At 44.4% G+C, this 71,417-nt stretch overlaps 4 protein-coding genes across 4 annotated transcripts in view; all 4 read right to left on the reverse strand.

The window, feature by feature from the left end:
- Window positions 1–23,285: 23,285 nt before the first annotated feature.
- Window positions 23,286–28,843, reverse strand: LOC124697163 (beta-glucosidase 7-like). The gene is made up of 11 exons (XM_047229793.1): window positions 28,813–28,843; window positions 27,840–27,898; window positions 27,335–27,410; window positions 27,153–27,224; window positions 26,970–27,057; window positions 26,406–26,649; window positions 26,113–26,228; window positions 25,787–26,004; window positions 25,669–25,700; window positions 25,402–25,504; window positions 23,286–23,560 (listed from the first exon to the last, which is right to left on the reverse strand). The coding sequence occupies exons 1-11, from the start codon at window positions 28,841–28,843 to the stop codon at window positions 23,286–23,288; spliced, it is 1,314 nt and encodes a 437-aa protein (XP_047085749.1).
- A 19,152-nt stretch (window positions 28,844–47,995) lies between these two features.
- Window positions 47,996–56,622, reverse strand: LOC124700202 (beta-glucosidase 7-like). The gene is made up of 11 exons (XM_047232368.1): window positions 56,409–56,622; window positions 56,121–56,179; window positions 50,504–50,579; window positions 50,336–50,407; window positions 50,156–50,243; window positions 49,638–49,881; window positions 49,209–49,324; window positions 48,902–49,119; window positions 48,785–48,816; window positions 48,565–48,667; window positions 47,996–48,467 (listed from the first exon to the last, which is right to left on the reverse strand). The coding sequence occupies exons 1-11, from the start codon at window positions 56,620–56,622 to the stop codon at window positions 48,187–48,189; spliced, it is 1,503 nt and encodes a 500-aa protein (XP_047088324.1). The 3' UTR covers window positions 47,996–48,186.
- Window positions 56,623–61,928: 5,306 nt separating this feature from the next.
- Window positions 61,929–65,840, reverse strand: LOC124697164 (beta-glucosidase 8-like). The gene is made up of 11 exons (XM_047229794.1): window positions 65,600–65,840; window positions 65,345–65,403; window positions 65,144–65,219; window positions 64,995–65,066; window positions 64,804–64,891; window positions 63,998–64,241; window positions 63,413–63,528; window positions 63,113–63,330; window positions 62,989–63,020; window positions 62,769–62,871; window positions 61,929–62,653 (listed from the first exon to the last, which is right to left on the reverse strand). The coding sequence occupies exons 1-11, from the start codon at window positions 65,838–65,840 to the stop codon at window positions 62,217–62,219; spliced, it is 1,686 nt and encodes a 561-aa protein (XP_047085750.1). The 3' UTR covers window positions 61,929–62,216.
- Window positions 65,841–68,254: 2,414 nt separating this feature from the next.
- The window catches only part of LOC124703979 (LRR receptor kinase SERK2-like), a 4,942-nt gene continuing 1,779 nt past the window's right edge, over window positions 68,255–71,417 (reverse strand). The window contains exons 8-11 of the mRNA XM_047236211.1: window positions 71,171–71,311; window positions 70,317–70,658; window positions 69,150–69,544; window positions 68,255–68,975 (exon numbers count right to left, since the gene is read on the reverse strand). Of these exons, the coding sequence (XP_047092167.1) occupies window positions 68,661–68,975; window positions 69,150–69,544; window positions 70,317–70,658; window positions 71,171–71,311 (1,193 nt within the window). The 3' untranslated portion in view covers window positions 68,255–68,660. The remainder of the gene's footprint in view (window positions 68,976–69,149; window positions 69,545–70,316; window positions 70,659–71,170; window positions 71,312–71,417) is intronic.

The following is a 71,417-nucleotide window of genomic DNA, read 5'->3' on the forward strand; positions in this document are numbered from 1 at the left end:
ATCATGTATATAAGCAGGATTGCAATGTTCATAAGAGAGCATGATAAAGTGGTATCTCGCTTGCCTGTATTTGATTGGCAAAACATAAATGCCCGGGCACCTTTAAAGTTCATAGAAAGACTAGAAGTAGTGATCGTCAAAGATAAAAGCATCAAAGTTATACCACAATCAATCATATTTTGAGACAAGCATATGATACTAAGAATGACGAGTTGTGCTCTCAAGATAGTACTCAAAGAAATAATGGAGACACAACATAAAAGTAAAAGATTGACCCTTCGCAGAGGGAAGCAGGGGATTAACATGCGCTAGAGCTTTTCATTTTTATAAATCAGGAGTAAAATTATTTTGAGAGGTGTTTGTTGTTGTCAACGAATAGTAATGGGTACACTAACTACCTCGCCAACCGGACTTTCAAGAGCGGCTCCCATGAATTATTGCATATTTATGTGGCACTCCTTCCAACCTTTCTTGCACAAACCATGGCTAACCGAATCCTCGGGTGCCTGCCAACAATCTCATACCATGAAGGAGTGCCCTTTTTATTTTAGTTTTATTATGATGATGACACTCCCCCAACCTTTGCTTACACAAGCCATGGCTAACCGAATCCTTCGGGTGCCGTCCAACAATCACAAACCATGGAGGAGTGTCTATTTAAGTTTAATTAATTCGGGACTGGGAATCCCATTGCCGGCTCTTTTTGCAAAATTATTGGATAAGCGGATGTGCCACTATTCCATATGAGAGTCCGTCAAAAGTAAATGACAAGGTTGAAAGCTAAACACCACATACTTCCTCATGAGCTATGAAACATTAACACAAATTAAGAAGCATTTTGAAGGTTTTAAAGGTAGCGCATGAGAATTTACTTTGGAATGGTTTGAAATGCCATGCATAGGTATTTATGGTGGACACTCTGGGATGACTTGGTTTTCATGTGTTTGGAGGCACGAGCAGCGTTCCCGCTCAGTACAAGTGAAGGCTAGCAAAAAGACTAGGGAGCGACAAATCAAGAGAGCGATGACTCGTCATAATCATGCTTGCGGCAAAATAAATTAACGAGAGGCATAAAAGTGATACAAGAACTCTGAAGCAATATAGATCATCGAGGCTTAATTGACTTTTTGTTCAGTCATATGCATGCGTGAGCATGTGCCAAGTCGATATAAATGAATTATTCGAGAGGAGGATACCACAATGCCATACTTACTTATGAATAAAACAATGCAAGCAAACATCCATGACATGCTACTCATATTAATCAATTGGAGCTAAACACGAGAGATCATGAACTACTAGACTTTCTTAAATAACATATACCTCACATGAACCAACTAAGCATGCTCACATGGATGAGTATATGTACAAAAATGAAAACAAATAGAGTTCATACCAGCCTCTCACCACAATCGGATTGTCGTAGATCGTCATTATTGCCTTTTCACTTGTGTAGCTTGGATAATATGAAATGAAAACCACGCTCCAGCCACCGAAGACCATTGAACTCAAGATGAACTTTACAAACCAAAGAAGAACAGCAAATATTTTTGGTGTTTTCAAATTGCAAATAGGAACAAGAGGAATCAAGCAAACAAAGCAAAATCTTTTTGGGTTTTCTTATAGCAAACTAGCAATAGCAAATAAAGCGAAACAAATGCAAAAAACCAAAGCAAACAAATGGTGAAGAGAAACAACAGAAATATTTTTGGTCTTTTTGTGTTTTGGAAGAGAAACAAAGTGAAAGCAAGAAATAACAAACTAAAAGAAACACAGAAAAACGAGATGGCAGAAATCTGCCAAATCCTGACAGCAGTACAGAAATCGATTTTTACAAAAATCTTACGTTGCTCAGTTCAAAAAGTGTTCAACTAATGAAAGTTAGATAACAACCTGGGGAACATGCACAAAAATTTTCAATTCAAAATACTGTTCTGGCTGGGCACACGAATTTTTACGGTAACAGCCCAGAATCTGTTTTCAGGCAGCACTTCCCCAAATATCATCTTCCTCTTATTAGAAAACCACTCAAAGAGACTAAACAAGTATATACAAGTATCCAGCAATCATAATATGCAAAGAATGAGTGATGCCGGTATACCTCCCCCAAGCTTAGGCTTTTGGCCTAAGTGGAGTTCAATCCCATCGATCCCATGAAGTAGTATCTCCGTAATATGAAGATGGGTCGTATTCCGGGTATGTGCTAGAAGAAGCACCCGGATATGTGACGGTGTGGTCGTAGGAGGTCCCGACGTCCTCGGAGTCATGTTGCTGGTGGAACTCTTGTATCTTCATATGTTCATCCACCTCCTCCTTAGTGCACGACCATGATTGCCTGTCAATACTTAACAAACCAGGTTGGGGAAGAGGGATTTCCTTCTCCTCCCCGTCAGAAAACAACATTCTATATACCATATTATCTAAAGTAGAGTCAGTTGTAACAAAATGATGACTCTTCATAGCAGTAATATCGAGTCTCCTAGGGGCCAATGGCACATCATTAGGATCAATAGGAAGATTAAGAAATGTTAAAACACGCAGCGCAATGGTTCCTCCAAAAATAGGCCCCCTGGTAGACAGGCGGCGAGCAATAAGAGCACCAAGGTGATAGGATGTTTGACCAGTAAGTGCAATGTTCAGGAAAGCAAGATGGTAGCTAGAGATATTACTAGTGTTCTCCCTACCAAGAATGCTAGTAGCAATGTAATATGCAAAATACTTAATGGCGGGAAGTTGGATGTTCCTTATCTTGCCCCGCTGAATGGTGCGACAGTCGTCATCGGTGATCCCTCGGTAGAGTTCCAGCAAGTCCCGGGGGTTGTCATCAATCCTACTTGCTGTGCCTACAGGGGCAATGTCCAAGGCACAACAAAAATCCTTCAATGGCATAGTCACAGTCTTACCATAGATTCTGAATGCAACCGTTGGCTCATATTGTTTGTTGTCGAGCTTGAAACTCTCGACAAAAATCTTGGTGAGCATGTGGTATTGCTCCCTTTCATCATTCATATAGGTGGTTAACCCTGCCCTGTTGACAAGGGTCAAGAAATCCTCCAGTATCCCTGCATTCCTTAGAAAATCATAACATGGAAAAGTAGAAGCATTAGGGGGACCGTGGTCCTCTTCGGGCGCGAAGCTAGGCGCGAGGATGTCTTCATTGTATGATTGCCTAATCCGGGTGGCGGACCTAGAAGGCCTCCCGGTGCTGGTTGTTCCCTTCTTGAACAACTCTCCAAATTTGAACTTCTTCATTTTCTGAAATTTTCAACAAACAATATAAAACTTGATTTGGTGACATACAATTGAGGGAAACTACCATAGGAACTTGCTAGAGTACTAATCATGCATCAAAACTAATTTCTACCAATTAGAACAAGCATGCAAGCTCACCAAACATGTTACCTACAGCAGCAAAATATTCAAGATATACTCAACCAAACAAAATTCTACTTGGATGGGTGGAGGAGTCACATACACGAAGAGCAAATGTGCCAAATTTCAGACGAAATCTGGGCTGAGCAAAGAGATCGAGAAATCTGGAGCTCTGGAGCAAAAACGCGAGAGAGATGAACTTGGTACGAGTTTTTTCGGGAGAGAGAGTGTTCTGGGCGAAAGAGATGACGAAGTGGGGCAGAGGGGAGCCCACACCACATGGTGGCGCGGCCACCTCCTTGGCCGCGCCGGCCAGTGGTGTGGTGCCCTCTGGTGCCCCACAGGTCATCCTCTGGTGCTCCCAGGTGCCTCGTCGAAAAATAGGACCAACGGTATAATTTTCGCGAATTTTTTTGAAAACTTTGAAAAATGCACATTTTCTGGGTATTAAGTTTATTATTACTGGCCAGGAAAATTTAGAAATCTTCAAATAACCAAAGAACTTTACAAATTAAAAGTGCTACAGCAACTAAAGCAAGTGGAGGAAGAAAGATGTGTTGTTTACCTCCTCTATGCATATAAAAAGTATTTGTTAACAAGGTTGATCAAGTCTTGCCACCAAATAAATTTTACATAGCATATGAAGAAATAAACTTCAAATCAATCATGTTACCTTGAATTGTATTGATATGGATCCAATCATAAGAGTTTGATATTCTTCTTTAGGCTCATATATAGGACAATCAATAGTTCCCACTTTGATAGTTCTCACATTAGAGATAGTATTAACTCCGCACGCTTTTTCAATCCTCTTGGGGAAATAGACGGTGTGTTCCTTATCATCAACATTGAAAGTAACCTTTCCTTTATTGCAATCAATAACAGCCCCTGCGGTGTTAAGAAAAGGTCTCCCAAGAATAATAGACATATTATCATCTTCGGGCATTTCCAACACAACAAAATCAGTTAATATCAAGCGAGTTAGTAGTAACTTGAACAGGAACATTCTCACATATACCAACAGGAATAGCAGTAGATTTATCAGCCATTTGCAAAGATATATCAGTAGGTATCAACTTATCTAAGTAAAGCCTCTTATAAAGAGAAAAAGGCATAACACTAACACCGGCTCCCAAGTCACATAGAGCAGTTTTAACATAATTATTCTTGATAGAACAAGGAATAGTAGGTATACCTGGGTCGCCCAACTTCTTTGGAATTTTGCCATTGAAAGAGTAATTAGCAAGCATAGTAGAAATTTCCTCATTGGGGATTTTCCTTTTGTTAGTAACAATATCTTTCATATACTTGGAATAAGGTGGCAATTTAATAGCATCAGTTAAAGGGATTTGCAAGAATAAAGGTTTCATCCAATCACAAAATTTATTATAGTGTTCCTCTTCCTTTGATTTCAGTTTCTTAGCAGGAAAAGGCATTGGCTTTTGCACCCAAGGTTCTCTTTCATTACCATGTTTCTCAGTAATAAAATCTTCTTTAGTATACTTTTTATTTTTAGCATGCCTTTCAGGTTCCTTTTCAACCTCTTCTTTATCGAGAGTATCATTCTTATCATTATCTTTATCATTATCATGTTCATTACCACTTTCGGTTTCAGCATCGAAATAGAAATACTATTAGGATCATTAACGAGTTCAGAGGATTCTACAACATTTTTATGTTTCTTCTTCTTTTTCTTCTTAGAATGAGCACTAGGTTCAATGCGTTGAGAATCTTGTTCAATTCTTTTGGGATGCCCTTCGGGATATAGAGGATCCTGGGTAGAGACACCACCTCTAGTTGTTACTTCATAAGCATGTTTCTCTTTAGATTTATTCCCTAACAAGTCATTTTGCACTTTAGTGAGTTGATCAATTTGAGTTTGAATCATTTGAAAATGTTTAACAAGCATCTTAACATCATTGGAGGTTCTCTCCATAATATCATGCAATTGACTAATAGCTTGAGAATTTTCCATTAGATGATTCTCTACTCTCATATTAAAATTTTCTTGCTTAACAATATAATTATCAAACTCATCTAAGCATTGCGCAGGAGGTTTTGAATATGGAATATCTTCCCTAGTAAAGCGTTGAAGGGAATTTACCTCAATCATGGATGAAGGGGGAATTATCTCACATATATCTTCTATTGGAGGTAGATTCTTCACATCTTCAGATTTAATACCTTTCTCCTTGAGAGACTTCTTGGCTTCCCTCATATCTTCATCATTCAATTTAATTAAACCCCTCTTCTTCACTATTGGCGTTGGAGTTGGTTCAGGCGTATTCCAATCATCATAATTCCGGCCTATTTTAGCCAATAATTCTTCAGCGTCGTCTGGAGTTCTTTTCTTGAAAACACAACCAGCACAACTATCCAGGTATGCCCTAGACTCAATGGTTAGTCCACTATAAAATATATCAAGTAAATCATGCTTTTCTAAATCATGGTCGAGCAAAGCTCTAATAAGAGAGAAAAATCTTGCCCAAGCCTCAGGCAATTTCTCTTCATCTCCCTGATCAAAACTATAAACTCTTTGCAAAGCAGCATGTTGAGCACTAGCAGGAAAGTATTTCCGAAAGAAAACAGCAAGCAATTCTTTTGGACTTTTAATAGAACCAGGTGGCAAATTATTATACCAAGTTTTAGCGTCATCCTTTAATGAGAATGGAAATATTTTAGCAACAAAGTAAGTACGCTTCTTAACATCATCAGAAAACAAGCTACTCAAAGTAGATAACTCAGTCATGTGTTCAACAGCACTTTCTTTTTCAGTACCACAAAAAGGTGTTTTCTCAACAATAGCTATATGAGATAGATCAAGAGAAAAGTCATAATCTTTATCCCTAATGTTTATAGGAGATGTGGCAAATTTAGGATCAGGAGACAGTTTATATCTAACAGTGTGTTCTGCAAGCAACTTTTTAATTTTTCTTGCATCAGTAGTAGCATGGCATTTTTCAATAAAATCATCATCAAGCTCCACATAATCTTCATCAAGATCATCACTAGAGTATTCAAGTTCAGGTGAATTAACAGGTGTAGTAACATCAGGAATTTCAGCATTTTCAATTTGTCTAGACCTAGCAATGGAAGCATCTAGAAAAGTTCCCAATGAACCACTATCATCAAGCACAGCAGAAATATTATCAGTATTATGAGAGTGTTCAGATTCAGCAGATGTACCCGCATGCGAAGCATGTGGCGGTGAAACAAGTTTATCAATCACAGATGGTGAATCAAGTGTAGCGGAGGTACTCGAATTGTACCTTTTCTTGTAGTGGATGGTAATATGGCGATCTTAGTATCGCGAGGTTTACCCATGATGGAGAATTTGCAGCGAACAATATCAATCCAAGTGAACTTCCAAATAAAGCTATGCTCCCCGGCAACGGCGCCGAGAAAATAGTCTTGATGACCCACAAGTATAGGGGATCGCAATGGTCTTCGAGGGAAGTATTACCCAATTTATTGATTCGACACAAGGGGAGACAAAGAATACTTGGAAGCCTTAACAACGGAGTTGTCAATTCAGTTGCACTGGAAACGAGACTTGCTCGCAAGAGTTTATCAGTAGTAACAGTTTTATAGCAGTAGCGAGTAGTGAAATAACGAGCAGCAGAGTAACAAAGACAGCAGTAGTGATTTTAGTAAACAGCGAGGATTAAAATATCGTAGGCACGGGGACGGATGACGGGCGTTGCATGGATGAGAGAAACTCATGTAACAATCATAGCGGGGCATTTGCGAGATAATAATAAAACGGTGTCCAAGTACTAATAAATCAATAGGCATGTGTTCCAATTATAGTCGTACGTGCTCGCAATGAGAAACTTGCACAACATCTTTTGTCCTACCAGCCGGTGGCAGCCGGGCCTCAAGGGAAACTACTCGGATATTAAGGTACTCCTTTTAATAGAGTACCGGAGCAAAGCATTAACACTCCGTGAACACATGTGATCCTCACATCACTACCATTCCCTCCGGTTGTCCCGATTTCTGTCACTTCGGGGCCATTGGTTCCGGACAGCGACATGTGTATACAACTTATAGGTAAGACCATAAACAATGAATATCATGATGAAACAATAACATGTTCAGATCTGAGATCATGGCACTCGGGCCCTAGTGACAAGCATTAAGCATAACAAGTTGCAACAATATCATAAAAGTACCATCTACGGACACTAGGCACTATGCCCTAACAATCTTATGCTATTACATGACCAATCTCATCCAATCCCTACCATCCCCTTCGGCCTACAGCGGGGAATTACTCACACATGGATGGGGGAAACATTGCTTGGTTGATGGAGAGGCGTTGGCGGTGATGGCGGTGATGATCTCCTCCAATTCCCCGTCCGGCGGAGTGCCGGAACGGAGACTTCGGCTCCCGCGACGGAGTTTCGCGATGTGGCGGCGTTCTGGAGGGTTTCGGCGACTTCGACTTCTCTCCGGGCGTTTTAGGTCGAGGCGAATAAGTAGTCCGAAGGGGGCGTCGGAGGCCGGCCGAGGGGCCACACCACCTGGCCGCGCGGGCCCCCCCTGGGCCGCGCCGCCTGGTGGTGTGGGGCCCTCGGGCCTCCACTTCAATTGCCCTTCTGGCTCCGTTAGTTTCCTGGGAAAATAGGGCCTTCTGCATAAATTCCGAGGTTTTTCCCGAAAGTTGGATTTCTGCACAAAAACGAGACACCGGAGCAGTTCTGCTGAAAACAGCGTTAGTCCGTGTTAGTTGCATCCAAAATACACAAATTAGAGGCCAAACAATAGCAAAAGTGTTCGGGAAAGTAGATACGTTTTGGACGTATCAGTTGACTTTCAAACTGGCTGGGGTAATTCAAGACCAACAGATCCAGTTCCTGGTTGATTCAGGGAGTACACACTCGTTCCTCAACAGCACCTTTATTCCTCAGCTATCTGGTGTGGTTCCAATGCAGGCTACTATGAGTGTCAAGGTTGCTAATGGTGAACAGCTGCAGTGCAATCAAGCTCTTCTGAATTGTCCATGGACTTGTGAAGGACACCAATTCAACACCCAATTCAAATTCATTGCATTGGGGGCCTACGATGGAATTCTAGGATTGGACTGGTTAGCTATGCATAGTCCAATGAACGTGGATTGGGAAGAACAATGGATGTCGTTTGATCATCATGGTTCTACTATCACCTTACTGCAGCCACCAGCCGGAGCAGTTTTCCTGTACGGTGGTGGAGTTGTTACTCGCTTCATGACTCTACCGACGATCCGGTTCGATTACTGTCGAAGTAACGCAAATTCTCAAACAGTTTCAGTCTGTCTTCGAGGAGCCAGTGGGTTTGCCTCCACGGAGATTGTGCGATCACTCCATCCCTCTGATTCCTGGTGCACAGCCTGTCAACAAGAAACCTTATCGATACACACCACAATTGAAGACAGAGATTGAGAAACAGATAGCTGAAATGTTGGCCAGTGGAGTTATACGCATCAGCACAAGTGCATTCTCCTCACCCATTATACTGGTGCGCAAGAAGGATGGTTCCTGGAGAATAGTGGTGGATTATCGTCACTTAAACGCTCTCACAATTAAAAGTAGATATCCTGTCCCTGTCATTGATGAACTATTGGACGAACTATCTGGGGCAAGCTGGTTCTCCAAGTTGGATCTACGAGCAGGTTATCACCAAATTCGCATGGCTCCTGGGGAAGAATTCAAGACGTCATTCCAGACTCACCATGGACAATTTGAGTTCACAGTTATGGCATTTGGACTTACTCGGAGCCCCTGCAACTTTCCTCGGTGCTATGAATGACACATTGAGTGATTATCTGCGCAAATTCGTGCTGGTTTTCTTCGACGATATTCTAATCTACAGCACCAGCTACACTCGATCATTTGCATCATATTACTCTAGTACTGCAGCGTCTACAAGATCACCACCGGCAAGTGAAGATGTCCAAGTGTGAATTTGCCCAGCAGAGCATCGCATATCTCGGGCATATCATCTCTGCGGCTGGAGTTGCTACTCGATCGGTCCAAAATTGATACGGTACGTGATTGGCCGATACTAGTCAATGTCAAGGAGCTCGAAGTTTCTTGGGTCTGTCGAGGATACTACGTGAAAATTTGTCAAAAACTATGGAATCATATCCAAGACTCTCACCAATTTGCTCGGGAAAGGAGTACCTTATGTATGGACTGTCGAAACCGATACAGACTTTTCATTCATTGAAGCAAGCCTTGATCATCGCCTCGTGCTAGCATTGCCTCGATTTCTCTAAACCGTTTGTGGTCGAAACAGATGCATCCGATATTGGTATTGGTGCTTGTACTTCTCCAAGACAAACACCCTATTGCCTTCGTCGGTAGAGCTCTCGGTCCGCGTACCAGAGGACTGTCAACGTATGAAAAAGAATACCTGGCTATTCTCCTTGCCATGGACCAGTGGCGTCCCTACTTACAAAGTGGAGAATTCCAGATAATAACTGACCAGCGCAGTCTTTCTCATCTAAATGACCAGCATCTCCATACACAGTGGCAACACAAGGCATTAACTAAAATGCTTGGACTGCAATATACTATTGTGTATAGAAAAGGCAGCGAGAACACAGCAGCCGACGCCTTGTCACGTCGACCACAGGAAATTCATGGTCAATTGACTGCTATATCATCAGTGGTGCCAGCATGGCTTACGTAAGTCATTACCGGGTACCGGAATGACCCAAAAGCACAAGCACTCCTGGCACAATTGGCTGTGAAACCATCCGGTGAGGACGGCTACTCTCTAACTGATGGAATAATCCGAAAAAAGGGCAAAATATGGTTGGGCTGTAATTCTGCATTGCACCTTCGTGTAACTGAAGCGATGCATGCCAGCCCTACTGGGGGGCATTTGGGCTTTCCTGTCACCTACAGACGTATCAAGTCCATATTCACCGGCCATTGATGAAACAGTTCGTGCGTCGTGTGGTACAAGAATGTCTCATCTGTCAGTAGGCTAAACCTGAGCGTGTGCGTTACCCCGGATTACTGCAGCCACTTCCAGTACCAAACCACGCGTGGGAGGTTGTATCTATGGATTTCGTCGAAGGCTTTCCTCGCTCTGGCCGTTATGATGGAGTGCTTGTTGTGGTTGACAAATTCTCCCGGTATGCTCATTTCATCCCAATTACGCATCCATACACAGCTGCTAGCATTGCTCGCTCTGTACCTCGACAACATATTCAAACTGCATAGTATGCCTCTGTCAATTATCTCCGATAGAGATCGCATTTTCACTAGTGCTTTCCGGAAGGAATTATTCCGCCTAGCGGGTACCCAGCTATGCCTCGGCTCCTCATATCATCCACGGACGGACGGGGCAACCGAGCGAGTGAACCAATCTCTAGAAGCGTATCCGTGTTGCTTTGCCCAGGCATGTCCACGTAAATGGGCGCAATGGTTATCCTTGGCTGAATACTCGGTACAACACTAACCGGCACTCTGCTCCGAACAAAACTCCTTTCGAAGTACTCGTACAACCATCCTCCCCGTCACTTTGGTCCGGAGCCTGCGGATGCTTGTGCAGTTACTCGACCTCAAGGACTGGTTGAATGATCGTACAATCATCCAGGATCTCCTCCGTCAACAACTAATCAGGGTTCAAAACAAGATGAAAGCTTCAGCTGATAAGAAACGTTCTTTCCGTGAGTTCCACGTGGATGAATTGGTATTCCTGAAACTCCAACCATACATTCAAAATTCAGTGGCTGTACGTTCTAATCAGAAGCTGGCGTACAAGTACTATGGCCCTTACCGTGTGCTCGCTCGAGTGGGGAAGGTCGCTTATCGACTGGAATTGCCTGCAACAAGTCGCATACACCCAGTCATTCACGTTTCTCAGCTCAAGAAAGTGATTGGCAACCATGTACAGGTACAATCTGAATTGCCTGCTGCTGACCCTGGTGTGCAGGTACCCTTCAAAATACTCCAGCGACGAATGATCCGTAAAGGATCATCGATAGTGTCTCAGGTGCTGGTACACTCGGAGTGGTCTAGAGGAATCACCGGCGACCTGGGAGGATGCGAAGCTCTTCGACAGCACTTCCCAGCTGCACCCGCTTGGGGACAAGCGGCTTCTCAAGAAGGGGGTTGTTAGCGACCCAAGTGCAGGCCCAGCTACAAGCCCAGCTACGCTAAGGAGGAGTACCAGGGCCCGCCAAGTTCCGGCCCGCCTACGTGACTGAGCAGACCGATCCCCATCGCTGATATAAGTGGAGGACGGCTGTTGTAATAGGATAGGCTTGGACAGACGGCTCTGCCGATCTGATACTGGTATCGTTGTTGAATTAGACTCGAATCTCGTATGAAATCCATGAACTCGTGAGAATACATCAATCCCAGTTCCTCCATAGATTAGCATCTAACAGAGTTAAGTTACCTCCTTCCTCTCTTTGCTTGAATCGACTACGATCTTGCTGGATCTTGCTCTTGATCATGGGCAGTCTTTCGAGGCATCCATTTAGGGACTGAATTCAATCCTCCTCTATAGTTTTTCAATTGTGATAGGATCATGATTCTTAGTATTCTTGATATATGTATGTTATGTCGTTGTACTGTAAGGATCCTGAGTTCTAATGAACGATTAAGAGAGAACATTTGTTGTAATAACAATTAAGAGAGGACATGGATATTGCTTGCTTTTTGCATCTAGGTTCAATTGTTGATGGGACCATTCTCTTGGTTAGGAGTTGGTGTACTGCTGTTTAGCTTCATCTTAACCATGTATTGACACTGGAATACTAACTGCTGCTTTTCGACCCAACTTCTTCCTTTTTAATCTTTTGAGATTCAACCGTGTAATCTACACTACATGTGAACCAAATACTTTACTGAATATTACATGCACAAACTTCCTTGCATCCCTTGAGATTTCGGTTCTATCTAATTTTGGTATAGCCATCTCTCAAATTCAATTCTTCTCAATGTTCTAAGCCTGGAGATAATGAAAGTTTAATATTATTATCATGGAAATGTTCTTATTAATTGGCAGTCTTGGATTTATGTTGGAATAGTGTTGGCTGGTTGTGCTGGTGCTGAGTTTTGGTGCCGAACTCAAACCTTTTCTGCTCAAGCGAGCTGTTTTTTCCGTTATAGAATTGAGACTAGGCATTGTTGAGCCTTCACAGTGAATTGAAAATACATTTTCTCTGTATGTGAAGTGTAAATTTCTAGGTATGTATTTTACCTCCTAACCTTTCTTTAGAGATTATGTATAAAATGCATGTAATCAACTCCCATCTTACAAACAATTTCCCTGTTATAGGTAAATCCTAGACTGATAATTTGATCTTTTGGAGGCTGGTAAATGGTTCAAGTGGAGGAGCCTCAATCATTCTTGAGCCTCACTCTATCATTGTCTTACCAGACATATTTAGATGGAAATAGCATCCACATAAGGAGAAATCTCTCACCAAGCTATAGGAGGATTGGTCAGAAGTTCAAAACCTAAAATCCTCCCAATTGCCTTGCTGATCGTACTATCTTGATAGCTTTAAGAGAAGAATAAGTAATGTTCTTTCTTAGCTTTTAGTTAGCTGTCATCATCTAATTATAAACAGTTATTGCCAGTGCTCCTGAAGTTTTTCTTATAATCAAATAACCGAGCAAGAGACCATTCAGGGGCTTTGATGTGGACTATGTATTATTGGTAATTGTGATTTTAGTTGGATAAATCATCATGATACTTCCACCGCTTTTACTCAAATTTACATGAAGATGATGCATTATTATGAGGTGCTTTTGTTGTACTAGAATTTTGTAAGTGAGCCAAGTATGCACAATTAATTTCATAATGCACAACTAGATGATGGTTTTGATACAAATGGATCATGTGGGGCTGTTAGGTTCAGACTTCAAATGGGAGCATTTTTGCTTGCTTGCGTGTGTCCTAATTCTTACTGTGCGGTTCTGGTTCGCTTTGCTTCGAGGTGTCTGCTTGGATGTTGTGGTTGCTGGTTGCACACGAGCGTTGACGCCTGCCAGTATGCATCCTGAAGCATACATGTGGCATCAAAAAATCTAAATGCCAGTGGCGAAGAAGGGCACTGCAACGCGCGCTAGGTCCATCTAGTTAGAAGAGATTCTTGGGAGTCAGTTGAGCGCACAAAATGATCTTGCACACATTGGTCCGAAGGAATTAATACTTGTAGGAGCATGGTATATCTGATGGCAACGCAGAGAACTTGTAAAGGGTGAACGAGTGGCACCGCCGGCCCAAGCAGCGTCACAATGGAGTCCTTGGCTGTCAATTTCAAAGGAGCTGAATCACATGCTGAACCACGGGAGGTGAGATGGTCAAAACCTTCTCCACATACGTACAAACTGATATCGATACTTGCTTTTTTTCTAAATGAGCGGTAGGTGCTGTTCTCCGAAATGGAAAGGGTCACGCTGTAGCAGGTTCAATTTCAACTAGATAATTCCCCGCGCGTTGCAGCGGGAATAAGTGGTATAAAATACACTAAACTTCTAATTCAAACATTAAACATATGGTGTATAAATATTTTTTCGGATGATAAAAAGAAAAATTTAAAATGTTGGCTATGGACGCAACGATTTAAGAACGCAGCTGCACATGCTTAAGACTTGATTGGAGAGTCACACATTACCTCAAGTTTTCATTGGCATGATAAATTAAAATATGGAAATCCTGTCTTACAGTAAATATGCATATCATTCACAACTAAACATGAGAAAAGTGGAGATGTATGCATGTAGATGTCAGTTGAAATGAATATACGCTTCTCAATCATTCTAGTTTTCCTAGTGGTCCTTACCAACCTGCAATACACAAATGAGTATAACATGTTGCAGCCTCAAAAGTAGAAATAAGAGCAGAACAAAATTGAAGAAAAGAATAGCAGAACTAAAATGGACAGACAGATTAAGCAATGTTTGCTTACCAATGCAGTGGATGCTATGTACTGATAGAAAAACGGAGACTCGGATTGATTAGTTAAATAATAAAAAATGGATGATAATGAATAAGGGAAAAAAATTAAGGCCACATGCAAGTAAAAAAAGTCCTCACCCTTGTCCGACCCTTTTCCTCTGTCTTTCACTTTTTATGCATCCTCCCCACGCGTGCAGGAAAACTCCTGAATCCAACGGATTGGTGTTCTGATTCTTTTCCAACACTTTATTTGCTTGCACCTTGATCGATATCGAGACTTAGAGCATCTCCAGTCGCGTCCCCCAAACCGTCCCCCAAAGGGATTTGGGGCGCGCCGGACAAAAAAAGCGTTCCAGTCGCGTCCCCCAAAGCCCTTTTTTGTCCGGCGCGCCCCCATTCGGTGTCCGGCGCCCCGAGCCCGTCCCCGTCCCACGGGGACGCACCGGGGACGCCGGACACAGCGAAAGCGAGGCGGGGAGTGGCGGGGCCGACCCGTCGGCGGCACAATTAATTTAAACCTAACCGTCGCCTACCTCGCGACGGAAGTTATTGGCGCGCAGCGACGGTGCAGTTCCCGCAGAGGGCGCAGCGACGCGTCCCGTCGCGCCTAGCTCTGCGTGCCGGCGTTAATGAGCGCCACCGCTCCTCCGCCTCCCTCCGGCCTATAAAAGGGGCGCCTCTCATCGTCCCTCTCACACACAAACCCTAGCGCCTCTCTCCCAAACCCTAGCCGCCACCATCTCTCAACAAGACTCGACGCTATGTCTGGTAGAGGCGGACCTCGCGGCCACGGCCGTGGTCGTGGTCGTGGTCGTGGCCGCGGCATAGCTGAACGCTCGCCGTCGCCTTCCACGCCGCCGCCTTCATCATCGTCGGAGATGGACGTGGAGCCGGACGTCCTGTTCGAGTTCGTCCACGTCCTCAAGGGCGACCCGCGCGGCATCCAGAGGCTGCCGGACTCCTTCACCGAGTACGTCGGCGGCGTACGCCCGCGCACGATGCATCTGCGGGAGCATTCGTGCGGCTACTGCCGGTGGATCGTCAAGGCGATCTACGACGCGCGCGGCAAGATGTACTTCAACATCGGCTGGGAGAAGTTCGCGCGCCACCACAGCCTCCAAGCCGGCTTCATCCTCGTGTTCTCCTACTTCGGCAACAGGGGCATGAGCGTCAAGGTCTTCGACGAGAGGCGCTGCCTCCGGGACTACCACGTCGACAGGGACGACGACAGCACCGACGAGGAGGACGACGGAATGAGTGTTGTTTCTTCGCAGCGAATACGTGCACGGAGGTTTCTGCCTGTTCGCCTCATCGGTAGAACCAACAAGGGCACCATCCTCCCGCTGGATTTTCCAGTTTAGGTGACTGGGTGTGCCCTCGAGTGTTCTTTCTTAGCAGCGAACACACGAAACCTTCGATGCACGGCCTAGTTAGGTTTAGTTTCTTTGCAATATTTTATATTTGTGTCCACCATGGTTCAAACTATGTATTAGTTTGTGGAAAACCATGTTCCAAACTGTGTTTTCGTGTAAACCACGTTCCAAATTATGTATTAGTTTGTGGAAATTGAAATAAAAATGCCAGAAAAATTATTTTAAATGTTTGGGGGCGGCGTTTGGGGGACGCGGCTGGGGAGCGACGTCCCCCAAACGCGGCACGAACGAAACACGTCCCCCAAACGCTCGATCCGGCGCGGTTTGGGGGACGGTTTGGGGGACGCGACTGGAGATGCTCTTAGTCCCTGATAAGAAGACAAAAGAAAAAAAATTGATTTTTGACAGGTTTTAGCTGCTCAAAAAACGAAATCCCTCAGCTTGCAGTGTATGTGTCCAATGCAAGCTCCGCCCTTTCCATTGCTTTTCTGCCCTCCCATGCAGGGCCGGCTCTATCTTTCAAGTGGTCCTTGAGCGAGATGGCGAAAGAGGCCCCTACGACTAATAAATATGTACAAATATAAATGTAGGTATAGATATATATGTATCTACTTTTACTAGTAAATTATTAAAAATTAACATTCAACAATATACTCATAGTCTGACACTCTAAATAATTATTAACCACTAAGCAATGTCATATAACTATAGGAAGACAAAAGGAGTAGCAAAATACCTATTTAAAGCACATCTTTGTGATTCAATAATTTTATTCGCTCTTTTTTAATTCTTTTTTGTGGCACCGAATTTATGTTTCCATTTCGGCATTGTGACACCTAATAACATAATGAAACTAAATACAGCTCTCACAATGTTTACGCATACTACAAGAAGTCAGGATCACACACAATTCCTTTCCGGTAAGAAAAAAGTGGAGCAGCTACAGATTAGCAGAATTAGTGAATTACCTAAGCGGTCAAGCAGTCGATCGAAAAGAAGGCGGCGATGGCGACTTGCGGCAGTGTAGCTGCAGCCTGCAGCTCTGCAGGGCGCTGGTGGCGGGCGCTGCCGATCTGGCAAGTCCTGGGCGAGGCAGAGCGGAGCGAGCAGTCCTGGGAGCGAGACATGATCGACGGATCGAGAGGCGTGAGACGTCGAGGCGATTAGTTCAGGATGGCAACAGGCGAGGAAGAGGCCGGGCGATGGGGCGTTTCCTATATGCCGACCAAGTCGGCGCCTGCACCGTGCCGCACACCCCAGCTCGCGGTGTGGGCCGGTCCAGTTAGGCCATTTTTCCTATTTCTCTTTTTTTTCCTTTTCCTTTTCCTTTTCCTTTTCTTTTCCGTTTTCTTTTTTCCTTTTTCTGTTTTCTTTTTTCCTTTTTCTGTTTTCTTTTTTTCTCTCGTTTTATTTTTCTGTTTAAATTTTTTTTCTAAAATTCTAAATTTGAAAAATGTTCAAGTTTGAAAAAGTTTGAACGAATTTTGAACTTTGAACAAATTTTCATTCTTGAACGAATTTTCAAATTTGAACGAATTTTAAAATTTGAATAAATTTTAAAATTTGAACGAATTTTAAATTTGAACGAATTTCGATATTGGAACAAAAATTTAATCTTGAACGAATTTCCAAATTTTGGATGAATTTCGAAATTTGAACAAATTTAAATTTTGAACGTTTTTTGAATTTTGAACTATTTTTTACATTTTGGAAGATTTTCAAATTTTAAACGAATTTAAAATGGAACATTTTTAAAATCTGTACACAGAAAAAAAAACTTCGTTTATGACCGACCTGGTGGGCTGGTGATGTGTAGAGAAATGCTCCTTTTATAGAATATCGTAGGGAGAGGAAGGACTGCACGACTTGATAGATTTATGCAGAAGAAGAAGCGTCGATTGGGTAGAGAAATAATGATAGCGGCTTGTTCCTTTTGCATTCTGGTGTAATGGGCTAACATCATTTTTCTCCCTGTGCTGATGTGGCATACTCAATGACGTGGAGAGCTGCAAGTTTAGAGAAATGAGTTAGTGGGTTGATGTGCCAAGCTAGGATTGGTTGAAAAAAGTTTGATAAGGTGGATGGCTTACATGTTGAGAGAATTACTTTTAGTGGATTGCTCCTATTTAGATATTCTAGATTCTGGATCAGGTTATGGATGCTACAACAGCTGAGGCAACTGAATTGTAAAGAGGGCTACATCTGATTGAAAAATCGGGCTATTCGCCGGTTATAATTGAGTTTGATTCACTAGAACTTGTCCAGTCTTATAATGGTGTGATAGAGATCTGGAGTACCTACTCTGCTATCCTTGCTGATTGCTTTCAAATATCTCAAAGAAATGGAGGAATTCAGGTTCAACATTGCCCACCTAGCTAGGTTTTCTTATGATCCGAATGTTGCTTTTTTCTGGGATGGTGATCCTCCTAGTTTTCTTTTAAGCCTTGTAATGAATGATGTATCTTTGTTTGAGATGAAATAAAGCGCGCCATGAAGGCTGTTAGGCAACCGACCGGCCTGGCCCAGCCCAGCCGCCGGCATTTAGGGTTTAGGATTAAGCCTCAAGTTAACTTTTAACTCAAGATGTACTCTGTCTATATATATACATGATCAGACATGAGGAGGGCCATTGAGTCATCCGTGATCTCATTGTTTCATGGTATCAGAGCAGGTCACCCTGACCTAGCCGTCGCACCTCCCTCCTCTCCAATTCCTCTCCCTCCTGGCCGCCGCATCTCCCTCCCTCCCAAAACCCTAAAACCCCTACCACCTCCACCATGACACCAGAAGAGATCGCAGCCAAAGAACGCGAGCTCGAGGAGCGCGCCCGCGACCTTGACGCGCGCGAAGCCTCCCTGACCCAGCAGCTCGCCGTTGCGCCCACCACTACTGCTCCTCCACCCGCCGCCAATCTCAACCTCACCACCACCATCGACACCATCCCTCCTATCACCACCAACAGCTCCAACCCCAACACATACGCCACGTCCATCAAACTCCACGTCCCGATCACCCTCAGCCTCGACGACGGAAACTACACCAGCTGGCGCGAGCTCTTTCTCGTCGCCCTTGGCCGCTACGGCCTCACCGCCCACGTCATCGGCGAGAGCACCCCCTCCGACACCGGCCCGAACTCCCCATGGGGACGCGACGACTACACCGTCCTCTCCTGGATATATGGCTCCGTCTCCATCGACCTCCTCGGCATCGTCATGCGCCCGGGAGCCACGGCTCGCATCATCTGGAACGCCATTGAGAACCTCTTCCGCGACAACAAGAAGCACCGCGCCATTCAGCTGGAGGCCGACTTCCGCAACACCCCCAAGGGGATATCTCCATCAGCGACTACTGCGCCAAGCTGAAGGCCCTCGCCGACTCCCTCGGCGACGTCGGCCAGCCCATCTCCGACGAGACCCTCGTCCTCACCCTTCTTCGTGGTCTTAACGAGAATTATGCGCACCTCCGCTCGTTTCTTCCGTTTCAGGTGCCCTTTCCCACGTTCCTGCAGACACGCTCCGCCCTCATCCTCGAAGAGACGCAGAAGAAGGTGGATGTGAAAAACGCCGCCGGCACGGCACTATGGGCCTGAGGCCAGAGCATGCAGCCCTCCAATGGTGGCCCCGACCTCCGCCACCACCACCATCATCGTCCGGGGGCGCCATGGGCTCCGGGGGCGCTGGCCGCGGCAACGGCCAGATCGCCGCTACCTTCTACCGTGGCGGTCGCGGTCGCAGCGGCGGCCGTCGTGGCCGTGGACGCACCCGCAGCGACTCCCCCTGGCAGTTCAATCCGTGGACAGGCGCCCCCCACGCGCATACCTTCAGCATCAGCAGCCGGCCCCCCTGGCAGCCTGCTACGCCATGGGTGCCTCGGCCATGGGCAGCACCGACACCTGGCGTCCTCGGACCACGACCTGGCTACGCTCCGCCCCAGGCCTACACTGCATACGGCCACCCTGCCCCCAACACCACTACTCCGACGCCGCCACAGTACAACCAGCCGGCACTGGACCCGGCCCTCGTCAACGCCCTGAACAACATGCAGCTCTCTGGAGGTGACTGGTACATGGACTCTGGCGCATCCTCCCATATGGCATCTGATCATGGTAACCTATCCTCCCTAAAACCCTCTACCTCCCAATTTGTCACCGTTGACAACGGCTCCTCTATTCCCATCACTCATACTGGTTGCAAAACCATCCACTCTCCCTCCAAACCTCTATATCTCAATAATATTCTTGTTGTTCCTAACATTATCAAAAATCTTATCTCTGTTCGGCAATTTACTATCGACAATTATTGTTCCATTCAATTTGATCCTTATGGTTTCTCTGTGAATGATCTTCTCACCGGGACTCTGATTCTTCGATGCAATAGTCCTGGCCCGCTCTACTCCATGTGTCAAGCTCTCCATCATGCAGCCTTCGTCCTCCAACAGCACCCAGATCTCTGGCACCGTCGCCTCGGCCACCCCGGAAACACCACCATGTCTCGCCTCGCTCCACATACCTGCCATGATAAAACAGGGCCATCCCTGTGCCATGCTTGCCAATTAGGAAAGAATGTGAGGAAACCATTTTATCCTTCTAGTTCTAGAACCTATCGTCTGTTTGAACGTTTGCATTTTGATCTTTGGACAGCACCTGTACCCAGTACTTATGGTTTTTCCTATTATCTTATCATAGTAGATGATTTTACTCAATATTTCTGGAGTTTTCCCTTTCGCAAAAAATCTGAAGTATATGCCACCTTTGTCGTGTTTCATACTCTCGTTAAAACACAATTTCAGCTCTCCATCCTATCTCTCCAATGCGACAATGGCAAAGAGTTTGACAACTCCAACCTCAATACCTTCTGTACCACCAATGGCATCCTCCACCGCTTCTCCTGCCCCTACACTTCTCAGCAAAACGGCAAGGCCGAACGCGCCATTCGCACAACAAATGATGTCATCTGCACTCTTCTTTTCCAAGCCTCCATGCCACCCACACTCTGGCCGAGGCACTCCACATAGCTACCTATCTTATAAACATTCGCCCAACCTCCTCCAACCCACACACCACACCATACTACTCCCTCTTTGGCCATACACCTCGCTACCAGGATCTGCGAGTCTTCGGTTGTCTCTGTTACGTCAACACATTCTCCACCTCCAAAAACAAACTCTCCCCTCGTGCAACTAAATGTGTCTTTCTCGGCTATCCATCTCAACACCGTGGCTATCGCTGCCTCGATCTCCGAACACGAAAAATTATCATCTCTCGCCATGTTACCTTCGATGAAAACACCTTCCCCTACTCCACCTCACCCCAAGCTCTAACCCTACCTCGATCAGTTCCACCCCACCTCTGTCGAACCCACCCCTCCTTTCTCTACCGCGGCACCGCCTACTCCCTCTGCCGTGGCAGCTTCTGCACCATCAGTCCCTGCCGCGGCAGACCCTGTGCCCCCCTCCCCTGCCGCGTCAGCCCGCACACCTCCACCATCTGCCGCGCCAACGTCGACCCCTACCGCGGCTGCTCGCAACCCCACCGTGGCCTCTCCTCCTCCCGCAGATCCACCCACCCTTGTCTACACTCGACGCCCCAAACTCCCAGCCCCACCGCAACCACCATCGTCACCCCCTCATCGCACACGCAGTACCACCGGACGTCTTCCCCCTCCCATTCATAAACTCAATCTTTCAGCCGTCACATCCTCCCCTATTCCCCACAACTATATGATTGCTCTCCGAGATCATGCCTGGCGTCAAGCTATGCAGGAGGAGTACGACCGCTCATGCATAATAACACCTGGTCCTTAGTTCCTCCTCCTCCCGGTGCCAACATAGTTTCTGGCAAACGGATTTTTCGTCATAAACATAACGCGGATGGCACTCTCGCTCGTCACAAAGCTCGTTGGGTGGTTCGGGGTTTCACCCAACAGCCGGGCATCAATTTCGATGAAACCTTCAGCCCTGTCGTCAAACCCGCCACCATCCGCGTTGTTCTTTCTCTTGCCCTTTCTCAAGGCTGGCCCGTTAACCAACTCGACGTCAAAAATGCATTCCTTCATGGTGATCTAACCGAAGAGGTATACAGCCAGCAACCCTCCGGTTTTCTCGATCCTCGATATCCATCTCATGTGTGTCATCTCCAGAAATCTCTCTATGGTCTCAAGCAAGCCCTGTGGGCGTGGTTCCAGCGGTTCGCTGCTCATGCTCGCTCCATCGGGTTTATTGCTTCCACCTCCGATGCTTCTCTCTTCACCTTTCACAAAGGGGACCAAACCGCCTATCTCCTTCTCTATGTTGACGATATTATTCTCACCGCCTCTTCCGCCCTTCTCCTTCGCACTATAATCCACACCCTTGGTTCAGCCTTTGCCATGAAGGACCTCGGTCCTCTTCACCATTTCCTCGGTATCTCTGTGACGCGTACCTCCACCACTCTACATCTCTCTCAACGTCAATATATCCTCGATATTCTTTCCAGGGCGGGTATACGTGATTGCCAACCATCCTCCACTCCCATAGATACTAAACCCAAACTTGCAGCCTCTAGCGGTTCCCCATATTCTGATCCCTTCCATTATCGCAGCCTCGCCGGAGCTCTCCAATACATTACTCTCACTCGACCTGAAATTTCTTATGCCACTCAACAAGTCTTTCTTCACATGCATGATCCTCGAGACTCCCACTTTCAACTCATCAAACGTATCTCCGATATCTCAAGGGCACTCTTGATCTCGGTCTCGTCCTCCACTCCACTTCTTCTCATGCCATGGTTGCCGACTCGGATGTTGATTGGGCCGGTTGCCCGGATACACGTCGGTCTACTTCGGGGTTCTGTGTGTATTTAGGCGATAACTTGGTATCTTGGTCCTCTCGCCGGCAACCCACTGTTTCGCGCTCAAGTGCTGAAGCCGAATACCGTGGGGTGGCTGTTGTGGTTGCTGAGACTTGTTGGCTTCGTCACCTTCTGCAGGAGTTGCGGCGCCCGGTGCACACTGCCACAATTGTTTACTGTGATAATGTCAGTGCTGTCTACCTCTCGGCTAACCCTGTGCAGCATCGACGGACGAAACACATAGAGCTTGACATTCATTTTATTCGAGAGAAGGTCGCCATTGGAGCTGTTCGTGTCCTTCATGTACCATCCAGCTCACAGTACGCCAACATCTTCACTAAGGGGCTGCCTATGGCTTTGTTTCAGGAGTTTAAGTCCAGTCTTCATGTCGCTATACCTTCCAGTTCAGACTGCGGGGGCGTGTTAGGCAACCGACCGGTCTGGCCCAGCCCAGCCGCCGGCGGTTAGGGTTTAGGATTAAGCCTCAAGTTAACTTGTAACTCAAGATGTACTCTGTCTATATATATACATGATCAGACACAAGGAGGGCCATTGAGTCACCCGTGATCTCATTGTTTCAAAGGCTTTCCCCAAAAAAAGCTCGTCTTCACTAATAACTGCAGGAAATTGCATGAATGAAATGCAAGACTGATGAATCAATCACTGTGCCATATTTTTATTTATGTATGGCTCTAGGGCAGAGAATGCCTCTGGTATGTGGTGCCATCCAAATAACAGTCAACCGTAGGCAGACACTCAACATGATGGTGATACATCAAGTTGGTTAATTCACAGGCACTCCATCAGTGTTCGATCTGCAACAGGTCCCTGAACCAGTAGGCCGACTTCTTCGGGTAGCGCTCGAGGGTGTTGAAGTCGACGTACATGATGCCGAACTTGGACGTGTAACCTAAGAGCCACTCAAAGTTGTCGAGGAGAGCCCACGCAAAGAAGCCATGCACATTGGGGCCGCCGTCGATGGCTCTCTTCAGCTCGCTGAGGTAGCTCTGGTAGTACCCAACCCTTGTGTCATCTTGCACACACTCATCGCGGCTAAGGTTCCCAGGTTGATCCATTCCTGCCGACATGATGATAAGATTAGTGATGTACATGAAGCTCGAAACCTGAAATTAATTTTAGCAGTTTTTGAGCAATTATCAGGATTGAAAATTAACTTCCATAAAAGTGAATTGTTCTGCTTCGGTGATGCCCAAGATGATGTAGCTCTGTATACAGAGTTATTTGGTTGTGGGCAAGGCCAATTTCCGATTCGCTATTTGGGTATTCCGATTCATTATCGGAGACTGACAATTGCGGAATGGAAATTAGTGGAAGAAAGATTACAAAAACGCCTTAGTAGTTGGAAAGGTAAATTGTTGTCCCTGGGTGGAAGATTGGTACTCATTAATTCAGTACTAACTAATATGGTACTGTATATGCTATCATTCTTCATCCTACCAAAAGGAATTCTGCATAAACTCGATTATTATCGATCCAGATTCTTTTGGCAAGGGGACAACGAGAAAAAGAAATATCGACTGGTTAAATGGAGTATAGTTTGTAGTCCCAAAGATCAAGGAGGGCTTGGAGTTCATGACCTGGAGGTCAAGAATTCAGCTCTTCTGGGTAAATGGCTTTTTAAGCTACTTACGGAGGATGGGATTTGGCAAACTATACTTCGGAGAAAGTACATCGGCTCGAAGACATTATCTCAGGTGGTTTGGAAACCTGGGGATTCACACTTCTGGGCTGGTCTCATGGCGACAAAAAATATCTTCTTTCGACATGGGACTTTCTCCATTAAGAATGGAGCACAGATACGGTTCTGGGAAGATGTTTAGCTCGACAATGCTCCCCTAAGTGAACAGTATCCCGCTTTGTATAGAATTGCACGTCGCCAAGGTGATACCATTGCAACTGTAATGGCTACTTCACCCCGAATGTGACGTTCAGACGGGTTTTACTAGGACAAAGGCTTGTGGCATGGAACAATCTAATTCAGCGGCTTGGAGATATTCAGTTATCACCAGAGCCAGATGAATTTCGATGGAACCTCCATGTAGATGGTACTTTTTCTGTAAAATCTTTATACAATGCGATCCTGCTTTCTGATTTACCAGTTGATAATAATAATAAAATTTGGAAGATGAAGATACCATTAAAAATTAAAATTTTTGGATGGTATCTTCGTCGCGGGGTTATCCTCACCAAAGACAATCTTGTTAAGCGGAATTGGCACGGAAGTACACGATGTGTCTTTTGTCATCATGATGAAACCATCAAACATTTATTCTTCCAGTGCCAGTTTGCGAGATCTATATGATCAGTCATCCAAGTAGCGTCTACCTTGTATCCGCCGACTAGTGTCGCTAATGTCTTTGGCAATTGGCTTCATGGTATTAACTCAAGGTTTAAAATGCTTCTTAGGATGGGGGCGCTAGCAGTTATCTGGGCGCTCTGGCTATGTAGAAATGACAAGATCTTTAATGACAAAAATTGCTCTTTGTTGCAGGTCATCTACAGATGCACAGGTATTCTCCGTTCGTGGTTACCTCTTCAGCGTGTGGAGAACCGAGACCTATTTACGGAGGTCTGTACACGGTTGGAGGATACGGCGAGGGATACTTTTTCCCTACATGGGTGGCAGCATAGTCTACGGATAGTAGCTCCTCCCACATCTTAGGCGTCATATGATTCATCGTTCCGATATGTATTTCGCCTTTTTATTTTTGTAACTCTGGACTTTTGAGACAACAAACGGCTGTGTGCATCCTAGTTATGCAGAGGCGGGATGTAATTGCTTCTTGAAGTAATAAAGCATCCTTTATCGAAAAAAATGATAAGATGATTGAGAGTTATGAAGTCGAAAACTGGATCATAAAACCAAAAGGAAGAGATACACGGAGCTGTATTCAGTACCGTTTTCCATTATGAGCGCTGCTGGATTTCCATACTTCTGCCTGATGTAGTTCATAGATCCGTACATCCCAAACGGGGTGATGTAGAGCCAGTCAGAGTTCGCCTGTAATGATTCACGCGTTGACAAGGATTCATCATATTAATTTCGAACTCAACAGTGCAGTCATGCAGTTGTCGAAGAAAATAAATTGAGCTGAACAATCGTTGCAGCTAAGATGAACTGACAAACGATGGACTGAAAATAAATATGCAGTGGTGCAAATATACCCTTTTTCCAATCGGTTTGCCCTTTCGCTCATCTGTGAATTTCAGCGACAAAGGATCAACTGACAATATTTAGTGACATATATTTATTGATGTGAAACCTACAGCTGATGAAACTCACAGTTATAATGGACCTGCCAATCCTTTGAGTAGCTAATTGGCGTCTGGTTCAGCAATTTCTCCTTCGTCATGTAGATAGCTGTGTAGTGATTAATCCCAATATAGTCCCATGAGCCCTTGACTAATTTAACTTGATCGGGAGTGAACCTGGGCAACCTCTCTTTCACAATATCTTGCATCGTCTGCGGGTACTGTCCATTTATTAGTGGATCCATATACATGTATCCAACAACCGTTGATTTTTTTCAAATAAAGGAGTATGATGCAACCATCTATTTTTTCAATATAAAACACTCTGTTAAAGGAAACTAGTACAGATGAACTTACCAACCAACTTGGAAGTCCCTGGCTCTTTGAGCTGCTGCTTGATCTTCGGTTGAGTTGGTAAGCCCCTCGTACCAACTGAAGTCCAGAACTATTCCAATCTTCCCTTGCTGAGATGCCTACAATTTGTATTTATTAATATAATTCCATCGGCAGTCTAGAGAGAATAAAGACCATGGCCAATTATACATATCCGATATCACAAGTAGTACTTGTCACACTTGATTTTGAAGAGAGAAATAATACAAACTACAACCCTGAAGGATCCTATTACAATTCTGTAAGTTGAAAAATACCTGATACTTATTGCGGTATCTTGCAACTGCATAACCATGTGATAGGAGAAGATTATGAGAAACACTGTAAGGTTCTGTTGCTGAGTTCCCACCAGCAGTGCATTTGGTGCACCTTTGAGGAGGTTGATACCCGGTATCATAACCACTAAGCGCAACTCTGCTTGGTTCATTGAACGTAAACCAGTTCTTTACACGATTGCCAAAGGTCTTGAAACAGAAGTCAGCATAATCTGCAAATAGTTCTCTGAAAAAAAATATTATAGAGATAATCAAGCGCTGCTCATTTGCAGCCTTTCACACCTATCGAGACATATAGAGTTTGTTTGTTCTGAAGTCAACGTTTGGATAAACATACAAAAACTTCCACCTTTTTTCAATATGTGGAGTCACTTATAAAATATAATAAATAGTTACAGATTGTAAAAAACAGTAACTAGCATATTATCGAAACCATTTATCTTGTATGCTTCTAATTCCTAAACAATTAGTCTAGACTAACTCTGAATGAGAATGTAAATCTAACACATTAGTAGATAAGGAAGATCAAATACTAGTTTGACTTGCCCTGTCTTTGCATTTAACCAGCCTCCATACTTCTTCTCAAGTGCAAGAGGGAGATCATAGTGGTGAAGATTAACATAAGGAGTGACACCTGCTCAGTTTTCATTGAAACATTCAGATATCAATGTATTCAAGTTCTGATGAAAGTTTCAGAGAATTTGAAATAGACGCTTTGCTATGCTGTACCTTTGTGAAGCAGGTAGTCTATCAGATTGTTGTAGTACGCTACGCCTTCTTCGTTAACTTCTCCTTCACCATCTGTACAAATCAAAGACAAATCAGTGGCGGAAACAGCTTGTGTTGAGCGAGAGAAATATCGGAGTTATGTACGAGCATGCTACTACTCCAGTGGAATTCGGTATATATACCTGGGAAGATTCTGGACCATGAGATAGAAAACCGGTATGCATCGAAATTCAATCCTTTCATGAGATTAACATCCTCCTGTCCCAGCATAAAAAGGAGTAACCACTGATCATATTAGTAAGAAGAGTAATCAACTAGCCAAATAAAGAAACGTGAGGCAGATCCCGAAAGAAAGGTATGCAAGCCCTATGTGTTCCAGCCAATAATGCATTTTGATCCAGTGGGCACTCTTGGGATATACTCCCTCCGTCCACAAATAAGTGTACATCTAGGTTTGTGTTTAGTCAAACTCTTTAAACTTTGACCAAATATAAAAAATAGTAGCATTTATGACACTAATTTATTATCCCGAGATTCGTTTTGAAATGTAATTTCAAATTATACCAAAATTTTATTATATATGTTTCTACTTTTTTTTCACGGTTGGTCAAAATTTAAAATGTTTGACTTAGTACAAAAGCTAGAAGTACACTTATTTGTGGACGGAGGGAGTACATATACTAGTACCTTGTAGCGATGGTACTGATCTGTTGTGACGTCTGCATTTTGATCTCCCTTAATTTTTCCTGTTCATTGCAACTCAGAATCAGAGAAGGGAATTTGACGGAACAAGGTGAGGCGATAACAAATGAATCGCTACTTGGGCTGTTAGTGTGTAAGTATCAGGCATCGGGATAAAGAAGAAGAACAAACTTGGAATCGCAGTTAAAATCCTAAGTCCATTTGTTTTTTGCGGGTACCTAAGTCCAGTATTTAGATGCACAGATCTTATCTTCCAACGTTAAACACATCTAGTATAAATAAACACTGAATTGGTCGGTGTCCAACATTCCATATACTAGACGCAGTCTGTTAGCAGAGTGTAGCTAAGAACTAGTAGAAAATGGATGAATGTGGCACACTCTCGGAGTATTTGTGGGCGGAGCGCGTCCTAACATTGCGGCGAACTAATTGACGGCGGCGCGGTAGAGCGGCATCACCTATTTCTGGCATGCGTTGTGCTGGCGCTACCAGAGCTTACAAGACAGAGTTGTTCTTACGCCAAACTCGGCAAGCAACAAAAGAGCAACTACTCCCATGACTAGGACTGATCAGAGCAAGATCCAAGATAACAACAGCGACAGCATGTACTTCCCAGCGACAACAACACTCTCCCACGAATCACCACTGCTGCAAAATATATGACAAGGAACACCGCACGAATTGGATGAGGATATTTATCCGCTTATTAAAACAAAAAAAAATGATTTCTGGTATTCCGGAGCATCCACGCACCAAATAGCCGCCGCCCCTATCACAAAAGAATCGAAAACCTCTCTGATATCACGGCGTCGAAATAATTGCCGGCGGCGCGGTAGAGCAGACATCAGCTATTTCTGGACATCGGCAAGCAACTACACCCATGAGCCATGACTAAGATAACCACAGAGCAAAATCTAAGAGAACAACAACAGAAACACGCACTTCCCAGCAAGGAAACCACCCTCCCACGACACGTCGACACCGACCATTGCTGCAAAAGGGAGATGACAAGGAACGCCTCGCTGGTGAGACAATGAACATTTATTTTTTATAGATAAAAGGAATATATTAATAACGGGAAGATATCAATTACACCTAGTCACTGCACACATCAAGGATGAAAACAGCCAAGAATAAAATATAAAAGAGAAAAATATAAAAGAAAACCCGACCGCGGTAATGAAACGCTCTCAACAACAACATTCTAAGAGCATGTCTAACAGGCCCCGTATAACCCTCCCACCCCGTAAAATTCCGGCGGGATACGGGGCCGGCGCGAGTTTGGGCGTCTAGCAGGCCCCGTATTCGGGCCGGCCCGTTTCGGCGGAATACGGGGCCCAGGAAATCGGCCCCGTCGCCCCGTACAAACAGTGGGCGCAGGTGCCAGTGAGGGGTTAACCCCTCACTCGCAACCCTAGCTCCGCCGTGCGCCGCCGCCTCCTCCTCCTGCTCCGGCGAGCAATTAGCCGCTCCCCCGCGCCGCATTCCACCCGCCGCCACCTGCATGGACTCCCGCCGCCGCAGTAGCGCCTCGCCGGCGAGCGGATCGAAGCGATCCCGCTCGCTGGACACCGTGGAGGAAGCGTGGCGGCTTTTCTGCAAAAGATCCGCCGCCGGCAGCCGTCGCGCGGCCTTCTTGAAGGCGATTGAAGACTCCCTCAAGGACGCCGCCGAGAAGGACGCGGCGGAGGAGGAAGAAAGGGCGGCGGCCATCGCCGCCGTGCAGGAGGCGGTGGCGCGGGAGGCGGTGGCGCGGGAGGCGCAGGCGCAGGCGGCGACCATCGTCTACCTCTCCGACTAGAAGTCGCGAGCCGATCGCGCATTTTGTATGTATGTAGGTACGTCGATTTCCATGTATGATCGACGAACTATGAATGAAAGTTTCCCGGGGTTTTAAATTTACAAATATACGGGGTCAAATACGGGTTCTGCTAGACGGATCGGTGTCTGATCGACCATTTTTTTATACGGGGCGAAATTCGAGCGTTATACGGGGCAGAAAAGTAAGGGGCCTGTTAGACATGCTCTAACTACCACAAACGACAATACCTGGACCGCATAAAAGGTTCTCTAAAAACGATGCCTCTAAGAAGGAAAAGATGCACAAGCGTTCTTACGCCATATGCCACACTCGGCGAGCAACAAAATTGTTTCTCTTAAGAACAATGTTCAAATTCTACAGGAAAGGACAAAGACCGTTGAAGCATAATTGGGGAAGATAGCTGAAAGCCAAACTATAATATTTGCTAGATTTTCAGGTAAGGCAGAACCAAACCCCGTTGAAGACCTCAAAATGATGAGGATCGATAGAGAAGGAGAAGGACCTGAAGAACTAGACTATAGCAATGCTCCAACAACAGAGTACTCTGTAGAAGATCTAGTGAAGATGATCACGGTCAAACGCCCCAGAATCGATGAAGGTAATGGTGCCATATACCACCAATTTATTCATGAAGTAGCATGCAAAGTTCGTGATTTAGAACAGCAAGATAAGAAGCTAGCTGAAAAACTCCCAGCTAAGCTTAATGATATATTTGAGCCCACTATTAAAATTCATATTGGAAAAAAATGAGGTGGTTGCACTTTGTGATCTTGGTGCAAGCGTCTCTACCATTCCAAAAAGCTTATTTGATAAGTTAAGAATGGGGTCATTTAAAACTACTGAGTTAAGACTTCATTTAGCTGATTCAACTTATAGACAGGCTGTAGGAATTAAAGATAATATTGTAGTAGAAATTAAATGATGTCATGCTCTTATTGATCTTGTTATTGTGGATATGCATGAAGATCTTATAGCTCATATAATTTTATAAATGTCATTTCTTAGAACTATAAAAGCTCTAATCAATTTACGTGAAGGGAATGTGAGAATTGGACTACCATCCAAAGATTCATTTGTAGTGCACTTCCCTAGAAAGAAGAAGGCCAAACATGACAATAATGAGATCATCAATTTGAAAGTTAATTACTTTGGAGTGGGTCTTCCACTTCCAACATCTAGGTGATCATCATCTCGGTCAAGCTAATTAATCTTAACTAGAAGTGCTTCATGAGAGGCAACCCATGCTTAATATATTTTTCTATCTAGTTCTTGTTTAGTTTAATGTTTATTCGTTTGTTTTTATTTTTAATAAAAAGTGTTCATGAGATCCTTAGGAAAAGAGGAGAATAAAATAAGTAACAATGACTTTCGATTCTATATACTAACAGTTGAGGATTCTTGTATTATATATAATGTTGTTTTTTCTTAGTTATTTTCGAGGTAATATTGATGTACAAGGGCATGTGAAGGAATGCACAGAAATTATAAGTTTCGCAGGTTCTGTAACTTTACCAACCAACGATACGGTGGGATCCGTCCGTACCATGCGCCCGTACTACATCTCCAGCCCAAGGAAGAAAAATTGGAAGTTTGGTTGAATGAACCACTAACTTTCACGACCATCGGTATGGGCAGACCTGACCGTACCGCCCAGCCGTACTACTTCGACGACGAAACTCCAAAATTTCGGTAAGGAACCAGTAACTTTCACGATCATCGGTACGGGTGATACGATCGTACCACCCGACCGTACCGAGTCGACCGCCATAACAAAAGGTAGATGCACCTGGTACGGGCGGGATGCACCCGTACCTTCCGCCCGTACCACGCGTCAGAAGCCACTAATAGGAAGGGAAGAGGTAAACTTAACCAAAATTTCATATCCTCTCTCTCTCTCTTTCTCCTCCAAACTCAAAACCCACTCCTTTGGATCTCCAAATTCGTTCGTTTTTCATTCGATTCCTCGCACTCCATTGAAGTATGGTATGTTTCTCCTCCGATCCCCAACTTTTTTATCCACAAATCCATGCTCTACCTTTGTCATTATCAGTCTAGACTTAGGTCATATTATATATGAACTTGATCACTATAATGAGCATCCTAGATTTCGAAATTAGAGGAGTTTCTTTTACAAGATGTGTAGAGGATGATCATATATATGTCTATTTCTATCGGATCAGATTTTTATTTTTGTTAAAGTTTTTAATTTGTGCTTAAGATACTTAACTGCTAATTACCTTTTTAAATAAACACAAGGAGCCGCTCGCGCGTTGTGGCTGCATAGGCTGCACTACTAGTTGAGGACACCCCGGTTTCGCTCGGTATCGAGTTCGATGACCGACGTCATCTCAACCATTTTAACCGTCTCAAGGACCGCGAGATCAAGTTGACAAAATGGGCATGCCCCCATATTCTGAACCAACTAGGTCTACGCGGTGATTTCAATACTCTTAGCAACAATATTGGTTTTCTTGACTTTGTTTTTCAGGAGGCTGCCACCTATCGCCGCTTGACACTAAAGTTTCTCAACACCCTGAAGCATACTGTGGGACAGTACCACAAATCTGAGGAGAGTCAACCCGGAGTCGACCGGATATCATTCCGTTTGATGAACCATGAGTATGAGTTGACACTAGATGAGTGGTGCAACTAGGCGACATCTCCCCCAAGGCGTGGAGCAGAGGCCGGACGAGAGGTCTATATAGGTAGAAGGAGGTATTGAAAGAAGACGGGATCGAGAAGATTGGAGAGGGGATATAGGCACAATATTGGAGACGAGCAGCGGCGGCATGGCTCAACATGGCTCCCCTTTTGAGGCACCAGCGAAGGTCCCCAAGCGACAAGGCGGTTACGCAATCTGGTGGCCCGCAAGAGCATGTCGTTTGATCTTGATGGCCCGGATGAGAGGTACATTCGTTCTACAAGGAGCTACGCGACATGTGCCACCTCGTGGACCCACAGCTTGTTGGGTCCCTGACCATACGTTGATGGGATCGTGGTCCAGGCCCCTAGGGGCTACTGTCGGTGTAGTGGAACATGGGGTACCACGCTACACCTGCTGCTGGGCCCTCGCGGTGGCCCGTTTGTGGAGAACAAGGCTTCTCTCCTCGCGGGACAGGAGGTCTACACGAGTGGGAGATACCTCACGGAGCATCCCTCGCAAGGGGTCCAGGACTTAGCCGTTTCCGGGTTACTCAAAGGCCTCACGGAGCTTCCCTCCACGAAAGAACGCACTAGAAGACGCCGTAAAAGACCCCTTCGCAAGCTAGTTGCGTAGGGATGAAGCCAAGCACTACGAGGAAACATCCTACAGCCGCAAGTGTTATTGCCAGTGCGCCAAAAAAGGTGCCCGTCGATGCTAAGTACTACCGACGCACCATGTCTCGGGTGCGCCAGTGATGACCCAATATTGTCGGTGCCGCAAAAATTTAGCGCGTCGGGAATAAGAGTCGGCCAGGCCCGAGCCAGCCCAAAAATCAGAGCATACCTTACGCAGGTGCACCACCATATTGGTGCGTCGGCGGTAAGGTATGCTCTGATATTTCATCTGCACCCCCCCCCCCCTTATTGTTTCACTTTACTAAAAATAAAAGAAAATGATAGAAGTTTCAAAAAATAATTATTCGAGATGCCCATGTGTCAACACCCGGATTTTTAAGTCCAGATGCCTATTATGCCATTCCTCGCAATCCCAGGAATATTGTTTTTGCGAGACATAATAGATTGATAACATAACACATCATTCATTACATACCATAATCGTTTTACAAATAAAGGATCACATGATCCAGTCTCATTACAATAATAGAAGTTCCATTTATCAATTACATAACACATAGCGGAAGCGAAATAGCGTAGTAGTAGTCCATCTATTCCACAGGCAACTGTTGACGTTAGGAGTGATCCTAGTTGTCGTAGACGTCCTGTTGTCCTTCTTCCGGGTTCTGGTACTCCTCTTCATAGTCTGGCCATTTGAATAGCCAGGGACACAGCCATGAGTACTTTAAAGTACTCGCAAACTAATACTAAGGTAAAAGTGATCAACTATAGTAAGGGGGTTCTAAGCTCTAGTTTCATTTGCATAAAGCCAGTTTTATAAGCACTTTAGTAAACAAAACCTCTTCATTTGCCTAACTTACTCAAGTGGGAACATTAGTGTCATTCCCACAACTCGGTTGTGATTCAAAATCAAAGTCACCTTTCCATTCAAATCACCAGTCACCATTCATATTTTTAGAAAAGTTCTGATGACGGAACAGTATGGCCTTTCCAACTGTCCATGACCGCGGACGCGGCTATTCGAATAGGTTAAACTCTGCAGAGGTTGTACACTTGTGCCACAACAATTGCAATAGTTCGTCAGGGGTAACTGGCCCTGATTTATCGTATGCAGTACGCGAACTACCAATCCTAACCTTTCATTTACATACCCTAGTATAGGCACCTCTCCCCATGAGCTTGGCCTCCCAGTGAAGACACACCATCAGCCTGGGAACTGCACAGGGCTTGGGCCGGACATTCACCTCGTTTCACGTCATTTCACATCACTTCACCAGTCACGGAGGCAGCCTCGGCATAACCCCTATGATGCTTGTTCAGAGGGAACCCATACTAAAATACATAAGTTTCCAGCTAAGCCTTACCCAGATTCAGGTATTGTGGGAGTACTTGTAAAATTGGAATGGTATCGCATCCGAACCCAACCATCAGTTTTGGTAAAATTCACCAAGTCATTCACCAGTCATATTCACCTTCAAAATCTCTCAATAGAATGACTCATCATTCCAAGGTTTTCAAAGTCATTTCAATTCCTAAGTTCCCAACTAGAATAGTCACTTTTTAATATTGAGCACTAGCAACTAGTTATGAGGGGTGCTAGGTATCTTGGAGCTTGCTAGGCTAAGTGTGATGCTCTTGTACTACTCTATAACTAAACCAAGTGAATCATAAATCAAAAAGTAACTTTGATAAATAAAATCAAGTAAAGCTTGTAAAGTAAAAACTTGCGATAGGTTCATAAAGAAAAATGTAATGGTGCCTTGCTCTTGTAGAGCTTTGCACTTGGCAGGAATATAAACTTGCAACCAAAATAGTTTGCATTATTCTAGCTTGCATTGGTAATAGCTTGCCTTGGTTGGTGATGTGATCAAAGTTCTCTTGCTCTTCCTCTTGGTAGAAGACCTCCTCCTCTTGATAGTCTCCGGTACTAGCGTCTATAAACGAGTACGAGGATACAATCACCAAACAACACTTAAGTAGTCTTAATTAGCCTTAATAGCTCACACAATTGATCTAGCATCACTACTTAACATTTATTCACAAATTATGCTAGGGTTTCCTTATTTAATATTAGGAAAATAATTTCCTCTCATTGAAAATTGGAATTAGGGTTTCTATTTGGTTTGGGAGAAAGAATTTCCGCTCATTGAATCTTCTTAAGATTTAACCTTCTCAAATAACCAGGGATGATCACATGTTGACCAAGGTCAACACTTCACACTTATTATTTGAGAAAAGTGATTTAAATGAGATTCATCATCTCATGTGATTTAAATAACCATTGCAATTTAAATACTATATTGATTTAAATTCTACAAGTAAGCAAGTATGATCCTAAGTAGTAGAGGTCATCACATTACTTCACAACACTTGAGAAAATGATTTAAATGAGGTGCTATACCTCGTAGATTTAAATTCCTAAAATTTTGATATAGTTTAAATGGACTAGTATTGACTACATAGCCAATATTTTGCTTCTAGCCCATGATCATGTACATAACTCATATCATATTTTTACATAGTAAATTAGGGTTTGTTAAATGTGAATTATTACAATTGGATTCACTTCAAGATTCAAATTGGTTGGTTTTTAAGATTTATTTGAATACTGAAAAGTATCTGTTTTGTTATTTTTTCTATTCAAATTATACACAAGATATGGGGTTGAGACCAGTGGCAAAATGTAGATAATTTCATAGGCTTTCTGGAACAATTTGAATCACAAGATTTGGATTTGTAGATTTAAAACTATTCAATTTATAGCACAGACCAGAATTGAATAATTGCTGAAATGGATTAATACAAAGTTTAAATAGTTGGGCTGCGCGGGAAACTGGATGGGCCGAAATGATTTAAACTGAGAAGCAGCCCAGTAACGATTCGGGCCTGCTGACATGGGGTCCCACACGTCAGTGAGTTTAAATCACCGAAACGGTGCCTGGCAACGTCGGCCGTTGGATTAGAAACTGATCGCACGGCTGTGGGTCGTCTTCATCGTCGGGGGAGAGGACCTTGCTGCGCCGGTGAGGTAGGGGGTCGGCGGCGTGTCGGAGGTTCCCGCGGGGCTCTGCTGGGTGCGAGGCGATGTTGTCGACGGTGCAGAAGCGTCTGGTAGCAGTGGCGAGGCTCGGGCGGCGTGAATCGGCGACGGTGATCTGCGGGCTCCGACGGGGACGAGCTTGCGATTGAAGCTGCTCCGGCGAGGTGGGATCAAATTGGTGGGTGGAGAAGAGGCAAGGATGAGAGGGGAGCAGATTGTGTGAAGAAAGGTAGCTCGGAGCTCCTCTATTTATAGGCTTGTGAGAGGGCCGCGGATGCGGCGAAGGGGTCGTCGACGTCGTGGCGTCTCTGGTGCTCGAAGGGGCAAACTGGGGGGGGGCGCGCGAGGTACGCGATGGCTAGGCGGAGCTAACGCGCGTGATGGCACGCCGAATGATGGTCTGAGGCGTGCTGGCGATGGTGGCGTACTTGCAGTACCGTGGCGGCAGAGTTGCGATGATGTCTTCGTCTACGGCGCAGGCGACGACCAATGGCGATGTCTGGCGAGGTCCTGGCAGGGTGTGGAGTGTGCACGCGCAAGGTGAGGGGAAGAGAAGGACGACAGCGTCCAGGCGAGGCAGTGCTCTGGCGCGTCCAGGGCATTGGCTGGGCGCGCTCACCGCGTGCGTGGACATGCCGTGGCATGGTACTGGGCGTGCAACGTTTGGCCAAGTGCGTGTGTCGTTTTGCTTAGGGTTGGTACGAGCATGCTCAGGGGAGTGTAGGCAAGGCAGTAGACATGGTGAGGTGGATAGGAGAGGACCAGGGAGAAATGGAGTGAGGGTGGCCGGCATGGTACATGGCATGGATGAAAATTGATCATGGCCTCACTTTCCTCAGGGCTGCAGGGCATAGGATGATGCAGGGATGGTACCAGTAGCACAATGATCAAATATAGAAAGGGATTTAGGCAAAAGTCCAGTAGGTTAATAGCATGTATCAATTTTCCGATTTGTGCACACAACATGTTTGATGAAATGGCCGCATGAAGAAAATGTTGGAATTTTGCAATTCTTTTTTGTGGAGCTCAATTATATATTTAATGTGATAGAATGGTGGTGGTGGTGTTCATTTTGGTGAAGGTTTGTGAGAATTCAAATTTGGGGTCATCTTCTTTTTATTTCAAAGTCTCCACTTGTCAATTCTATTCTGGTCAACCTAGTCAAAGTTAGCATGTGTGGTCAACATGAAAGTTGTTTACCTTGACAAGGTCTTGGATGACATGGCAAGAGTTAACCAAGGTTGGTTGAAGAAAAGTCCGAAACCAGGGGGTAAAGTGAGGAACATTTTATAAAACCCAATTTTGACCATTATCACATGTATGTTGGTTTTGAGATTTCCTTGGATTTGATTCTGGTTTCTTTGATGCATTTGTGTTTGTTTATCATATACAAGTATTCTCGAAGCAATAGATCAAGCAATGGTGGCCTTTGGTGAAGATTTGCAAAATTGGCCTTATGTGTATGTGAGTGAAATTGGGAATTTTCTCACTATTTGATTTCTCTCCATTTGATTTGACTTTTCTTGACTCTAATGTGTTTCTTATTAGTTTAGAAACATTTTCAAACCATTGAAACCATTTCAAAAGGTCTAGATCAAAGATTTGCAAAAATGGCCATAACACATAAGAGGTGATGTGTCAAATTTCATTAAACTTGTAAATTGTTCATCTTGCTTTAATTGGGCATGGGTTATGGTCAATTTAATGTTATATTTGGTTTGGAGATGGTTTCACATCATTTGGTCAAGGTTTAGAGTCATAGGGCAGAATTGGGTATCATGGCTATGTGTCACATATACCTCTATGCATATGTTGCATTTGATTTTTAATTTGACTTGGCTTGACCCAATTGGTGTTGTTGAGTGTTGAAATGGTATATAGGAGTGATCCCACCATTCACAACATGTATTAGGGTCAATATTCTTAAATTCACATATTTGCTATTTTACTCTCATATGCCTCTATGGCATTTTTAGTTTATTTTCATTTTCTTTGGAAACAACTTGGATTAGGTTTGATAAGTGCTAGATAGGGTGTATGAAGGTTTTCCAAACCTCTAAACAAAGTAGAAAGGTCTAGGGTAAAGATTTATAAAAATAGCCATAGGCACATATGCCTTTTTCTTATTTAATTTCCTTTTATTTTATTTTTAACTAGGATGGTGAAAAGAGGGGTGAGGTTTAGGGTTTAAGATTATTTCAAACTACTTTAACAAGCAATCATGTTGTGGTGGTTGTTGTTGTTGTTGTGGCTGTTGTTGTTGTTGCCTCCGGGCTTCGGGGGTCCTCCGTTGTTGTTGGTGTAGTTGGGGCGATAATTTTGAGCAGGGGGCTTATTGTTTCTTGGGGTGAATCCTCCAGAGGAGTTGTTGCGGTACTTCTGGGTATGGTGGGGTCCATTCTGGTTCATCATTCTGCGCTTGCGGTTCTCATTGGCCTGATGCAGCTTTCCTTCCATCTGTATGGCTGAGTCCACAAGGGCTTCCAAGTCAGCGAACGGAATGTTCACTAATACAGTTTGCATTTCATCATGCAGTCCGTTCAGAAATCTCTCCTTCCTTTTTTCGTTGGTGTCGGTCTCATCCGGGGTGTACCTTGACAGAGTGAGAAACCTGTCGCGGTATTCCACCACGGACATCCTTCCTTGTTTGAGCTCACGGAACTCGTCTCTCATTTTCTTGATCAGTCCTTGGGGCACGTGGTATTTGATGAACTTCAGCTTGAAGTCTTCCCAGGTGATCATGTGTCCCGCATTCATTGCACGGGCACTTGTCCACCAGGCTCTGGCAGGTCCTGACAGATAGTGGGTGGCAAACAGTACTTTTTCTGCGGCTTCAACTCCCGCAACTTCGAGGTTGTTCTCCATGGTCTGGAGCCAGTCATCAGCATCAAGGGGCTCTTTAGTCTTGTTGAATATCGGAGGGTTGGTGTGCTGAAAGTTCTTCAGCTTCGATCCAGGGTGATCGTGGTTTCCATGGCCTTGATTATTCTGAGCTATCTGTTGCAGCGCGGCAATGTTGGCTTGGCGTTCAGCTCTTTCGGCTTCTCGGTCTGCCATCATCGTCTGCAGCAGTTGCATCATGGCCTCCTGGGTGGCGTTGTGGGTTGGTGGGGCCATCTGAACATTGAGGTAGATGATAAGATAAGAGGGAAATTTCTATGGTTTGTTTTGTTACAGTTTAAAAAGTTCATAATATTGAAAACTTGAGTAGTGTTGCGGGGGTAAAAACCAACAACACTTTTTCATTCATACCAAGCATCATACATTACAAATCTAACACACCGTTGGTTTGAATAACCATTCATCGCTCTACGATACAAGGGGATCCTGATACAACTCACACATACGAAAGTGCTTTAAATGATACTACTCTTCAGGGGGGATTCTTCATCTTCACGGGTAATGTGATTGGCGAAAGGCGAGGGCGTTGTCCATCTCCTTGCGGGTCTTGTACAGCATGTAGTCGAGGTAGGCAACGTAGTGGTTCACCTCCGGGTGCGGGGGCATGATTATTGGTCTTCCCATGGTGTCATGTCCTGGGTAGTAAATGAAGCGGGTATTCTCGAGTTTGTTTATATTCTGTCCGCATAGACGGGCAATTGCTTCTTGCATCGCTCTGACTAGTCCTTCCTTCCAAGTGCTTCCCGTTACAGAAAACCAGATGGTTTCCCATATTGGGGCTCCAAGCTTTCCTCTCAGATCTGTAGTAACTTCCCACCGAGGTTGTCCTCCCGATGGATTGTTGAGGGGTATTCCGAAGAACTCGGGATACGGGCGTCCTAAATACTCAACCAGTTGTTTCAAATCCTTCTCGAACATGACGTTTCCTCCGTGGCCAAGATGATAAGACTTGCAGGTGTACTCCATCTGTGAAGAATTATGATGAGTAAGTTAGAGAGGTGTGTCAAAATTTTATGTAGTAGTATAAGAAGAATAGAGCATAACTTTCTTATTCTGAAGAAGATCTCAAGGATAAGAGGGAGAATAATTTTTCATAAATAATCCCTTCATTTGTTTTAAAACTAAGTTTTTCAGATGTCCATTCTAACTAGGGTCTCCTAAGGTCAACAATGGCTCTGATACCAGCTTGTCAACACCCAGATTTTTAAGTCCAGATGCCTATTATGCCATTCCTCGCAATCCCAGGCATATTGTTTTTGCGAGACATAATAGATTGATATCACAACACATCATTCATTACATACCATAATCGTTTTACAAATAAAGGATCACATGATCCAGTCTCATTACAATAATAGAAGTTCCATTTATCAATTACATAACACATAGCGGAAGCGAAATAGCGTAGTAGTAGTCCATCTATTTCACAGGCAACTATTGACGTTAGGAGTGATCCTAGTTATCGTAGACGTCGTGTTGTCCTTCTTCCGGGTTCTGGCACTCCTCTTCATAGTCTTGCCATTTGAATAGCCAGGGACACAGCCATGAGTACTTTAAAGTACTCGCAAACTAATACTAAGGTAAAAGTGATCAACTATAGTAAGGGGGTTCTAAGCTCTAGTTTCATTTGCATAAAGCCAGTTTTATAAGCACTTTAGTAAACAAAACCTCTTCATTTGCCTAACTTACTCAAGTGGGAACATTAGTGTCATTCCCACAACTCAGTTGTGATTCAAAGTCAAAGTCACCTTTCCATTCAAATCACCAGTCACCATTCATATTTTTAGAAAAGTTCTGATGACGGAACAGTATGGCCTTTCCAACTGTCCATGACCGCGGACGCGGCTATTCGAATAGGTTAAACTCTGCAGAGGTTGTACACTTGTGCCACAACAATTGCAATAGTTCGTCAGGGGTAACTGGCCCTGATTTATCGTACGCAGTACGTGAACTACCAATTCTAACCTTTCATTTACATACACTAGTATAGGCACCTCTCCCCATGAGCTTGGCCTCCTAGTGAAGACACACCGTCAGCCTGGGAACTACACAGGGCTTGGACCGGACATTCACCTCATTTCACGTCATTTCACATCACTTCACCAGTAACGGAGGCAGCCTCGGCATAACCCCTATGACGCTTGTTCAGAGGGAACCCATACTAAAATACATAAGTTTCCAGCTAAGCCTTACCCAGATTCAGGTATTGTGGGGGTACTTGTAAAATTGGAATGGTATCGCATCCGAACCCAACCATCAGTTTTGGTAAAATTCACCAAGTCATTCACCGATCATATTCACCTTCAAAATCTCTCAATAGAATGACTCATCATTCCAAGGTTTTCAAAGTCATTTCAATTCCTAAGTTCCCAACTAGAATAGTCAATTTTTAATATTGAGCACTAGCAACTAGTTATGAGGGGTGCTAGGTATCTTGGAGCTTGCTAGGCTAAGTGTGATGCTCTTGTACTACTCTATAACTAAACCAAGTGAATCATAAATCAAAAAGTAACTTTGATAAATAAAATCAAGTAAAGCTTGTAAAGTAAAAACTTGGGATATGTTCATAAAGTAAAATGTAATGGTGCCTTGCTCTTGTAGAGATTTGCACTTGGCAGGAATATAAACTTGCAACCAAAATAGTTTGCATTAGTCTAGCTTGCATTGGTAATAGCTTGTCTTGGTTGGTGATGTGATCAAAGTTCTCTTGCTCTTCCTCTTGGTAGAAGACCTCCTCCTCTTGATAGTCTCCGGTACTAGCGTCTATAAACGAGTACGAGGATACAATCACCAAACAACACTTAAGTAGTCTTAATTAGCCTTAATGGCTCACACAATTGATCTAGCACCACTACTTAACATTTATTCACAAATTATGCTAGGGTTTCCTTATTTAATATTAGGAAAATAATTTCCTCTCATTGAAAATTGGAATTAGGGTTTCTATTTGGTTTGGGAGAAATAATTTCCTCTCATTGAATCTTCTTTAGATTTAATCTTCTCAAATAACCAGGGATGATCACATGTTGACCAAGGTCAACACTTCACACTTATTATTTGAGAAAAGTGATTTAAATGAGATTCATCATCTCATGTGATTTAAATAACCATTGCAATTTAAATACTATATTGATTTAAATTCTACAAGTAAGCAAGTATGATCCTAAGTAGTAGAGGTCATCACATTACTTCACAACACTTGAGAAAATGATTTAAATGAGGTGCTATACCTCATAGATTTAAATTCCTAAAATTTTGATATAGTTTAAATGGACTAGTATTGACTACATAGCCAATATTTTGCTTCTAGCCCATGATCATGGACAGAACTCATATTATATTTTTACATAGTAAATTAGGGTTTGTTAAATGTGAATTATTGCAATTGGATTCACTTCAAGATTCAAATTGGTTGGTTTTTAAGATTTATTTGAATACTGAAAAGTATCTGTTTTGTTATTTTTTCTATTCAAATTCTACACAAGATATGGAGTTGGGACCAGTGGCAAAATGTAGATAATTTCATAGGCTTTCTGGAACAATTTGAATCACAAGATTTGGATTTGTAGATTTAAAACTATTCAATTTATAGCACAGACCAGAATTGAATAATTGCTGAAATGGATTAATACAAAGTTTAAATTGTTGGGCTGCGCGGGAAACTGGATGGGCCGAAATGATTTAAACTGAGAAGCAGCCCAGTAACGATTCAGGCCTGCTGACATGGGGTCCCACACGTCAGTGAGTTTAAATCACCGAAATGGTACCTGGCAACGTCGGCCGTTGGATTAGAAACTGATCGCACGGCTGTGGGTCGTCTTCACCGTCGGGGGAGAGGACCTTGCTGCGCCGGCGAGGTAGGGGGTCGGCGGCGTGTCGGAGGTTCCCGCGGGGCTCTGCTGGGTGCGAGGCGATGTTGTCGACGGTGCAGAAGCGTCTGGTAGCAGTGGCGAGGCTCGGGGCGGCGTGAATCGGCGACGGTGATCTGCGGGCTCCGGCGGGGACGAGCTTGCGATTGAAGCTGCTCCGGCGAGGTGGGATCAAATTGGTGGGTGGAGAAGAGGAAAGGATGAGAGGGGAGCAGATTGTGTGAAGAAAGGTAGCTCGGAGCTCCTCTATTTATAGGCTGGTGAGAGGGCCGCGGATGCGGTGAAGGGTTCATCGACGTCGTGGCGTCTCTGGTGCTCGAAGGGGCAAACTGGGGGGCGCGCGAGGTACGCGATGGCTAGGCGGAGCTAACGCGCGTGATGGCACGCCGAATGATGGTCTGAGGCGTGCTGGCGATGGTGGCGTACTTGCAGTACCGTGGCGGCAGAGTTGCGATGATGTCTTCGTCTACGGCGCAGGAGACGGCAAATGGCGATGTCTGGCGAGGTCCTGGCAGGGTGTGGAGTGTGCACGCGCAAGGTGAGGGGAAGAGAAGGACGACAGCGTCTAGGCGAGGTAGTGCTCTGGCGCGTCCAGGGCATTGGCTGGGCGCGCTCACCGCGTGCGTGGACATGCCGTGGCATGGTACTGGGCGTGCAACGTTTGGCCAAGTGCGTGTGTCGTTTTGGTTAGGGTTGGTACGAGCATGCTCAGGGGAGTGTAGGCAAGGCAGTAGACATGGTGAGGTGGATAGGAGAGGACCAGGGAGAAATGGAGTGAGGGTGGCCGGCATGGTACATGGCATGGATGAAAATTGATCATGGCCTCACTTTCCTCAGGGCTGCAGGGCATAGGATGATGCAGGGATGGTACCAGTAGCACAATGATCAAAGATAGAAAGGGATTTAGGCAAAAGTCCAGAGGTTAATAGCATGTATCAATTTTCCAGATTTGTGCACACAACATGTTTGATGAAATGGCCGCATGAAGAAAATGTTGGAATTTTGCAATTCTTTTTGGTGGAGCTCAATTATATATTTAATGTGATAGAATGGTGGTGGTGGTGTTCATTTTGGTGAAGGTTTGTGAGAATTCAATTTTGGGGTCATCTTCTTTTTATTTCAAAGTCTCCACTTGTCAATTCTATTCGGGTCAACCTAGTCAAAGTTAGCATATGTGGTCAACATGAAAGTTGTTTACCTTGACAAGGTCTTGGATGACATGGCAAGAGTTGACCAAGGTTGGTTGAAGAAAAGTCCAAAACCAGGGGGTAAAGTGAGGAACATTTTATAAAACCCAATTTTGACCATTATCACATGTATGTTGGTTTTGAGATTTCCTTGGATTTGATTCTGGTTTCTTTGATGCATTTGTGTTTGTTTATCATATATAAGTATTCTCCAAGCAATAGATCAAGCAATGGTGGCCTTTGGTGAAGATTTGCAAAATTGGCCTTATGTGTATGTGAGTGAAATTGGGAATTTTCTCACTATTTGATTTCTCTCCATTTGATTTGACTTTTCTTGACTCTAATGTGTTTCTTATTAGTTTAGAAACATTTTCAAACCATTGAAACCATTTCAAAAGGTCTAGATCAAAGATTTGCAAAAATGGCCATAACACATAAGAGGTGATGTGTCAAATTTCATTAAACTTGTAAATTGTTCATCTTGCTTTAATTGGGCATGGTTTAGGGTCAATTTAATGTTATATTAGGTTTGGAGATGGTTTCACATCATTTGGTCAAGGTTTAGAGTCATAGGGCAAGAATTGGGTATTATGGCTATGTGTCACATATACCTCTATGCATATGTTGCATTTGATTTTTAATTTGACTTGGCTTGACCCAATTGGTGTTGTTGAGTGTTGAAATGGTATATAGGAGTGATCCCACCATTCACAACATGTATTAGGGTCAATATTCTTAAATTCACATATTTGCTATTTTACTCTCATATGCCTCTATGGCATTTTTAGTTTCTTTTCATTTTCTTTGGAAACAACTTGGATTAGGTTTGATAAGTGCTAGATAGGGTGTATGAAGGTTTTCCAAACCTCTAAACAAAGTAGAAAGGTCTAGGGTAAAGATTTATAAAAATAGCCATAGGCACATATGCCTTTTTCTTATTTAATTTCCTTTTATTTTATTTTTAACTAGGATGGTGAAAAGAGGGGTGAGGTTTAGGGTTTAAGATTATTTCAAACTACTTTAACAAGCAATCATGGCAATAGCACAAGAATTAAGCAAGATCACTATGTATCACACTTAATTTAATAAAAGTTTTTGTTGGTTCCAGAATTTGGAACTAGTGAAATTCATTTGTTTTGTTTTGAATTTTTTTGGGATGTTACACCATGTTCCATGTCATCTACTTCTAATGAAAATGTAAAAAAAAAACATGAATTTTGATATATTATGCAAAATGAGGTCATGTTTCGATAAAACATGATTTCTACTTGCATACGACCTCCGATGAAAACTTTTTTATATCAAAATATATCTAAGGAAAATTTTACATCCCTCAAATTCAAAACGGAACTAGGATTTTTTCAGCTCTTAGATTTTGAAGTATATAGGCACCTCCTCCCCCTCTTTCACTTCTCCTCTCCTCCTTCACTTCTCCTCCTCTTCCTCTTTCACTTTTCCTGTCCTCCTTCACTCCGCGTTCTCCTCCTCATTCACTTCTCCTCCATTCCTCCTCCTCCTCCGGCCACCTTCTCTTCTCCTCCCTCCAATTTCCCTTCTCCATCCTCCTCATCTACCTCCTTACCTCTCCTACTTCATCTCCTTCTCCCTCTGGCAAGAACATTTTTAAAATACTCATTGGCGACCACCTCCCCAACCTCCCTCTGACGAGCTTCTGCCTCCGGCTAACCTTCCTCCGACGAGCTTCTCCGGCAACCACCTCCTCTCGCTCCGGTGACCACCTCCTCTCACTCCAACGAACACGGCCATGGGACAACCACGGTGACGGCGACAACCACATCGATGGAGGTGCCACGGTCACGACCTCGACGTAGATCTAGATCTAGATCAGCCCTTTTTTTGAATCCTAGAAAAAAATACTGCTGGCGCACCAGGATGGTGCGCCGAAAATAACTGGTGTTACCACCGGGCGCATGGGCTGGTGTGCCGGCGATAAGCCGTTACCATCAGTCTGTTCCCACCGGCAGGCGCTGGTGCGCCAACGATAAGTGATTTTGGTGCACTAGGGATAAGCCTTTCCCTAGTAGTGTACCCACTCAACAATGGTTTTATTTTTAGAAGTTATATATTTTTTCATGTATACATAGGTTTGGAAAAAAAAACAAGGTTTGTTTTGAAACAACGACGTTGATGCCACACAAGTGGGATCACAACCACCAATATTTTTTTGGGGGCGGGGGGTGTGCCAAAGCAGACCTCAACAAAAGATAGAAATCAAATTACTGGTCCTATAATGCATACAATATAAACCGACATTGAATTAAATCTTGAACAAATAATTATGGAATCTCGAAGGAAAATACTTGACATTGCTACATCGATGGAGCAACAATTTATCTTCATTCATTTTGAAGTATACATGCTTCAAAAAGGTTACTTGGAATTAGTTTGGTCCGGTCCAGATTGTTTCATATCTTCTACAATGAATGGAGTAACAACTAATGCATGAACTCTTTAAAGAATTAAAACACTACCATGTCTGCATTAATGGAGTAAAAATTAATTTTCCACAATTAATTATAAGTTATTATATGATTCGAAAAGATTACTGGGCATTAGTTTGGCGTGGCCCAAATAACTTCCGATCTTCAACAATTAATGATTTGGGTACAATGCTATGCGCTAAACCTTCCATACTCAAAAGCACACTAAATATCTCACCTTTCATGTTATATAAATTCATTGTTAGGATAGATTACATTCAACCCAAGTGTTCTCCATGGCAAGAAATAACACTATTTTCGTCACCTCCGTATTGATGATCGCACTACTCGTAGCTGGAGGTAAGGAGCAAACACATATGGCACTACAGTTTCAATATATGTATGATACTCCAATGTTTTGCTTAGATATTTTGGTCTTTATATCATCTAATACAACATTTATTTTGTTTCATAGACATGATTGAAGGGCATCCGTGCGAAGAGAAACATTCCGATATTAGTTGTGGTGACAATCAAGCTTGTGTTGTGTGGTGTCGTTATGCTGGCGTTGATGGTGGGTATTGCAATTTCAAGGATAATGTAGATCTATGTGTCTGTGTGTTTTGTCCGTGATCAATTTATCTCTACCTAAATTGGTAGTGATCGATTGGGTATTAAGGTGTGTCTAAATCCATGATGATGTTGTATCTTTATAACAATTATCAGATAACTGAGATCGAAATAATAAACTTATAAATAAGATTTGGTTTCATAGAAAATAGAAGAAAACCCTGTGAAATGGAGATCTAGACGCATACCAAGGTAAGCATCTCAAGGTAATACACACCTGCGCCATTAAGTTCCCATAGGGAATGTGCCAACTAAGTTCAACTCACTATCTGCTTTTTATGCTACGAGTCATTCGATGGGCTCACTCTAGGTTGTATTCGTACCTGCTTGCTTGTTATATGGTTGGTTGTTATTTTTCTTAGTTGTTGTTCTCGGTTACTTGTCTCGTGTGTTGCTATGGTCCCTCAAATTTCTTTCATCGCACATGTTAACATAATGCACATCCATAGTCATGCATGCAAAATTTTAGTCACATTAGTATTCCAAACACATTAAGATTCAACTTCACTTGAAGTGTGATTGGTAGAAGCTTTAATTAGTCCGTGTATGTCTAGAAGTCAAGAAGTCAACTAGTTATGTTTTTAGAATACCGCTGATTAATTCAAACTCTAGGAGGATATACGTACTTTTTGCGCGAGTGATGTTGGTATTGATCGGCATAGTTTTTAAGATATCTGGCTAGATTGTGATGGTATAACCATGAAGTGTTCAACCTTGTTTCTCAAACATGAATAAATTTGGCATGGCAATATAAAATTGAAAAATTATACAGAACCTAATGGTGCGCATGATAAAATAATGAAAGAAATTAATGCGATATGATGTAAGTTCACAATAAGACACTTTTGGTTCTTACCATTTTCCATCAATAGTATAGAATATATTAAGATTTGAGATTCAGAAGTCCAAACAAATTAAACATATGAGCTATCACTTCACTGTCATCAGTTGTGGTACGTTGACAATATTCCAATATATTCTTGAAATGCCTGTAACATGAAAGTTTTTTATCAAGTAATCCAGTCCAACCATCAAGAAAACACTGCAGCGTGATACTCCAGAGAACAGAGCTGGCTCTGAATTCTGATGCCAAGGGGCCGGGCAATGGTAGGGAAAAACTCAACAGGATGATGATAACATTATGTGAACTGACAGGCAGTCCATCAGTGTTTGCCCTGCAGCAGATCTCTGAACCAGTAGGCCGACGCCTTCGGGTGCCGTTCTAGCGAGGGGCTGTTGAAGTCGACGTATACGATTCCAAACTTGGATGTGTAACCAGAGCTCCACTCGAAGTTATCCAGGAGAGACCATGCGAAGTAGCCAACCACGTTGGCACCATCTTCGATGCCTTTCTTTAGCTCGTTGAGGTAACTCCGGTAGAACCGAACCCTTGTGGTATCACGCAAGTATTCATCACGGGTGAGGTTCCCAGGTTGATCCATTCCTGCTGACATGGTGACAAGATTAATATATGTTTCACAAGATGATTCATGAAAGGTATGAAGTTGAAAACCGGATAATAATGGAGCTGTATCCAGTACCGTTTTCAGTTATGACCACTGCTGGATTACCATACTTCTGCTTGATGTAGTTCACACATCCGTACATGCCAAACGGAGCGATGTAAAGCCAATCGGAATTCGCCTGTAAGGCATCGACAAGGATTTATCATGTTAATTTTGAACTTAACCAATGCAAATATGGAGTGGTCAAAGAAAACAAAACCGGAAAAGGTTGCACCTAAGAGCTACATATATATACCTTAGGTCCAATTGGTTTGCCATTACGCGCAACTGCAAAATTATGCCATAAAAGATGAATCATAATATTTATCATAATATATTGATGCAAAACCTACAGCTTCAGACAGAAACTCACATGCATAAGTAACCTGCCAATCGGCCGAGTAGCTAGTGGGCGTCTGCTGCAGCAATTTCTGCCCCTTCATGTAACTAGCGGTGTATTGATTGATCCCGATATAGTCAGCTGAGCCCTTGACCACCTTTGCTTGATCAGGAGTGAACCTGGGCAACCTCTCTTTCACAATGTCTTGCATTATTTGTGGGTAATGTCCATTTATTAAAGGATCAACAAACCTGCATCCAGTGCAACCGTTGATGGTATTAGCATTGATATACTCTTTTAGTCTGAAATGCTTTGCCGGAGTTTACTCGAATGGCCTTACCAACCAATATGGAAGTCTCTGGCTCTCTGTGCTGCTGCTTGGTCTTCAATTGAGTTTGTAAGAGGCTCGTACCAATTGAAGTCCAGAACTATTCCAACCTTTCCTTTCTGAGCTGCCTACAATTTTCAATTTTTATTCAATTATTACTCCATCAGCAGTCTACAAAGAATGATGTTCATGGCAACTGTCAAGCCATACATATCTGATATCTCAAGATTACTCGTCACTCATGGGTTGGGTTAAGGATGCTAATACATTCATTGATGTAGACACACTAATTAAAATGAAATCATGTTGGGGTGCATTGTTCCACAATTAATGCACATTGAGCCTGTCATACTTGCTTTTATAAAAGAAAATAGTTCCAACTACACTCCTGAAATATGATCAAATTATAATATACACTTATTTGTTTAGGTAAAAAATTACCTGGTACTTGCTTCGGTATCTTGCAACTGCATAACCATGTGCTAAGAGAAAATTATGAGCAACAATGTAAGGTTCTGTCGCTGAGTTTCCACCGGCCGCGCATTTGGTGCACCTTTGAGGAGGATTGGTGCCTACATCATAACCAAGGAGCGAAACTATCCGTGGTTCGTTGAATGTAAACCAGTGCTTTACTCGATTGCCAAATGTCTTAAAACAGAAGTCAGCATAGTTTGTGAATAGTTCCCTACAGAATAATTGCATTTCACATCAGAGGTATAACATGCTGCATTTACTAGACACATTTTTTTCGATAGAATTAACTAGACATATACATATATTGGTTGTATGCAGTGCATTTTAATGAAGAATTTACAGATAATATCTAGTAACTCATCAAAAACTTTTAGGTTTCACACGTATGATTCTAATTCCAAACTATAATTCTCCAACAACACTGAGATGCGGAGTCAAATCTAACACATGAGTAGATAGAAATACTAAATTCTGGTTTGACTCACACCGTCTTCGCATTTAACCAGCCTCCGTACTTCTTCTCAAGTGCAAGAGGGAGATCATAGTGGTAAAGATTGATATAAGGAGTAATGCCTGTTTAGTTTTCACAGAAACATCAGATATCAATGTAGTCAGGATCACATTGAAGTTTCAGATAGCGAAATATATGCTTAGTTATGCTGTACCTTTCTGAAGCAGGTAGTCTATCAGGTTGTTGTAGTATGCTACACCTTCTTCGTTAACTTTTCCTTCACCGTCTACAGAAATCAATGACGAATAAGTGGTGGCAATAAGTTGCATTCAGTAAAAAAACAAAATACCAGACTTATGTACCAAGTTTGCCTTTTGCATACCTGGGAAGATTCTGGACCATGAGACAGAAAACCGATAGGCATCGAAATTTAATCCCTTCATGAGATTAACATCTTCCTGTGCCAGCATAAACGGATCAAACGTCATGCTCTATAGTTCTTTCACGCAACTACAATGCAGATATTAATTTAATGTTCTCCAAAAGAAAGTATGCACACCCTCTACTCGATAGCATATACAGTCAATAATGAATATTGGAAGCTGTCATTCATATGCGCTTTGCGAACTGTGAGTTCCACTACATAAATGGGCAAGGATATTCTACTTACAGAAAGCTTGGTTAGCCATCTCTTCACTGATAGCTAACCTTTCAAGAAGTATTTTAAAGAGAAAAAATTGACATAACCATTTGACCAATTTTTTTACATGGAGAAACTAGCAGCCTACAAGGTTCCAATAAAATTTAAATTATGGAGAGTTGGACGCTGTTTATGTTTGTAGTAGGAACAGAGAACACCTAGATACAGAATCTGCTAACTGTTGCTACTGCAAGTTGCTATTATTTTTAATATAGAAGGGGTAAGTAATTCTGATTTACTCATGTAGTAGCAGGTAGCCCGTGCGACGCGCACTTTTGGAACCCGGCTACGGGCGAGGTTGATATCATGCCCATCAATGATTGCTTTGCGATTAGTATCTAATATAGCGATTTATTTATACGTTGATTTTCTCTGATTTAACATGGTGGATACGCATGCTTATACATACCGCGTCCCGTATGCATGTGTGTGTGCTTTAAATGACGGTTCATGTATAACTGGCAGGGATTCTGGTGAATAGGACTGTGTCGTTAGCCACTAGCTCATTAGTACCCCATCAGTGCATGCAACATAATTTCTAGTAATAACCATAATTCTGAAGCATTATTTAAATAATGGAAATATATGTTGGTGGCTAAAACAATTAACTAATGGTGTTGATAGTCAAAATGATCGGGTCAAAACATAAATTTCTAAAATACATTTTTTTACAAATTATGCAGATATAAAAAATCCAAGCAAAGCATTTTGTCCTAATGGTGGAAATAGTAAAAAAAAAATTGAGCCTGTACGAATCTAAAATAAACATCAAAATAAAAAATGTTGAATGTAAAAAAGACGCCATTTTGTACTAATTCTAAAATGGACATTTTGTACGAATGGTTTTGTGTTATAAAAATATTTTTGAAACAATATTTTTAAAATATGGAAATATCCATTAGCACTTCTCCCAAATTAATTAATGATAGAAAAAATCTGTTAACATTATTAATGGACCATTTTGATCGGAAGAAAAAGTGCCATTTGGATAGGAAGAAAAGACACACATCATTTTGTTACAGCCATTTGGATCGGAAGCAATAACAACTAGATTGGAATGAGATCAAAGAAAATCTGTACAAATCACACACAGCCGAGAGGAACCAAAAAGAAAGAGGAAATTGAAGAAATTGAACACGACGCTTGAAGGAGGGAGCGGGCGAGGAGCTCAGCAGTCCAGCATGCTGGCGCGGAACTGCGCATCCACAGCAAGAACTCGCCGTGCATGTGCCCCGCCGTCGGCCGGCCAGCCGCTACGACCTCGAGGCGGACCTGCACCTCATCGATGGCTTCACTGCTCGAGGCGGACCTGCACCTCATCGATGGCTTCACTGCCACGGGGGACCACTTCCGATACGACGCCAGACGCAGCGTCATACGCCTGCTGCAGTTGCGGAAGGGCAACGTCAAGAAGGAGTACATCAAGCGCGTCAGGGACCTCGGCGTCGACCCCGTCGCGCCGGCCGACGTCGGCTGGAGCATGGCCTATAGTAACTGCGCCGTCGCCAGCCCGACGGAGCGCGGGGAAGGCGGCGGTGGCGAAGGGAGCGGCCCAAGGGCGAAAGCTAGAGCCAGCCCACCCGGACCGCAGGAGGTTGAAGTAAGCCAAGCGGCGGCGGCCCTTGAGGATGTGGTGCGCGGCGGGGAAGCGGCACGCGGCGCCGGCCCGGGAGGCGGCGAGGATGTTGCGGACGGCGAGGTAGACGCGGGTGGCAGACTCAGCGCGGTGCCAGGAGCGGCAGACGAAGGAGCACTACAGGAATGGACGCATACGCCGACGGCCAGCTGCGCCAGACGTGGCTACGCCGACGGCAGCCCTCGGCGTATAGCGTCGGCGTTTAGGTCCCTCGGCACAGATAATATTGCCGTCGGCGTAGCCCAGCCCTCGGTGTAGCACGCTACGCCTACGGCAAAACCGTCGGCACACAAATTTTACAAATTTGAATTTTCCTTTTTCCAAAAAAAGTTCAAAAATAAAAAAAAAATCGAAAAAAAATAAAAAAAAATGTATATGCCGACGGCAAAGCCCTCGGCATAGAGTTTTAAAAAAAAATTAATTTTAATTTTTTTACACCATTTTTTTTCTTTTTTTACTTGTTCATCTTTCACCCATACACTTTTAACTCTAAGTACACTTAATCTTAGGTCAAATTATAATCATGGCTACACTTTCCAGTTGGTCACCTATCCTCACACTACTTCAACCTCAGCACGTTTAACTTCTTGGTTCCATTCGGATGAGCTTCCCTTAAAGAATTGACACCTTGCTGATAATAATAGCCTATCAACCCTATTAACCCTTGGACCGTGATGTCACAACTCATTATTTTTGAATTCCAAACAATTACTTAAGTAAACAATAATGAATATATAAGTAATAATGATTAATAATATTGAATTCAAATAACAATAAAATGATTTTATTTTTTAGTCTTTTTTCTATTTAATATGGAACAATTAATATCTTTAAATCAGAAAATCGAAATTCCACAAATAATATGTCTAAATCGATCAGAAAAATGAGAGTAATCTAAATATAACATCCATATCATCATTTGAACTTAAAAATTAGAGAAATCCAAATATGACGCCCAATCTGCCATGTGGACAAAACGGCCCCCTCGGGAGATGCGAAATGGCCGTATCGGGCGGGCTGGTGCACCGTTCGCCAACACGCTAAACGGACAAAAATTAGCACATAAAATGATGTGTTATAGACCTAAAAACATTTTTTGCGGAATTTATTGAGCGATGGAAAGTGTACCCCTAGTTCAAATTCGGTCAGTTTTCAGCGGATTTGGAGGGACACCGCAGGAAGCCGCAGGGATTCCCAGATAACTAGCGCGTACATATGGTATGTGATATATGGTGCTGAGACGGTGTCCTACCACTACGCTGAGGTCTCGCGCAATACTAAAATGCGCTCCATGTAGCTGCTTCAGAAAAAAAACCGTTTTAGCACCTCGAAAATGAAAAAACCATCGCCCATGGGTCGGATTGGAAATCCGCTCCCGGGGTCTTGCTTCCCATCCTAGGGACCACACACGTGTCAAATATGGCCTCGTTCGGACAAACTATGCGGTGTCACGGGCCGTTTCCTACTCATTTGCCCTAAAAGCCATAGAACTCCGGACGTGATAGCCCTTTTTGTGAAGGGTTTTCCAAAATAATTATCGTATCCTGATTCCGACTTTTAGAGTGGTTACTAGGACACATAAAATGACGCCATGCAGCTCCGCGGGATTTTCTGACTTCGTTTCAATTGCCATTTGGCCAAAACGGGCCCCCACGGAGATGCGATAAGGCCGTATCGAGCGCGCTGGTGCACCCGTTTACCATCGCGTTAAACGGAAAATAATTTGCACATAAAGTGATATGTTATAGACCTAAAAACATTTTTTCCGGAATTTATTGAGCGATAGAAAGTGTAGCCCTAGTTCAAATCCGGTCACTTTCCAGCGGATTCAGCGGGATACCGCAGGAAGCCGTAGGGATTCCCAGATAGCTAGCGCGTACATATGGCAAGTCATATATGGTGCGGAGGCAGTGTCCTACCACTACGCGGAGGTCTCGCGTAATACTAAAATGCGTCTCATGTAGCTACTTCACAAAAAAAAACCGTTTTGGCACCCCGAAAATGAAAAAACAATCACCCATAGGTCGGATTGGAAATCCGCTCCCGGGTCCTTGCTTCCCATCCCAGGGACCACGCACGTGCCAAATATGGCCTCGTTCCGACAAACTATGTGGTGTCACGGGCCGTTTCCTACTCATTTGCCCTAAAAGCCATAGAACTCCGGACGTGATAGCCCTGTTTGTGAAGGGTTTTCCAAATAATTGGCGTATCCCAATTTCATCTTTTGGAGTGGTTAGTAGGACACATAAAATGATGACATGCACCGCGAGATTTTTTGACTTCGTTTAAATTGCCATCTGGCTAAAACGGGAACCTGAGGACATATAAGAAAGTGATTGAATTGTTTCTATATTAACATGGTACTGTACATGATTCAAATATGCATGATTTTGACATAAACGGATAGATGATGTTTTTCTGAACATTTTGATACCTCATACGCATTTTTCTGACATCATATGAATTAGTTATGATTTTTACAAAATTAGACAAATTTGAAAAATGGCCGTCGGTGTAGCCCTGTCTACGCCTAGGGCCAAAGATATGCCGAGGGCTGCCCTCGGCGTAGACCTCGCTACGCCAACGGCCGCGCTACGTCGAGGGTCGGATGAGGAGGCTGGCCAGGCCAGGCCATACGCCGAGGGCCCCGACTTTTGGCCGTCGGCATATAAAAAGCCCTCGGCGTATCGCGCCATTCCTGTAGTGGAGGCGACGCTACGGTCGCGCGGGGCGACGAGGAACTGGAGCACGGTTTGGAGGATGTTGTCGAGCACTCGATCACCTGGTCCGGCGGCGCGCGGCCGCTTGGGCGGGGCCTGGTCCTTTTCCTCCTCCGACATGGTGCGCACGGAGGAGTGCGCGGAGGGGAGACGGCGCTGTATAGATTGAAATCCGGCTTCATCGGCATGGGTATCCGCCGCCCGCCGTCGTGGAGGTGGGATCTTGGCTAACGAAGACGGAGCATGCGCCACCCCCACCGCGGCCTGCGCCCGGAGCCCTCCGCCACCCGAGCTAGCTGTGGCGGCAATGGAAATGGAGCCCAAGGGCGCGCGCGGGAGGAGGCGCTGTCGGTCGGCATCGGGACAGCGTGCTTGAGACCGGCAAGGAGGAAGCCTGGTTGAGGACTGCCAGGAAGTGCGCTGGAGAGAGACGGCGAGCGGGTGGTGGTGTGAAGTCTGAACGGAAGGATGGGGGAAGTATGGACTGGGGAGGAGTTGCTGGGGAGGAGGAGATGGAAGTTAATAGCCAAGTTAATGCGTGTGTCAGACATGGTGGAAATACACTTTATATACGTAACGAGAATACATATGTTGATACACACGTGGTGCTTCTTTATTGGCTGCGTTTTCATCCCTGGGAGTACCCGGGTTCCGATCGGCATTTTCGTTAGCCCGTGGGCTTAAAACAAACTTCTTCTTTTTTTGACGATGAACTGCAGGAGCTCTACCTTTGCATTATAGAAGAGAGAAATTGATCCACTTAATAACGAAAACCGGATCCAAAAACCATACAACCCGCGGTTAAATCAAGGAAACCGGCAAAAACTCAACCAACGGAGTAACCACCTCGTGGAAGCTAAGCCTCAAACACAGGTGAGTTGGGCACGCACTCACACCTCAAACACAGATGTCTCTGCTTAATTTGAACATTGTAGTACATTACCTTGTAGCGGTGATACTGATCTGTTGTAACGTCTGCATTTTCATTTCTTGCAATCTTTCCTGTTCATCGCAGCAGAGAGCAAGAAAATGTTAGTGTGGATCAGGCACCTTGATAAAAAAGAACAACACACTTGGAATCTCAGTTAAAATTCGAAGTCCAGTACTCAGCTGCCTAAAATCTATGTACATCTGTAGTGCTAGCTAGACGCGGTTTAAGCAGAGTGTAGTAGCTCAGAGAGCAGCACAGGCGAAGAGAAGTGGTGAGCAGCAAATGGATGAATGTGGTCACCTGGGATGTGCGTGAACGCGTCCCAGATGGAGGGCCCGCGGCCGCCTCCGGCCGCCATGCCCTCGACCTGGAACGCCGACGTCGCCGTCCCGAAGACGAAGCCCCTGGGGAACGACGCCCGGCTCAGTCCGCCGAGCCAGTTCGCCCCGGTGGCGGCTCCTCCGCCATGGTACGCGGCCACCAGCGCGAGCAGCAGGAGGCACCTCGCGGCCATCTCGCGCGCCCAGCTTGAGCTCACACCCACCCAAACAATGGTGGCTTCTCACTTCTCAGTGTTGCTACTGCCAGTGCGGTGGCACTCCTATTTGTGGGCGCTCGCGCGCGTCCTAATAATTGCAGCTGCAGCTGCCGGTGCGGTGCGGTGGAGCGGAGCATCTTTTTGGCTGTGCGCGGAGTCGAGATTGGGCTATTCCGGGATGGGACTGACACCGCCGCGTGCAAGGCGATAACGCCGCGCGCATGGGGTGTCCCCAGGGAAACTGAAATGATTGCCAGTTCACGCCTCCCGGGTGGGTGACGACTGACGAGGGCCTTCTTCCTCCGGGAATCGGAGGGAGGTTCCGGCGAACCTGGCCGCGGCGGTGATGTTTTCCCGGTTCGACCGTGCGTGCGTACCTTGGAAGTCCACGGGTTGTCGATCTGGGCGGCACGAGTCCGTGTTGCATATATGCACTGGCTAGGCAGGCAGTACACATCGGACATGTGATGCCATTGATTTGTTGTTCAATGCTAGGCAGGGTAGTACAGATCCAACACGTGCTACCGTTGATTAGTATCTTAAATGTGTTTCAAGAATAGCTACCTGGGGGTGAACACACGAACAAAAGCATCCCCACTAAAATCCTAATAATCAACTTCCAAAATTCAGTTTTTAAGACGTTTCCGAGAGAGAAAACTTTTTTTTCCCAAAATGGGGATACCGGCCTCGCATCAATTGATGTACACAACCACTTTTATTACTTAGTTTATCAATGGTTTCCTCTCAATCACAAAAGCAGCAATTTCTGGACACCCTCCTTCCTCTTCAGTCAATCCGGCAAGGAGACGGCTGGTGGAGTGGGGGGCGGACAGTCTTGCGAATAATGGTGGCGGTTCTAGGGTTCCTCCTCGCGCTAGGACGTTGACCTGCCGGATGCATATACCCATCAATCTGGCTGCAGTGCCGTGTTTCAGAAGGCTCCGTCGGCGAATTTCACTGAGTGATACATGCCTAAAGTTTGCTAGGTCGAGCGGGATTCGGTTGTGCGCGTCTGTGTTTTTCTCTGGATGTTTAGTTTCAGAGGAAGCGTTTCGAAGCTCTGTTGGCAGTTAATATCATGGAGCATGTTCTCGTTCCATGGTGCTGGTGGAGAATGTCATAGAAGCCTAGATCTGAGGACTAGCAATGGTGGTTCGAGTCTTTGTGGCGATAAGGAATTGGCTTGGTCAATCATGACTTGAAGAAGCGGCGTGTAAGTGGGGGCAACTGCACAGAGAAGTTCAAAATCTTGTTTTAATTGGTTGTGCCTAGCAATGACCTTGTTGAAGGCATTGTGTTTTAGAGTGAGGACTTTCTTCAAGGTGAAGACCTTAGATCTATGATCATGCAATGCCGACGCTTGTACACTGTTTGCTTCTTGGATGTGTCTCTTTTGGAGAAGCTGGACTTCTGGTGTTTCATGGAATAGATGGCCAGACTTTTCTTTTTTGTAATTCTTCTTTTTTTCTGGTTGTGTGCATCCGTAACGGGGCTAGGTTAATACGTTGTTCGAAGCTAGGTGTAATTGGTATCTTCGCGATATTAATATATGCACTTTGTCAAAAAATGGCAATAAATGGTCAATGGATAGCTAACACGGTCCTTAGAATGTGAGCGGTACAAGTTATTTTTTTACATCGTAAGTTAAAAAAATAGGGGGAAAGTGTTCGCAGAAAAAGTGGCATCTGAATGACGAGGCACAAAGGTTGGAGTGAGCAAGAGTTAGGATGAGTTCCTGGGGATGCAAGAGTTACGATGAGCTCGGATGTCTTCGGTCCATGCCGGTGGCGCCGGCTCCCATGGGTGTCATTTTGCTCCTTAAAGGTGTGTCGGCCTTTCCCTCTTTCTCGCTTGGGTTATTATCTCCAGGCGAAAGCCTAGGTTCATTTCTGGAACGGCGATGGCAGCGTACTCAATGTTGTTTCTCTCTTGAGAGCATCGCGTGTGAAGACAAGGCTTGGAGGTTTGGCTTGGTGTTCTTCCGGTGATCACAGCTGTTCCAAGGTGGATCTTCATGGGTGCAATTTATGCCATGGCCGGTGAGTCCAAGACAATTACTTTCTCAGTACCGACCGAGTCCTTCGACCAACTCGCCGACTCCTATAGGAATTCAAGAGTGGTTGATGCGTCGGCAAGGAAAGTTCAACTGGAGCTTTTGTTCTTCAAAACTGACAAATGTTGGTCGAGAAGGGGCTTTGTTATTCCACTTAGGGCATGCCCTTTGTGATGTGGTTGCAATGTGTGTGGTGATTATAGCTGAGCATTTCTCGGGCCGGGCCGAGCCTCGGGTCGGGTCGACCAAGGCCCGATGCGGAAAATCTTGGCCCATGCCCGGCCCGGCCCGACCGTCGGGCCGGAAAAATAGGCCCAGGCCCGACCCATCATACTAAAAGCCCGTCGGGCCTCGGGCCGAGCCGCTTCACTAAATCACACAAATTGACGGCCCAGGCCCGTCCCATCCTAACCATCGGGCCAAAAAATTAGGCCCAGGCCCGGCCCAGTGGCATGGTCGGGTCGGGCTTGGCCCGGGAATTTTGGCCCGGGCCGGGCCGGGCTGCCCATGGCCAGGTCTAGTGGTGATTAATCTCCGAATTAGCTTGGGTGTGGAGTTGTACACTTGTACTACACTTGATGTTTTCTTGTGCCTGGCTGGCTGACGTCATACTAGGAGGCTATGTTGATGTGTAGTCATAGTATGTCATGCTTTTTTTGCTGGTTGATTTTGTATCAATTTTTGGCGATGCTTGAGGTGTAAACAATACCGAATTTGAACCTTTTTTAATAAAAGGTTGTGTGCATCATCATGATGCAGAAGCCGGGTGCATCCCCGTTTCAAAAAAAACTACACTTGGATGTCTATAGAGCTTGTCTCTTTGGTAAGGCTTGGCGTACTCTAGAAAAAATGAGGTCCCTATTTGCCAATAGATGTTCAGTCACAACTAGCGCGGCACGATTCACCGTAGACGAGAAAAACTCTCCCCCTTTCTGTTCCTTTTTGTTGCCGATGGTTTGTCAGCTCTGTTAAACAAGGAAGTTCAGAGGAATACAATTGAACCCATCCACATTTGTAGGCGTGCTCCGGGTATTTCACACCTCCTGTTCGCCGATGATAGTTTGCTCTTTTTTAAGGCAGATGTGGCTCAGGCTAACAGGATAAAGCAAGTGTTAGGAGCTTTTACTGGGAGTACTGGCCAGCTCATAAACCCGGGGAAGTGCTCCATCATGTTCAGCTCGTCTTGCCCTCAGATTATTCGAGATGAGATTAAGAATACCTGCATATAACAGCTGAAGCGTTTGAAACGAAATATTTGGGTCTGCCTACTCCCGAGGGTAGGATGAATAAAGAGAGGCTCCAAAGCATCCAAGCAAAGTTAGGGAAGAGGTTAACCACTTATGAGGACAATTTCATGACACAGGCTGCTAAAGAAGTGCTCATTAAGTCTGTGGCACAGGCGCTTCCAGTTTACCTCATGGGAGTTTTTAAATTGCCATATGGACTCTGTGATGAACTTACAAAAATGATTAGAGATTTCTGGTGGGGTACGGAGAATGGCCAACGAAAAGCTCATTGGATAGCGTGGGACAAGCTCCTGCGATCCAAAGACCAGGGAGGATTAGGGTTTAAGGACCTTCGTTTGTTCAATCAGGCTCTTCTCGCCCGTCAGGCCTGGAGGCTCATCCAATTCCCGGACTCTCTATGTGCGCAGCTGCTAAAGGCCAAATATTACCCTAATGGCAACCTGATTGATACTGTCTTTACAGGAAACGCCTCATCGACGTGGTTGGCGATCGAGCATGGGCTTCAACTTCTGAAAAAGGGTGTTCTGTGGCGGGTAGGAAACGGTACAAAAATAAGAACATGGCGCGACCCCTGGATACCACGAGGGGATTTCAAGGCTAATGCACCACGTCGGAGCTGTAGGTTTCGCTGGGTGTCGGACTTCCTGACGGCAACTGGGACATGGGATAGCCAGCGGGTAAATCATTATTTCTCTCCAGAGGATGCCGTTAAGATTCTTCAGATAAAGACCTCAGCGAGGAATGAGGATGACTTCCTGTCTTGGGCTCCAGAGCAAAAAGGTATCTATACTGTGCGCAGTGGGTACTGCCTTGCACTAGAGGAACATCTTCATGGTCATGGCCTTGAAGCTACTAGCAGCCGGCCAAATGGCGAACGTCCAAGTTGGAAGTTGATTTGGAAGTGTCCGGTGCCTCCGAAGGTCCAGAACCTGGTTTGGAAAATTGGTCGCAATGCCCTCGCCACACAAGTGAATAAGCACAGACGAGGAATTAAAACTCCCCCGCTGTGTCTCATCTGTGGACAGGAAAATGAAGATACTTTCCATGCGTTTGTCCGCTGCCCGCCTGCCAGGGACCTTTGGAACGCCATGCGAGAAACGTGGGACATCCCGGCGGATACTGAGCTAAAGAATACGGGTACGGAGTGGCTGTTACAACTTATTCATGGCCTGTCGGAGGAACAGCGAGCTAGAACCTTCATGCTGCTTTGGCGGATCTGGTATGTGCACAACGAGATCACCCACGACAAGCCTCTGCCATCTGTGGAGGGATCGCGACGTTTCCTGCTAAGCTACCTGGAATCGCTCATGCTGATTAAGCAATGGCCCGACAAAGATGTGGAGAAGGGGAAGATGGTTGTATCCCATGACAAGGGGTTCAAACGAGCCCATGATCCAAGCGTGGGAAGGCAGAAGGAAAAGAAGAAGTGGGTTCCTCCTAAACCGGGCGTGCTCAAAGTTAATGTGGATGGGTCCTGGGCGCCTAGTGGAGCAGCTGGGGCTGGGATGGTAATCAGGAATAGCGAAGGCGATGTCGTACTGGCCGCTTGTCGTCAGTTGGTTGGCTGTCAGGACGCTACAGAAGCGGAGATCACGGCGCTAGAAGATGGCCTGAAGTTGGCGCTACTATGGACGCACCTGCCTCTTATTATTGAGACAGATTGCATGGTGGCGCTGGACCTTATCAAGGGCGGGTCTCCAAACATGTCTGTCTACGCTTTTCAGATTTCCAGAATTCGTGATTTACTAAGGGAAAGAGAGTGCAATTGCACGAAAGTGGATCGGACGGCAAATTTTGTTAGTCACGGTCTGGCGCAACTTGGAAGAGTTCAAGCTAGAACGCAAGTATGGTTCTCACAGTTTCCTTCTGAGATTGCTGAGGCCCTGGACATTGATTGTAACTCTATGAATGTGTAATTTAATTTCTTTCCCCCGCAAAAAAAAAAAAAAAAAAAAAAAAAGTAATGGACGGTCAAGTCAAAGTTGCAGTCACAGTCTCAATCCGTGCGAACAGCGTCCACAAAAATAGGCACATCACCCGATTATAAGCTTAGGGACACATCACCCATACTGATCTGGGTCTGAATCATCGCGTCCACTATTTACACAATAACAAGTAACAACACTCTGAAACTAAGCAAGCGGACCCCTCATTCAGGCTGTTCCAAAACACTCTTCGCTGTAGCACAATTTTAAAACGAAAATGATGCGGGCGTCCAACACTTATTTAAGGACTGCTAGTTGCTACAGCAAGGAACCAGGACTCCACTTCTACAAAGAGAACAAGAAGATGGATGGAAGAACCAAGTACAAGGAAACCAACAGAGGAAGCAGAACCCGGGGGCTACTCGAGGCTGCTGAACCAGCTGCTAGATTGCTGCTTGAAGCGCCTGAACCAGCCCGTCTGCTGGCGGGAGAGCCTGAACCGTCTTTCGCCCCTGCTCCTGCCAGCATGTCTCTGAACCAGTAGGCCGAGTCCTTGGGGTATCGCTTCAGAGTCTTGAAGTCGACATAGACGATGCCGAACTTGGATGTGTAACCCGACAGCCACTCGAAGTTGTCGAGGAGAGACCATGCAAAGTAGCCGACCACGTTCGCGCCATCATCGATCGCTTTCTTCAGCTCGGTCAGGTAGTTCTTGTAGAACTCGACCCTTGTGGTGTCTTTCAGGAACTCATCATGTGTGAGGTTTCCAGGCTGATCCATTCCTGGTATCATAGCACCCTAATTGGTTATAATTTGATGGACATTGCATGTAGAATTACAAATTAAAGTTCCCTAAAAAGGAGTTGCAAGCTAAAGGAGATAAGCCCTTTCAAGTACCATTTTCAGATATAATGACTGTCGGGTTCTTGTACTTCTCCCTTATGTAGTTCACACAACCGTACATGCCCGTCGGGACGATGTAAAGCCAATTGGAATTTGCCTGTACACATTGATACATAAACATAGATTCTCATGTTACTTTTGCACTCATCAGTCGTTGTAGCACAGGCAAAAAAAAATGCAATTTGGAGTTACAAGAGGAAACAGCTATACACACCTGCTGACCAATTGGCACACCATTTCGCTGAACTGCAGATTCAAAGGGAAGGTGATAAGTGATGCGTATTGAGTAATTATATTATATAAATTCATAAAACCTTGATCATAAGTTTACAACTCACAGATATATTGAACATGCCAATCAGACGAGTAGCTTGTCGGTGTTTGCTGGAGCGATGGATTATCAGCCATGTAGGTAGCTGTATATTGATTTATCCCAATATAATCTACGGAGCCCTTGACTAACTTAGATTGTTCAGGTGTGAAACTAGGTAACCTCTCTTTTACTATATCTTGCATGGTCTTCGGGTATTGACCATTTAATAGTGGATCGAGAAACCTGAATTTCCGGTACAAAAATATCAATGAAGTGTCAAATGAAAACCTAGAGGTTTCATGGAAAATCACAGTCACGGTCTTACCAACCAACATGGAAGTCCCTAGCCCTTTGAGCTGCTGCTTGGTCTGCAGTTGAGTTGGTAACAGCTTCATACCAGTTAAAGTCCAGAACTATCCCAATTTTGCCTTTCTGACTTGCCTAAATTTTGTTTAAAGTCAGCTGACAGGATCACACATAGCAAAAGAAATACATATGCGGCATACTTTCCTAATAAATACTAATGCATGTAACATATTCTATTGCGTTGTTCCCAAGTGCAAGTGAGTCTAACACTTAATTTCACCTGGCATAGCATGGAAAACATTGTTTTTGTAGGATACTATCTAGAACAGGATAGTGAATTAAATTCCATCCAGTGACTAATTCGAGAAACACCAAGGGCATAGAAGTGCAGTAGAAATGAAGAGTAATAAAATACTGACAAAAGCTACTGTCTTCATGTTGGTACCAGACTATGATCAATAGTAAATTGTACCTGTTATCCATCAGACAGTATATGGAAAAAATTGGAACTCTTAGTTTATGCAGGTAACATCAAAAACAGCCAAAACTAAATGTCACAAATTGGCCTAATTATTGTGTGGGTGCAAACTACCATGTTACTAACCTGGTACTTATTGCGGTATCTTGCAACTGCAGTAGCATGAGATAAGAGAATGTTATGAACAACAGTGTAAGGCTCTGTTGCTGAGTTCCCACCGGCGGCACATTTGGTGCACCTGTTAGGGGGGTTCGTTCCAGTATCAAAGCCAAGTGCGGCCACTATCCTCGGTTCATTGAATGTGAACCAGTTCTGAATTCGATCACCATAAGTCTTGAAACAAAATTCAGCATAGTCCGCAAATATGTTTCTACAGAAAAAGACGGAAAGCTTTTTAATGCTCACTGGCCCTTAAAACAACCGTGATAAGTATGTAAATTACATACTTACATGCATAACAAATTATACATATAAATTACATACTTTCTCCGTCCCAAAATAAGTGACCAGGATTTGTCTAGATTCACATGTATCTAGACGCGTTTTAGTGTGTAGATACATGCGAATCTAGACAAATCCGAGTCACTTATTTTGGGATGGTGGGAGTTTAAATATATGTAAAATTCCATTTATTCGTAAGTTCACAATGGAAACTGAAAACTCAGTATTGGTCAGGGATTTTGGTTGTTATAGAATCTTGAAAAAAAAAACCTTTCTTCTTAAAAATAGATATGTATCTCTCGTCTCTCCTGCCTATCATGTATTACAAGCAATGATGTCTGGACTAAATATATTTCAATAATGTCTGGACTAAATATATTTAGAATGTCGGCAAAATATATTGTATCATCGTGTATTGTTCCGAAATGGCAACGCAGTACCAGTAGATGTGCATGCGTAAAAGGGCAAAAGTAAAATTTAGTGTGACTTACACGATCTTTGGGCTTAAGAAGCCTTGATACTTTTTCTGAAGCGCAAGAGGGATATCATAGTGGTTAAGGTTGACATAGGGAGTAAGCCCTGCTCAGTTTTGGACAGAAACATTAAGACATGGGTGCGTTTACGTTCACACGCACACTTTAAAAGCTGAATTATTCTGCAAGACACTTTGATATCCTTATACCTTTCTTAAGGACGTAGTCTATCAGACTGTTGTAATACGCTACACCTTCCTTATTAACTGTTCCCTCCCCATCTGAATCAAACAAAATTGAATCAGTGAAACAGAAACACCTCAGGTAGATGCTATAGCTAGAGCCAGATTTGATGTACCTGGGAAGATCCTGGACCATGAGATTGAGAACCGATACGCGTCGAAATTCAGGCTTTTCAGGAGATCGACATCTTCCTGTAAGGGCACCCAAATATCACTGACAGAACCCAGACTTCGCTCACGAGAGATTTCAGAAATTAACTGAACAGGATTTCAGAAACAGAGGTGGTTGGCAGTCGATTCTCGTGTGCTCGTCCTACCTTGTAGCGGTGGTACTCGTCTGTGGTCACATCTGCGTTCGCGTTTTCCGCGATGTTACCTGTTCGTGGCAGCACCAAAGCAAGAAGACAATTTTAGCTTAACGGAACTCGTAAGCTTCACGAAATGCTGTCAGCGCTTCCCCACCCACAGCCACAGCACCCGCATCCAACGATTTGAGCCGATCGGTAACAGTAATGCGTAGGATCTAGCTCAATTTAGCTGGTGGAGCTCGTGAGCCCGGCTGCGTTGCGTACCGGGGGTGTGGACGAAGGGGTCCCAGATGGAGGGCCCGCGGCCGCCTCCGGTGGCCATGCCCTCGACCTGGAACGCCGACGTCGCCGTCCCGAACACGAACCCCTTGGGGAACGCCGCCCGGCTCAGCCCGCCCGTGTCCACCGCGGCGCGGGCGCCGTCGCCAAGCAGGAAGACGAGCAGCAGCAGTAGCAGCGGCGGCGGGAGGCCGCGGGCCGACAGAGCAGCCGCACCGGCACCCATCGGAGCTAGCTTCCGACGAGCAGCAGCTCAGTCTCACTCTCGCCGGTGGAAGTGAAGTGAGCACTTTTCTCACTGATGACTGTGGCTTTGCACGTGATGCGTCCTATATATTTTTGGCTGTGGTCGGTGAGCTGAATTGGCACTCTGATTAGCCAAGGACGCGCCGGGAGTGGGTCGGGTTGGATCGGACTGGGACGGCTGGCGTGCGTCCCGGTCTGACAGACATGATAGCTGTCGCAGAGTGCGATCTGCCAATCGATCTGGCCAGGGGGAGCAGGATGAGGCATCGCCCGATCCATTTTAAATATCAAACCTGTTTATTTATTTTAATATATTTGGATTGGTCATTTGGACAAGCGAGTGTCCTTTTGTAGCTTGTTTGGACTGACTTTTTTTCACTTCAATGTAATAGCTAATAAATTGTCACAAATTAGGTAATTAAGGAGTTCACACAACATAATATCAAACCAAAGTTTCAAATGATACAAGTTGCATAGGAAGTACACGAAATAAGATAGATATATGAGATCATGCATCGCATTTTTTGGTGACCATTTACTTCTTCTCAAACCATGCCCTCTGAGTTTGGTCTATGATGCTCAGGTCGGCCTTGATTCTCCTCAGCCATCAGTTTACCCTCTACATCCACGGCTTTTGACCGGGTATTGCTCTCTTTAACTTAAAGAGCTATTTCTTGTACCTCAAGGGTCTTCTTTTGGAGGTTAAGAAAGCTTACCCTTTGTTCCTTTTTTTCTCTCTCCATCTCCTCTCGTACCTCTAGGCATTTGCCTCCTCCTTTTGGATGATCAACCCCCTCCAATCTCTCATGCAATGCATGTGATGAAGTATCACGCTTGAGATCTTGATTGATGGCCTTGTGACCCCTTGGCCAAACCGCGGGATCATCCGTGCTTGGGCCAACCTCTTCAAGAACGACGGCTGAATTATTTATTGCAATGTTTCTTCGAGCCTTCTAGACTCATTTGTATGAAGCATAGCGTGTTTCTCGCTCTGGACACATTTTTATCATCTTCAAACAATGGGTCAACGTGAAAGATTTGTTCTCATAGAGATCCTTGAAATAATCCAAAGCTTGGAAGCACCTACATATGGATGAAAAATCCATTAGACATAGTCGCATATGCAAGGTAAATTCACATGTTTAGAATAGACCAGGTTTTACTAAGCCTCCAACACCGATGCCACTCATAGGCCTCCTTCACATGCGCGTACGCACCACAAAATTTACTACACTCCACGGCAATAAATGACCATCTCTTTTGAAGAGAGACGTCATTTCGACCACTAGCAGAATTATAGGGATGAAATTTCCTACACTCATGAAAGCACTTGCATGCCAATTTTCCAATATGTCACTACTTTTTGCTCGGCACCATGAATTTGATCTCGTCCAATCTCCCTCCAAACCTCACAAAGCAACTTGGCCTCGGCGACCATGTATGCTCCGGCCCTATGGCTTTTCTTTTTTCTATGTTGCGGCTTGTTGGCCGATATCATCATCCTTTGAGTCGGCAAACAATCGCTCTCCGTCAGTAGAGAATCCATCAAGTTGGCCCCCCTTGTTCGATGTATTGTCCATACGGTTGGACCTCTTGATCATGTTGGTCATGATGCCATTGTTTTCTCGTCGTAGTAGGCCTAAACATAATTGCACATTACACCCATTTTGACTTGCGAATGGACGGAGAAATCAGATGTTGCAATCGTACCGGGGCAGCCGGCATATTAGCCTTGGAATTTGACGAATAACTGGTGGGGTGGGCGTAGGCATGTTTGCGACGGAGAGCACATGTGGCCTCTTGTCACGCCCTAGCGCTGAGTTTCCAGGCACACAAGTGTGGTTGAGGTCAAGGGTAGGCATTACCGGGATCTCCGTCGACTTGGAATGGGAGCTGCCTAGATGGGAAAACACGCAGGCATATTGGACAGTACTAGGAGGCTCCGCCGACAAAGTTGGCAACTAGGATCAAAGAGGTGGTTGTGCGCTCACGGGCAAGACCGAGCTTGTCGAAGAGGCACTGCGATGACATCGTCGGCCCATGTCGATGGTGAGAGACCCATGGTAGGTTCAAGCATGGCCGTGACTTCCATCAGATAGTGACAATTTTTTCACTCTTGTACCCAAAGGTGCCCAGACACCGCCACCAAAAAAGACATGAACAAAAGGTAAATTTTGGACGGTCATCATTACCAGTTGCATAATGCAGAGAAATGCAACACCAAGTACAACTTCCCAATGAATACAAACTAATTCTAGAAGTTTAAAGAGCAATAACCGGTAGCACTTGAAGTCAGCTTGCAAGCACAGGTGTGTGCATCGATTAATCTGGTTTCACGTAGTACTAGTATGGTTTGGCTTGTCTTTGTAAACCAAGCTAAATTATCCACTGAAATAAATCAAGATGTTCTTGTTGCTTTTCATAATTGAGAAAAAATAGTTGCTACTAGTACTCCTTTGTTCTGTGGTCTTTAGACTTCCACCTCACAATGGTGGCTCAGACAATCAATTTACTTACTCCTACACAAGCACGTGATGCACGAAACAGGGTATGTGCTCGGCTTCGCCAAGCATCTCTACTTTTCACTCTACAGAATGGAGGCTGGCTGCCTAGCTAACACCTCCGGCAACACAAATCGATGGTTCTTATATCATCCTTAATTACACACAGTATAATATACAGTCAGCAACACTGACTTACCACAATATATATACGACTACTGCTAGTTTCGCTACCAAGAATGGCATCGTTGCCACTGCGAATCTGCGATGGAAACCCAACCTACAGCAATCTGATGTTGCTACCTGCCCGTGGACAGTTCAATTGCATCCTGGTTGTAGATGGAGTCCTCGCCCCAGTCAAATCGCTGCTGCATCCGCTCGTAGTCCTGCCTCCTCGTCACCTCGACCTGCTGCCACTCCTCCCATCGCTCGGCAAGGCCTTCCCCTTCGAGCATCCGGACCACCTCCGACATGGAGGGGCGGTCCTCAGGTGACCCTTGGGTGCACAGCAGCGCAATCTGCATCATCATCTCCACCTCCTGCCTGTCGAAGTTGTTGTTCAAGTTCCGATCGACAATGTCATCGAGCCTCCCTTCTCTTTGCAGCTTCCTGACCTGCACCTCAGATCACATGCCCAGCCATCACGGATTTATTCTAAGTTTCTAACAAATGTAGCGGTACTCTACCAAGAATGCACGCATGTTCATTCAAGCACTGCGACAAAGTCCCCACAAAGTTCAGGGCAATTAAGGTTAGAGGGAGTGCTAGTGGAGGTGGGCTATACTTACATGATCAAGTAACAACACATCATCTTCGTCTTCCAAGCGTGAAAAATCAATGGCACGCTGTCCAGTGACCACTTCAAGAAGCATTATACCATAACCGAAAACATCAGTTCTCTCAGACGACTTCCCTGTGGACAGATATTCAGGTGCAATGTGACCCATAGTCCCACGGACTTGTGTCGTCACAGATGTCTTCTGTACATCCACCAACTTTGCCAAGCCAAAGTCGCCGACAACTGGTTCGAAACCTTCATCAAGAAGTACATTCGCAGCCTTGACATCACGATGTATGATCTTGGGATTGCAGTGCTCGTGCAGGTACTCCAGTCCACGCGCTGTGCCTATAGCCACTCGTTTCCTTGCGTTCCAATCTAATATTGGTTCCTCTGGTTTAAATTCTGCACCATTCAACATTTTAACACAGGGGGCACATAAGAGACTATCCAAATGGAAGGACAAGTGGACAACAGAAAAACTGGTAGGCAACTTTCACTCCAACATATCATGGATCAGTAGAGTACAATCTGCACTGATGCAACTAGCCTACACGTAATAAGATATGGCCAAAAGTAGAAAAGGTAATGGCATGGTCCACAAAAAAAACAAAGCATGCTGAAAGACAAGTAAGGACATGTTCTGAATGTAGAAGCAAATCATTGCATTTCATAGTTTCCTTAATGACTTAATAAACACTGGATGTCAGAATTCACTGATTGTGACAACTCCAGCGTTTTCTTCTTTCTTTTCAGCACTTACATAGTCGGCATAACTCACAAGATTATTTGATCTTGCAACTAGTCTATCTATTCTTCACTCAGGATTTATATCGCCTACCAAGTAATTGTTTAGGTCATTTTGGAACTTACTAGAAACAAGTCTATGCACGCTGGCATCTTACATTTGTATGAAATATAGATTTCAATAAGGAGCTATCAAAAGGTTGTGTATAAGAACAGAAAAAAAAATCTGATCAAATACACGGATTTACCACGACCTCGGTTGTGGCTCCATAGAAAAACTTTAAAACCTATATGTTCAAGACTGTTGCAAAGGGTATTGAACGAGAAAGAAAATAAGCACATTATTGAGGATCTGAGAAACTTCATACAACACAACTCTAGGATTCCAAGGAGATGAATCAAGTGGTTGATTGGTTAAGAAAGCAAGTACCTCGCAAACGGTAAGCCACACTAAGATTCTGCATGAAAGGATAAACAAGTAGACGTTCTGTTTGGGTTGTACAGAAGCCAACCAATCTTAAAAGATTCCGGTGAACTGCAACACTAATCAGTTCAACTTCACGCAAGAAGGCAGCCTCCCCACCAGGACTTTCATAATCAGTTAACCGCTTTACCGCAATCTTAGTGCCATCTGGAAGTGCTCCTTTATATACTTTCCCAAAGCCCCCCTGTCCGAGAACATTTTTCTCACTGAAGTTATCAGTAGCAAGCTGTAATTCTCGCCATGCAAATCTTTTCAACTGTCCAAATGCGATTCTTCGGTCATCCTCACCTAGGGACGAAAATTTATTAGATTAGTTAGTTAAATGAAAAAAAACATCTCCCAGCCTCTGCATTTGAGGAATATACACTAGCATATCAGATTAGGTTGTTCAATACAAATGCAACTCATCAACTACAAACTTGTAAGATTGACATTGTGACTGTATAGATTGATATGGTGCCTAAAAAATACAGATGGTGCTACTAAAATGCTGCAAAAGATGCTAGACACTAAACTATTTCCATATATCCAGAAACTATGTTACGACTGGTGCGGCAGGCATAATATGCCAGTAACAAAATACCTGTGTAGCAAAACATAAACCAGTAATGTGAACCATAGTTTACCATGAACAAAGCTGAGCTAAGGAATCCACTTTTGCTTGAAAATATTTGTTTTGATACATGATAAAACTATAATGTGTGAACCACATCTTTATTTTGTAAGCTAAAGATCAAGACTGCAAAAATACTTCACCTACAACAGAATGATGAAAACAAATTTAGCAGCAAATACCCTACCTGATACATCAACAAATACTTCACGTAGATGGCCTTTTCTCCTTCCGTTACAGATAATAAAAAGAGCCCCTATGGTGAGTAGCCCTATCACGCCCCCAACTGTTCCAAGGACAATGCCTATTTTCGAACCACGGGATGCACCTATTGTAGAAGTGACAAAATTAGCATATACCTCAAAACTCTTTTACATACATCAAATCAAAGACTCTCATTTTCTGCGATTTGATAGATATACAATGTAGAACAG

This window comes from Lolium rigidum, chromosome 3 (genome assembly GCF_022539505.1).
Source record: "Lolium rigidum isolate FL_2022 chromosome 3, APGP_CSIRO_Lrig_0.1, whole genome shotgun sequence".
NCBI classification, from domain to species: Eukaryota; Viridiplantae; Streptophyta; class Magnoliopsida; order Poales; family Poaceae; genus Lolium; species Lolium rigidum.

Coding starts and splice junctions, on each gene's coding strand:
- LOC124697163 (XM_047229793.1), bottom strand. CDS start 28,843: ATGGTCGGTGTCGACGTGTCGTGGGAGGGTG. Junction 27,899..28,812: donor CGACGTGTCGTGGGAGGGTG/GTTTCCTTGCTG, acceptor TGCAATGAACAG/GAAAAATTAAGGGAGATCAA. Junction 25,505..25,668: donor GCAAACCGATTGGAAAAAGG/GTATATTTGCAC, acceptor GAATCATTACAG/GCGAACTCTGACTGGCTCTA.
- LOC124700202 (XM_047232368.1), bottom strand. CDS start 56,622: ATGGCCGCGAGGTGCCTCCTGCTGCTCGCGCTGGTGGCCGCGTACCAT. Junction 50,580..56,120: donor ATCAGTATCACCGCTACAAG/GTAATGTACTAC, acceptor ATGCTGGCACAG/GAAGATGTTAATCTCATGAA. Junction 48,468..48,564: donor AGTGGTCATAACTGAAAACG/GTACTGGATACA, acceptor CCATGTCAGCAG/GAATGGATCAACCTGGGAAC.
- LOC124697164 (XM_047229794.1), bottom strand. CDS start 65,840: ATGGGTGCCGGTGCGGCTGCTCTGTCGGCCCGCGGCCTCCCGCCGCCG. Junction 65,404..65,599: donor CCCCTTCGTCCACACCCCCG/GTACGCAACGCA, acceptor TGCCACGAACAG/GTAACATCGCGGAAAACGCG. Junction 63,331..63,412: donor AGGGACTTCCATGTTGGTTG/GTAAGACCGTGA, acceptor CCGGAAATTCAG/GTTTCTCGATCCACTATTAA.